This window comes from Nyctereutes procyonoides, unplaced genomic scaffold (genome assembly GCF_905146905.1).
Source record: "Nyctereutes procyonoides isolate TBG_1078 unplaced genomic scaffold, NYPRO_anot_genome, whole genome shotgun sequence".
Lineage (NCBI taxonomy): Eukaryota > Metazoa > Chordata > Mammalia > Carnivora > Canidae > Nyctereutes > Nyctereutes procyonoides.
In genome coordinates, this window is record NW_026575134.1 from 3461395 (window position 1) to 3533483 (window position 72089).

General features: G+C 37.6%; 1 pseudogene; it reads right to left on the minus strand.

The window, feature by feature from the left end:
* Positions 1-38956: 38956 nt before the first annotated feature.
* Positions 38957-39435, minus strand: LOC129494063 (U1 small nuclear ribonucleoprotein C-like; annotated as a pseudogene).
* Between the last annotated feature and the right edge of the window lie 32654 nt (positions 39436-72089).

Here is a 72089-nt window from a genome sequence, read left to right on the forward strand (position 1 = left end):
GCTGGTTGATGAAGCATGTGAATTAAGAGAAAAGAACAAAAAGCAGTGAAACATGAGCAGGGGGGGGGGGTGGCAGAGGAAAACAGGCACTTGGCACTAAGAATTACATACCGTGGAAGAAGGGAAGGATGTCACACAGCACAGTGGTTTCCCAAGTGGTTGGTGCTTCAAGTTTACAAGAGGAGAAAGGCTCAATGAACCTTCTGAGGAAGATCCAGAACAGCCGTGGGGTGTGGAACGGCCTCAGAGCTCAGCAAGGTGTAGGTGTTCAAAGTTTTCTGAGCAAGGTGCAAAGTTTTCAATGACAAGTTCACTCATTTTGGCCCTCAACAGCGGGGAGGGTGGGGGGGTGGGGGGGTCAGAAATGACTTCTGTATGTTCCTCCCCCCAGTCCAGCCCACATTTTTTTTCTTATAGGAGTTTTACGTTAGAGATGCTGTTCCTATGATTGCGAAAATGTCCTCAGCCGATATAGGAGGGTCATTCAAATCCCAGTGACGCTTTCTCATGCTCCGATTTACTTTTTTAAATATTTTACTGGGGGTTAGAGGTATTTCGTATCTCAATATCAGAGATCATAAAAATTCAATTAATCTATGTGAATTCCACTTCTACATAGTATTTTATACAATGATGGATTGATAATAGATGTAAATATGCGGCTTTACAAAAATTCACATTAAATGCGTTGTGTTAGACCAATTATCATTTAGAATTTTTGATTCTCGAGCAGCCACACACTTCAGGAGTACATCAATACGCTATAATGTTATAGAAGCAATTTATTAGTAACACAGAATGTGATAATAAGAGTCACGGAAAGTTTAAGTACTTTGCCATTTCTTAGTGATTGGGACCTTAAATGGAAGGGAGATTGCTCGGTTCATGCATGGCATAGCTTATATATCTAAATTCCACCCAAACTCTCAGACCTACAGCAATGCTTATCTCCAAGGATGGATGGGCTTATCTCTATCTCCTGGAGGTATCCACAGCCATATGATTAATTAATGTAAAGTCATTAAAATACTTTAGTGATAAATATAAGAGAGAATGTAAATTTGGGTTTTTTTTTTTTTTTAGGCAAAAATGGGTCTTTAAAGAAAATCTAACTTTTGACCAGCCAATTTCATCTGAACTCTGAAGCTCTCCGTTCTCTTGCTTCTGTCCTCAAAGTAATTTATAGGAACACACTGAGAGTCGTGATTTCCATTATGTTTTTTACATTGAATATTCTTAATTTGATTTATCTTGATCAGTTTTATACAGCCAATTGATCATTGGTTTCCTCACCATTCTTTCACTTAGTACACTCAAATGCACACACACAAACACTCACCACCACCATCATTAGCTCAGGGATTGTGACAATTAATTGTGCATGAGCTTAAAACAAGAGCATTTGCTGTGTCCTCAGAAGCAGTTGGAGATCCAGTCCCCTTTCCCACCTTAGACTTGGAGGCAATTTCTCAAGGAGGAAAAAGTGAGGTTTTTCTTGTCAGGGGCTATCTACAAAGCCACCTGTGAGAGGTGTGGGTGGGACAATTCAAAATAAAAGAAATGAATAAAATTACATGCTGAATGATCTATCTTCTTGTTTTAAAATATTTTTTTTAATTTATTTGTTCATGAGAGATACAGAGAGAGGTAGAGACACAGGCAGAGGGAGAAGGAGGCTCCATACAGGGAACCTGATGCGGGACTTGATCCCAGGACCCTGGGGTCATGCCCTGAGCTGAAGGGAGACACTCAACTGCTGAGTCCCCCAGGCTCCCCTCTATGTTCTTGATATCTCACATAAATGGAATTATACAGAACCAGTCCTCCTGTGACTGGCCAGGTTCACTCAGCATAATATCTTGAAGTTCGTACAAGTGGCAGGTGTTAGAATTTCCTTCCTTTTGAAGGCTGAAAAAATATTCTGCTGCACATATATACTATGTTTTCTTTATTTATCTATTGATGGACATTTGGGCTGGTCCCAATTCTTGTCTATTGGGCATAATGCTGCAGTGGACATGGGTGGGCAGATATGTCTTCAAGATCCTGCTTTCAATTTTTGCAAATATATAATCAGAAGTGAGAGAGCTGCATCATATGATAATTCTATTTTTAATGTTTTGAGGAAACTACCCGGCTTTCAATAGTGGTGGCACCATTCTCCCTTCCCACCAGCAGTGCACTCAAAGATGTAGAGCGGAACTCTGAGGATACTGTTCTGAGTCATTTTGAATAAGCTTATTGGAGAGGTGCTCATTTAAATACACACACAAAAAAAATCCTACCCCACCCATAATACTCTTATTATACTCACTTTCATAGATGAGGAACCTGAAGCTCAGAGACAGGCAACATGTCCCCAGGTTCCAATGCCCCCAAACCCCATCAGCACTTGCTGTTCTCTGCTGTTTTACATAGTGGCCATTCTAATGGGTGTGAGGGGATAGCCTCATTCTGGTTTTGATTTACATTTCCCTAATGCTTAGTGATGCATCTTTTCATATTCCTGTTGGCGATTTGTATATCTTCTTTGAAAAACTGTCTATTCAGGGATGCCTGGGTGGCTCAGTGGTTGAGCATCTGCCTTTGGCTCAGGGCATGATCTTGGAGTCCTGGGATCGAGTCCCATATTGGGCTCCCTGCATGGAGTTTGTTTATCCCTCTGCCTGTGTCTCTGCCTCTCTCTGTGTGTCTCTCATGAATAAATAAAATCTAAAAAAAAAAAAAGAAGAAAGAAGAAGAAAGAAAGAAAGAAAGAAAGAAAGAAAGAAAGAAAGAAGAAAGAAAGAAAGAAAGAAAGAAAGAAAGAAAGAAGAAAGGAAGGAAGGAAGGAAGGAAGGAAGGAAGGAAGGAAGGAAGGAAGGGAAAGAAAGAAAGAAAGGAAGAAAGAAAGAAAGAAAGAAAGAAAGAAAGAAAGAGAAAGAAAGAAGAAAGAAAGAAAAAGAAAGAAAGAAAGAAAGAAAGAAGAAAGAAAGAAAGAGAAAGAAAGAAAAAGAAAGAAAGAAAGAAAGAGAAGAAAGAAGAAAGAAAGAAAGAAAGAAAGAAAAAGAAAGAAAGAAAGAAAGAAAGAAGAAAGAAAGAAAGAGAAAGAAAGAAAAAGAAAGAAAGAAAGAGAAGAAAGAAGAAAGAAAGAAAGAAAGAAAGAAAGAAAGAAAGAAAGAAAGAAAAAGAAAGAAAGAAAGAAAGAGAAAGAAAGAAAGAAGAAAGAAAGAAAAAGAAAGAAAGAAAGAAAGAAAGAAGAAAGAAAGAAAGAGAAAGAAAGAAAAAGAAAGAAAGAAAGAGAAGAAAGAAGAAAGAAAGAAAGAAAGAAAAAGAAAGAAAGAAAGAAAGAAAGAAAGAAAGAAAGAAAGAAAGAAAGAAAGAAAGAAAAAGAAAGAAAGAAAGACTGTCTATTCAGATACTTTGCCCATTTATTAACTGGATAATTTCTGTGTGAGTGTGATTGTTGTTGAGTTGTAGGAGTTCTTTACATATAGTGGATATAAACCCCATATCAGATATATGATTTGTCATGACTATGTAGTGTGGTAGGTACCCAGGCATCCAAAGTGTGCCGCTACCTTTCCGTCAATGCTCTGAGTCCGGTGAGATAGAAAACAGTTTTGGGGCAGCATCCTTACAGGGCAGAGCACTGAACTCATGTTCCACATTCCTCTTTCCATCCCGACGGAGATGCCATGAGTTGGGAGCGTTCTTGCATGCTGGGGAGGGGATGGGCTAACGTGGGGAAGGAGAACAGGGTTCCTAAGTGCCCCAGCACACCTCTTGTTGGCCCTGCGCCTGCCTGAGGGGCTAGACTTTCTCAACGGTCCTGGGGTCCTGACGAAGGAAACCTGGCTCGTGTATGGATTTGAAGTCAGTGTCTCCATGGAGGAAGGAGGGACTGGGGCTTCCTATTTCACCATCTGGTTGACATCATTCCTCTTATTTTGCCTTATTTTGCCACAACCATTTGTGTAAACCGAAAGCCATTGCACACATCCTCATGAGCTGTTTATTCTCTCACAGTAGCTTCTGTATATGAATGGTACCTTTGCTTTTCTGCCTATTCAAAAATGAAACAAAACCTTGGGTTTTCACTTAGATGAACAGTAATAGATGTTTCCACACAGAAGTGTGAGACTTTTAGCTGGCTAAGTTTTTGTTTTGTTTGTTTTGTTTTGTTTTTAGCCAAAGCCATACCTACTGGCATGACGTATAACATGTATACAACAAGTATAACAAAATAATATTTTGCGTGGCTGGATTCTTTTGGAATCTTTATACATACCTGCAGTTTTATTTGGTCAATATTACAAGTTACATTATTTTTTAAAGACTTTATTTATTTATTTATTCATGAGAGATACACAGAGAGAGACAGAGACACAGGCAGAGGGAGAAGCAGGCTCCATGCAGGGAGCCTGACGTGGGACCCGATCCTGGGACCCCGGGGTCACGCCCTGAGCTGAAGGCAGACCCTCAACCATGAAACCACTCAGGCATCCCACAAGTTACATTATTATTTTATTTTTTTAACCACTAATTGCATTTGGTCAGCTCTATCCCTTCATTGAGTTCTGTGTCATGACGTCCCTTTGTCACTTCTAAAACAATTAATTCTTGGCCAGGATCTTAATTTTTTGCTCAATAAGATGTTCCTGGCTTACTTTGTTTTCCTCTGCCGCAAACCCAGAATGAGCCATTGTTCCAAAGAATTTCACATTCCTTTGGTTAGGAATGGATTTCAGAAATTATAAGGTGACACTCGATCTGCTCACCGATACTAGGATTTCTTTGTCCTGGGTCTCTTAATTGCTAGATTTAGTAATATATTTTTAAGAGCAAGAGTTCATTGCATGTTTTCTGTAACTTACACTTTATGAAGGTTACCACCATGTTATTTGATAGTGCATTTTCCATGACGGTAATATCTCCCTTGTTTAGCATCGGCTTTAGCACCATAGGTTGTCCCTTCTGACAGGTTAATGTTTTTTATTCTGAATTTCACTTTGTTGGGTAGCATGATTACAAACACTATGTATTTGGTTTGACTTTGGTATAAATTTCCTCGTTTCTTTATTTCTAGCATTTCTGAATCCAACTTTGTAGGCATGTTTCTTTTACATAATGAGTTGGATTTTATGTTGTAATCCTATGTGAATTCCTTTCTTTTTAATAAATAATTTGAGTCTATTTATTTATATTTACCTAGTGTGGATTGAATATTTATTTTCCTTGTATTTAATTTTATGGTATTAATGGCATAGTAACCATTATAACAAAAATTAATTGAAAATAAAATTAAAAAAAAAAACTAAGAACACAAGAACAGGCTTCACTGATTTTCTAAATTCCATGGGAGACATTTATTCCTGTCATTTCTTTTCATTTCTCATTCTCCACTATTTTTTCACCCTGTATTATATATAAATTCTTTAAAGATAGAGAGTTTACACTTTAGTATCCTCAAAAGTTTGCTGGCAAATGTTGAACATTTGGAGGAAAATCAGATTCTACTTTGATTTGTGGCACTTAGCAGTTTTCCTGAAAAAGTTACCATCACAACTGTGCTGTAGATACTCTCCCATGAGGTCACTGAATGTAGAATTGCAGAGAGATGCACACCTCACGTTATTACAAGGGCCTAGCCTGGCACATGGCTCATAATTAATGCTTACAGACTCTTTTAGGAATACAAAGTCAATAAAAATATACAATATTTAATTCATTGATGGCCCTCTATCAGAAATATTAGTGGGACAATTCATGATTTTTAGGTAGATTGTATGAAATTATTTTTCCTCACCCACAATTCAACAGCGTAGAGAACTTGGTTCTTAAACTTTAGTCTATATATCAGAATTCTCTGCAGTTCTTTGTAAAACACAGATTGTGGGCTTTACTCTGATTCAGTAGTTTGAGGATGTTGCTTGAAATTTTGCATTTTTGTCAAATTTCCTATGGCACAGCTGCTGCTGTCCTGGAATCATAATTTGAGAACCACGGGTATATAGAAGAGTAAAATAAAATTTCTACCTTTACTATTTGAGACTGCAGCAGATTCTTCTAATGGATGAATGGTATTTTAGAACATATAAGTGAAAATATTATTAGAACATATAAGAGACACCGGTTGGCTCAGTGGTTGAGCGTCTGGGCCCAGGTCATGATCCTGGAGTTTTGAGATTCATTCCAGCATTGGGCTCCCTGCCAGGAGCCTACTTCTCCCTCTGCCTGTGTCTCTGCCTCTCTCTCTCTGTGTGTCTCATGAATAAATAAATAAAATCTTAAAAAAAACCATATAAATGAAAATATGCTTTCATTCTATATATTGGAATATGTGGTAAACAGAATAATGGCCCACACACAATGTCCATTCCCTAGTCCCCAGAACCAGAGGATGTTTTACCTCTGGTTACATGACAAAGGGATTTTGCAGATGTGATTAAGGTGAAGGACTTTGAGATGGGAAGATTATTTTGAATTATCAGGGTGAGCTTGATTTAATCTAACAAATCATTAAAAGCAGAAAAACTAAAACAGCTAGCTTAGAAATATGTGATGTGCAAAGGAATCAAACCATTGTTGCTGGCTTTGAAGATGAAATAGGGGCCATAAGCCTAGGGATGGAATCAGCCTCTAGAACCTGAAAAAGCAACAAAGTGGATTCTTTCCTAGACACTCCAGAAAGTAATGCAGCCCTGTTGATGCCTTAATTTTAGCTTTCGAGGTCCATTTTAGACATGTGATCTCCAGTATTATGAGGTAATAAATTTCTGTGTTTTTTTTTTCTTTTTTTTTAAGATTTATTTATTTGAGAGAGAGTGGGGAGTGGAGGAGGAGGAAAATCTTAAGCAGACTCACTCTGAGCACAGAGCCTGAGGTGGGGCTTGATCTTGACTCTGAGATCATGACCCTGAGATTACAACCTGTGCCTACAACTCTTCAGTATACTTAGTTTGGGAAAGTAAGTCTTATTATTATTTTTTTTTTTTTACAGATTTTATTTATTTATTCATGAAAAACAGAGAGAGAGAGAGAGAGAGAGAGAGAGAGAGAGAGAGGCAGAGACACAGCCAGAGGGAGAAGCAGGCTCCTCGCAGGGAGTCCGATGAGGGACTCGATCCTGGATCCCGGGATCACGACCTGAGCTGAAGGCAGGTGCCCAACTGCTGAGCCACCCAGGAATCCCTGGGAAAGTAAGTCTTAAAGGAAAAAAAAAAAATAGTGGTAGAAAATAACCTGCAGTAGTCATTCCAACTCCTTCCAGCCACCATGTTACAAAGGACTTATTTTTTAAAAAAAGGACTTATTTTAGAGGTTTGTATTTAATTACATATTTATCCAATCAAATGATAGCTTAATAGCATGAAAATAACACTACTAGAGATCTTCATGTCAAATGTCAAATATACATTCAGAGTTTTTATATATTCTGCAGTAGCATGACTGCTTTCAGGGAAAAATGAACACTTATTTTAGACTCTTTTACATAAAGACAAATTTTGCTTTAGCACCACTACGTTCCAGATATCTTGAATATGGTTATATGGGTGGTGGCTAATAATTTTTGTTGGTGTTGGCTTCTCTTTGCTTTATTTTTTTTAAAGATTTTATTTATTAATTCATGAGAGGTACAGGGAGAGGCAGAGACACAGGCAGAGGGAGAAGCAGGCTCCATGCAGGGAGCCCAACGTGGGACTCGATCTCAGGACCCCAGGGTCATGCCCTGAGCCGGAGGCAGACACTCAAACACTGAGCCACCCAAGCTCCACTCTTTTCTTTATTTTTGCAATTATTTTAATAAATACATGAATGGTCTTTAGATGAAAAAATAAGCCATCCATTGCCTCCTTTCCACCAAATGTGAAACACTCCCTTGTCTGACATTATAGTGGGTGGAGCCGGGTCCTTGTGACAGAAGAGAGAGTGACATTTCATGCTCAATAGATGAAAGTAGTGACTTAGCCATTAACTGGACTATGAATTGCTGTTTTCTAAAAGTAGTTCTTAACAACAATGTATTTGCTTATTTATGTCTGTTTTACACTAAAATCAGGGAGGAGAATGAAGCTGTACCCATTTAAAGGAACTGTTTCTTTGGAGAACCCAGTTCTCTGACCAACTCTGTTCACTTAAAGATAGCAAATAACCTTATGCAACCAAACCTTGGGGATTCAATGTTTCCTTGGCAATTGTAAACTATCTGAATCAATTAATGTAAATTGATTTTTGTTATTTCTGAATATTCACCTAATAGAAATATAGCAAAAATATATACAAAAACAATATTGCAATAGGTTGTTTATTGTCAAACAATAGTCTGTAAATCCAAAAATCATTTTTAGTTTCTTATAATTTGAAAAATTTGTCATGGGTATTTTTGCACTTATTTGCTGCAAGTAACAAACATTTTGTATGCATGTATTCCAGATGTTTTTAAAGCACTCCTGTGGCAAACTTGCTGCAAAATACATTGATAGAATGGTAAGGAGCTGTCTGTGGGTAAGGGTTCCCCATGCTGTTAAATAAGACATTGCAGACATTTTGGGGGAGCTTGAAGGATTAAAAAAGAAGTTGAAATTGGCAGCTTCAAAACTATTGTTGTGAATGACACTTATTATAAAAAATATATATTACAGAGAGGAGCAGAGAAAGATGATCTATATATGAATAATTTGTTTTTAATGTTCCCCCAAAATACTAAACTCTGTTTTTCTATGTTTTGACCTATAAAATGTTTTCTAATATTTGGTTTTTATATTTTTACATACTATTTTACCTAATTTTCCATATTGTACAGTAGTATTTATTTTTTAATTTAAAATCTTATCAAGTGATACATATTAGGATTAATATATATATATTTTTAAAATATCCTCTTTCAGGCTTCCTACCATACTTCCTCCCATCCCTCACTCATTTGTATTCATGGAGATCATATTCTCACCACTGTTGGACATCTCTTCTCATTTTTAAAGCTATAGTTTAATTAGCATGCTCCTACTAACATTTCTGGATTGACTTTATGGTTTGCATTTATTATTGTCTTGCTATTTTGGAAAGTGAGAAGCTAACACCTTTAGTCACCCACACACCTGCCACTACTATACTTATAATGCCTCCATTATAGGTATAACATAATTTTGGGCTGTCGTAGCCAGTGTTCTCATTATTATGACAATATAATCAAAATTCATGGCATAGCATGAAGTGAGGTTTGCATTTTTTTTCCTAAGGCTTTTTGGTTTCCTCTGGAATAAATAATGCCCCTTTTCATTGTTTGTTTAGTTGTTTTTTTTTTTTCTAAGCACTTACCATTAATTCATCTCCAAATATTTTAATACAATTATAGCTCTTTTCATTTTGTAGAAGAATAGTTGGCATTCTGTTAGGTTTTTTTGGTTGGTTTGTTTGTTATTTTTCCTGGCAGCAAGGCAGGGTCTGGCTGCATCACTTCCAGGACAAAAATCAAAAAACAAGTCCTCTGGTTCAAAAATCCCACTAAAGTTACTAAAAGATAAAGTCTGTTTCTTAAAAGATATGACATTATTTATAAAACATAATAAGGGTAATAGTGCTGTATGAATTATGACATAAATTACAAAAAATCTGATATCATACTTTTAAATAATATAATAAGTAATATTAATTTATTAATATATCTTGATTGATTATAAGATTTTATTGGCTTTGTTTTCTATAAATTCATTTATTGCTTCAACAAAATTTATTCTTTTCCCAGCCTTGTTTTCAATTAATATAATTGGAAATGACTTTGGCAGTTCTTGGATAAAACAAGATCACAATAATTTCATGTGATTTTTAATTTTGAGAAAGATCTTTCTGTTGATACAACTGGTACAGAGTTAAGAGTCTTTTATAGGCAATGACGACATTGGAATACACTTGGATGAATTATTTCAGAATTTAAATTTTAATATAAGGGAAGCTGATGGTTGTTGCAGGACGATTTTTCTCAAAAGATTTAACTCTTCATACACATCCATTTCATATAAGTCTGAATTCAATTTTAAATGTAAATTTATAAAATGACACTACAATGGTTACTCCATTACTTGCTGTTACTTCTAGTGGTTGTACCAGTAATGAAAATGGCTTCATGATTTTTATATAATTTGAAATTTGTCTTTGTGCATTGATTTGTTGTGGCTTTCAGGGCAAGGACATTTCAATATGAAAATTGTGTTATTTTCAATCAAATGTGATGATTTTTAAATTTATTTAGATTGTGGATATTTGTTTTGACTTGTTGTAGCAGTTTGAAAAGCCAGAGAAAACTGTCCCAAAAAGAAATGCCTCTTCTCACAAGGCAAGTTGGCTCTCTCTGCAGCTCCCACTTCTGCTGTTACTGCTGGTACGTACACATCTTAGCTCAGGTTTTACTCCTGGGACTGACCCTAATGTGAATGCAGAATGCACACTGCCCACGCCTGCTGTCTGCCCTGCCAAGGGCCTGAGCCCATATGCACACAATGCCACCTGGTGGGTCTCCCTTTCTCTCACACATGCTCCAATTGGTCCCTTGGACTTCAAATAAAACACAAGTCCAGAGATAAAGTTAAGAGTTTAATGTCTGAAAAAGAGCATAAAACCAAGCACAGGGCTCTTCCAAAAGTGTTGGTGCATACTGCACAAATTGTGTGGCCATGAAGCCAGCCCCAAGTAAGGCTAATATCTAGTCAGTAAAGCACAGTCTAACTATTCATCATGTTTGCAGCTTGCATCCATTGTGATTAGGCTGGCATTGCTTCTAATTGCTCAATGCTGATGGCATATGACTCATTAAATAGTTTGAATTCCACCCGAAATGCCTTTTTATTCCCCAGCTACAATCTGGCTATTGCTCTAAAAACCAGCTGCCACATTTTTTTGCCCTGAAGCTTCTCTTCAGCATCATGATAGAAATTCCTGCTACTTGATTTCACTACTTATTTATTGTTTTGGAGGACCATTTCTTCTAGTACTCCTTCAGAAAGAGTGCATTGACATACTTAATAGGATCTATTTTAAAAAATATCTATTGTGTTTGATTCTTAATTTGATTAATATAGATTTCTAACCTGGAATGTATAGCATAGAATCTTGAGTGAATTTTTCTTTTGGCTTAAAGTTTCTGTTATAAAGTCTGATGACATTTTTCTGATCTATTTCATTCTCCAACTCCCTGGAGTATATAAGATTTGATTTAGTTATCTGTTGCTGAAAACCCCCAAATGCTAGTGCCTTCAATAGGACATAAATGTATTTCTCTTTCACATAACAAAATTATTGAGGTAGGCATCCTGGATTTCTTAATTTGCTAGGGTTACCAGAACAAAGTACCACAGGCTGGGTGTCATAAACAACATAAATGTATTTTCTCATAATTCTGGAAGCTAGAAATCCATGATCACAGTGTTAATAGGTTTGGTTTCTACTTAGACCTCTTTCCCTGCTTGTAGATACTTAGCTTCTTTCTGTGTCTTCACTGGTCTTCCTCTGTGTGTCTGTGTCCTAAACCCTTCTTGCAAGAATACCATGAGTCACATCAGATTAGGTCCCATTCTAATGTCCTAACTTTACCTTAATTACCTCTGTAGAGTCCTTATCTCTAAATAGTCACATTTAGAGGTACTAGGGGTTGTGATATCAATGCATGAATCTGAGAGGGACAGAATTCTACACATTCCATCGGACCTTCCAAATTCATGTCTTTCCCACAGGGAAAATATATTTATCCTATCACAACAGCCGCCAGCTCTAAATTCTAAATCTCATCTAAATATCATCTAAATCAAGTAATGGTGAGACTTGAGTTATGATTTATCCTGAAGCAAAACTCCTCTCCAGCTCTGAAACTGTGAAACCAGAAAAAATAAAAAAATAAAAAATTATCTGCTTTCAAAATGCAATGTAAAGATAGTCATGGGCTAGGCATTCCCATTCCAAAACACAGACAGAGAAAGGAGGAAAGAAGAAAGGAGTCATGGATCCCAAGCAAGTCTGAAAACTAAGAGGGTTAATTCTATTGGATTTTAAGGTTTGAGCATAGTGCTTTTTGGCTCCATGATCTGGGCCCACCAGGATGACCCCCACTCCCCCCCCCCCCTGAGCCCTGCAGAAAGTAGCCCTGCCCTCAGAATCTAAGGAGGTAGCTCCAGTCTCTGGAACTGAGAAAACAGCCTTGCCTTCTGGATCTGAGCCTTCTGGGCCTATGCCAACCTCTGAACCATCTGCAGGGTCAGTCTTCTCTGGCTTTGCAGGATAGTGAATGTTTGCTATCTCTATGGTCCCATCCTGCAGAATCACAGAAGTCTGACATCCTCCTTGATTTTGTCCTGTTTCCCTCTCCTTCAGTCAAAACTGTACATTTCTCCTGGTAAAAAATTCTCAACAGTCTTCTTGGTCTTTCATGCAATTCACAGGGGCCAGGGCATCAGATAAGAAGTCCCCCCACAGATCTCTGTATGCCTCCCATCTCTATTCCTGATTTCTGGTGAGAAGGATGATTGTATCCATAAGTCACACGCTATAATCTTTTTAGCAAATGTTTTTCCAAGACTTGAACATTCTCTCTCTCTCTCTCTCTCTCTCTCCTCTCTCTCTCTCTCTCTCTCTCTCTCTTTGCAATATGAAAAGGGTGAGGATTTTCCAAATCCTCAAATTCTGGTTCTTTTTTGCTTTAACAATTCCTTCTTGAGCTTATCTCTCTCCTCCTATATTTTACTATAAACAGCAGGGAAAAATCATGCTGGGCCTTCAACATTTTGCTTAGAAATCTCTTCAGCTAGAGGTGCCTGAGTGACTCAGATGGTGAAGCATCTGTCTTCAGCTCAGATCATGATCCCAGGGTCCTGGGACCAAGCCCTGAATTAAGCTCCCTGCTCCGTGGGGAGCCTGCTTCTCCCTTTCCTCCCCTCAGTCTCACTGCTGTCTCTCACTATCTCTCTCTCTATCAAATAAATAAATAAAATCTTAAAAAAAAAAAAAAGAAATCTCCTGAGGTAACTATCTGTCACTTACAAGTTTACTTTCCACAACACTAGAAAACATTCTGGCCAAGTTCTTTGCCACCTTATAACAAGGATCACCTTTCATCCACGTTCCAAAAGCATCTGCATTTCCATCGAAGACCTAACAAGAAGCAATTTGGATGTTCACATTCTGCCAACATTCTATTCGTAATCATACGTGTATGCCACCGAGATGTAGAAGGTTTCTCTACAGCTCTCCTCCTTTCTTCCTGAGCATTCACCAGTATCTTTTCAATGTCCATTTTTTTCTACCAGCAACCTCTTCAAGGCATTCTAGACATTTTCTAACATGTGCCTCAAAATTCTTCCAGCCTCCGCCCGTGACACATTCACATGTAGGTATTTGCTAGAGCAGCATCCCAGTTCCCTGTTTCAAGACCCATTTGCTATGGCTTCTTTAATGAAGTGCTACAGTCTAGGTGAATTAAATGACAGAAATCTATTTTCTCACAGTTCTAGACGCTAGAAGTCAAGATCAAGATGTCAGCAGGATCAATGACTGCTGAAGCTCCTCTCCTTGACTTATAGATGGCTGTCTTCTCTCTTCCTTCCATGTGTGTCTGTGTCCGCATTTCCTCTTATCACAAAAACACATCGTATTGCATTAGGGCCCAACCTAATGACCTTATTTTATCTTAATCACCTTTATGAAACCCTACCTCCAAATACATTTTGAGGTATTTGTGGTTAGGACTTGAATTGGTCAGGAGGAACCAATTCAGCCCATGTCACTGGCCCAATGTGATGGCTCCACTAAGCCATCCACAAAGTCGCTCAGCATTCTTTTAGTTCCTTTCTCCCATATGCCTAAGATAGGACCTGTTACATCATGGTGCAAGATGGTGGCTGGACCTCCAATTATTGCGTATGACACATTTAGTACATATTTAAGGCATGCCCTAGGAGGAAAGTATAGTGATGTACCCCTTCTGGTTTAAGGAGATTTTCTGAAAGTCCAGACAACACTTGCATTACTTATTACTGACCAGAACTCAGTCACATGGCAATAGGTAAGCTCTAGTGGATCTAAGAAATGTAGTTATTTAACTCAGGGGAAATATTTTCCTCTGTGAAGTCATGCTCTGGACAGAAATCCCTGGAAGGAGCTTATCTAGCCTTCAAATTAATTCACAAATATTTACTGAAGCATTTACTCTGTACTGGGTATTATACCAAAGAGACAAGATATGACATTGACAAAAGATGTAATTCTTGCTCTTTCCAAAGTGCAGTCTAATCAGGGGAGCAGACGTGCACACTATGATGGCGTAAAATGAAACAGAGGTGTCATGGATGAAGTATGCTGGTAGTTCAGCAGCCAGTGTGATAAAATATTCCTGATGTACAGGCAGGGAGAAGGCAGTCAGGGAAGGGGTCTTGGAGTGATTTTCAGGCAAAACTTTGGAGGGCCAATAGGATACTATCAGGTAGACAAGCTGGAAAGCTATAATTTAATTATTTTAAATGCATATATTTATTTATTTGCCCTACACTGCCATGTTAAGGAATGTGTCCTGAAGTGCCAAGATGGAGTCTTTTGATCTCAAAGATTTCCATTTTCGTGACTGTATTTGATTAACTCTGGAAATGGCTAGTCTTATCCGGTATCTTTAAGGAAGTTTCAGGGACGGAGTTCAGAATGGAGCTCAGAAAGTTAAAGGCAGGTGATTCAGGAATTCTAATTAACAAGGGCATGCTTCAAGAGGTACATTTAGGAAGCGATACATCAGAACTTTAAAAGTACTATAATGTATTCACTAATCAGAACTGGCTGCACACATCTGACTCTTGCTTTTAGAATCCTATTAATGGATGAAAAATTCTCCCATCAGACCTGGTTTTCTTACTCTTAATATTTTTCGTAAGATCATCTTTTGTCAATGGAAAGATATTTTAAAATGTTAACTGATGTCTGAGTGGAATAATTGTCCTTTTATTTACATCTACATGTTTTATGCTGTTCATAGCTAAGACATTTCTTTAGTCTTAATATACCTACAGGTCCTTCATAAATATCCTTAATGTAATAGTGTTTCTTAATTTTGCTGATAAAACACTCGAGTGACCTTTTTATGTGTTTAGCTTTTACTAAACTATTTATAAACTGGCCAAGTTAGAAAGCTCTAGAAAGCTATAAATTCATCAGTTCATTAACTGTTTCCATGGAAAATATTGCATTGTAATTAGATTTAATTGTATGTGATTGTGACACTTGAATACATGTTTGGAGTTAACTATGTAATGTAATATGTACATTAAAATGTTTCTAATTTATCATGAAAAGATGAATTTAAATCCACCATAAGATTTGAACTTCCTTGTCAGTTTTTGATACATAATAAGCATGTGTGTACTAATGGCCAAACAATTAAATTACGTGAAGTTTCCCATATTTTACAAAGAAATGCCCATTAATGGGGTTGTTCTTTTAAAAAAAAGTTATTCTTATTAGGGCAGCCCAGGTGGCTCAGCGGTTTGGCGCCTGCCTTCATCCCAGAGCCTGATCCTGGAGACTCAGGATCGAGTCCCACATCAGGCTCCTTGCATGGAGCCTGCTTAAGAAGCACTCCCTCCGCCTGTGTCTCTGCCTCTCTCTCTGTGTCTCTCATGAATAAATAAATAAAATCTTTTTAAAAAGTCATTCTTATTAGAACATGGACTGTATTTTCCCTTTATTAAAAAATGATTTTGTGGATTATAGCTTTTTACTTAGAAATGGCCTCATTATATAAAGTTAGCTACTTTCAAACCAATGGCAAAAAATATATAAATTGGTACCCTAAACCAATTTCAGAGTGCTTTCATTTGTTTATTTTGTTTGAAGAATTGCGTCACCTGTGATTCACTTGCCTGTGTAATACAATGAGATGAAAGTTGTTGTGATATCACTTTGCTTTGGGCATTGTCATTTCTATAACTCAGGGAGAAGTGAAAATATACTACAAGTGATAAGGGCATAATAACAAATAAAAAGGAAAAGGAAAACTAGAGTAACTTCAAGAATTATTTATAAATGAGGCCCCTAGGAGGGTTTTTAGAATAAATTAGTGGTCAACATTCACTTCATCTGTTATACAGAACAACGTATGTGACAACCAGAGTCACAACAAACTGAAACACACGCATCCACTTTCAACCTCACTGATTCGAACTACATTACTATATACATAGTCATATGCAAATCTACACATTTTCACGTTAAAGATAAATAACACATAAATAAATTATATCATGGAATTTAAAAAATCCAGATACTTCAATTTCTGTTATTACTCTAGACATTGTTTATGATCATTACCGTTTCTTAAACCTTCCTTAGTAAGGAAAACTGATTTTGAACTTGATGTATTACGTGTATGTAGTCAAGATTAAAGTGTCTACTTTTGTGAGAATAATGCTAATAGCAATATTTTTGGAAAAACATGAAAAACATTAGTTTTCATGTGATTTGTTTGTAAATGCTAAAGAGCCATGGGAGTCTAACCGATATCTTGAATGCATTCCATTTTACATATAAGTAGGATCTAAAATTCGTTTTTCACATTGTTGGCACAAAATCACTTACACAATAAAGTTATATTGTCCCAATCATACTATGATGAGTAGCCAAATATTGCATCTAGAAATAAAAATTCAGCTGTTGCCTCAGAAGTGAAATCACATGCATTTTTAGTACCTTAATTCATAATTAGTCTGTTTGAATTGCCATTAAATGTCTCAATCAAAATATTCTTTTGCAGCGCCATGCTTCAGAGCTCTCTCCATCCAGAGTTGTATCGGCATTTCTACCCCATTCTCTTTGATTTCAGTATGGAGTATTGAAGTATAAATCATTTTGGCTGCTTTCCCACAATGTAATGAATGTTTCATCATATCAACCCATAGGGTTTTTTCCGTTTTGGTTTTATTTCTGTATATTCTTTCTTCTCTCTTACTCTCTATGTCTCTTTCTTTCTTTCTTCTTGTTTTTTTTTTTTTTTTTTGGTTCCATTATGCACTATCATGGGGTCCCCCCTGCTGCAAAGAGTCATATAAGAGGTACAATACCACGGAGCTCTTCTTCCTTGTTGATCTACAGCTTACTATTGTTTTATTTATTTGGAACATACACTGTTGAGTTGTTTATGTTTGTCAGAGTAACTCTCATGTCATACTTCTCAAGGCTCTGAATAGCAAAGTAATCCTAGCCATTTCAACATACCTTATCCGAAAGGGTGGATTTAAAATCTCTTGTTTGATGGTTCCTTGATCAATAGTCGATCCTCCTCCAGAAGATAAGAAGAAAGTAAAGAATGTCAATTAATGTTATTCTTCTGGGTAATGAGAACGTGCATCCGCATAATAGAAGGAATGCTGCCAAACATAGCTCATAGTCATAAAATAAAGACTACCCATAGCCAGTGAGCAAATACATGACAACTAACTAGCTCTTTTCACAAAAATCATGTTGAGCATTATCTGCACACATGCCGTCAACTAGATTCCTCGGTTAAGGCAGTCAATGGGAGGCAAAGTTGGGTCTCATACCAATACTTGGCTTTATTTGTAGGTGTCAGAATGTTATTTACTTGTCTCATGGCAAAAATTTTTCTCTGAAACAATAATACCAAGGCTTGTTCTCAGCTAATATCTGCTTTTATCATGTCATGATGATGTTAACAATAATAACAGCAAGGCTAATAGTAACTTCTATTTTACATTTAAACAGTACCAGGATCATGCTGGTAATTTGCTTCTTTCTTCATTTGCTAAGAATTTTAAATTATGTCTATTTTACATAGGTGAGAAGAGATACAGGATGATGTACTTCTCTCCCAGAGTCACTTGGGGTGGAGCAGTTTGACTCCATTCTTAAACTGTTGCTGCTTTTCATTATAGGTATGAAATGAAGGTAAATAGATTAGAACCTTTGGAAGCCAAACAATATACATAAAAACATATAAATCAACATGTATCAGAAAAATACATAGGGCAGCCCGGGTGGCCAAGTGGTTTAGCATCACCTTCAGCCCAGGGCATGATCCTGGGGTCCTGGGATCGAGTCCCACATCGGGCTCCCTGCAAGGAGCCTGCTTCTCCCTCTGCCTGTGTCTCTGCCTCTCTCTCTCCGTCTCTCATGAATAAATAAATAAAATATTTTAAAAATGAAAAATAAATAGAATTATAGGAAATATTACATTGAGATATTAATGTATTGTTTCTAAGACTGACAAATTTAGTGCACAATTAAACAATGATCCTAAGTTGGCACCGTATAGTTTACACCTGTAGAATCAGGCCACAGCACAACACCCAAGTCTCTCCATTCATTTCTGGCAGCACTGAGGCTCTCGCTATATATTAATAACTATCTTTATCTCTTTTTTTTCACTATGGCATCTTTTCTGGTACCTGCATCATTAAATCCACTCAGTGGAAGCATTTTGCAATGACAGAGAAAATCTTATTTTTTATCAAAAACATTCCAAATCTGCACACTCCAAAGTATGAAATGATACAGCAGACCTCTTGATCCTCATTGAACTGTTTATGAAACTCAGTGTCATCAGAGAAATGGGAGACCCCCCTCAATATCCAGCTTTCCTTTCTGCCAAGAGAAGCCTCTGAAGCTATGCTGCTTGAATCCTGACCCTTTAATTCATTATCACTTTTTCTGTCTTTAGATTAAAAGCGTGCCTAGTTCCAACCAGGCTAGGAGCCAACATGGTCATGCTTTTCATTTTTGTGTTGTCTCTCGAATTCTGTTATCTACATCTTTCATTTTTCTCAATGTCAGCTCAACTCATGAAATAGGTGTCCAAAAAATGCTAAGTCCACCAAAAAGGCAGACCTACAAGTGTTTGCTTTAAAAACATTAAGAACACTTGAATAGAGAAAAACAAATGTTTACATTTAAATACACGCATACCACAAACCAAATAGAGGTATTTACAGAATTGATCTTTTACAGAGTGATTCTATCATTTTATTTCAAAACTATTGGAGAAACAAAACATTTCAAAGTCAGAATTTATCATTGTTATATTTAATAAACTTTGTGGAACCTGTACTTTGTGTTAAATGTATTCAACAAAATGACAGATGAGAGATTTGCTTATCAAATAAACAGCACTTTCAAGCATTGCTAAAAATATACTTCTTTTTAGAAATATTTTATTTATTTATTCATGAGGGACACAGAGAGAGAGGCAGAGACACAGGCAGAGGGAGAAGACAGGCTCCTTGCAGGGAACTCCAGGATCACGACCTGAGCAGAAGGCCGATCCCCAACCACTGACCCACCCAGGAGTCCCCTAAAAATATATTTCTTTGTGCATAACTTGGTGACTACTTTGTTGTCGATTGCACTGAATTTCTGATAATTCTCTACTTAACGTGAATAAGGACCAGTCATGAATGTGATAGTTTCTAGGTCATCCGAACGAATTGCAATAGTATATTCTTTTAGTAGAGAGATGTCCACTGTGACAACTTTGCCTCTCCTTGACACACCCTTGGCTTTGCAATCAACTGGTAAATATCAACTGGCATCTGGCCTTGGGCAAAAGGGGGACGCCTTGTGCATTCTGATAACATCCAGCAGCTATGCCATCTAATTCATCCGGATTTGCAGCAATCCCAATCTGAAAGATGCTAACAATTAACTAATGGAAACAGTTCAGTGTAACAGAAAGGGTTTAATGGTCACAGAATGGATGAATTCAGAATAAAAGATAAGACTTATTCACTTAATGTAAATGTTGTTGGGTTATTGCATAATCTCAGTTGGCTTTTTCTTTCTCAACCCACTGGCAGAGAAGCTAAAGAGTCTTAAAAGTCCTGCTGAACAGTTTTCTGAAGTCTTCCACACCCAAGGATGCCCATGTGATCCATCTCCAGCCAGTGAGAGATACAGGAAAGATTTCTCATAGATGAAAAAAAAAAAAAAAAAGATTTCTCAGAGATGAAAGATAGGTGATGAGAAAGCCCATCTGAACTTCGATCCTCCCTTGCTATTTTGGAAACGTTCACATTAGAAATTGATTCCTGGGACTCTGGACACCTGTTTGATACTAAAAGGCAGCAAGCCTGGGGCAAACGCAAAGCATGGAGTGGAGATTGAAGGATAGGAATTGCCTGAGTCTGGACACATCTCTGTGTTTGCTGCAACCCTCACTTTTCTTTCTCTGGACCACTTGTTGTCTGAACAAAAGAATGTTCCTCTAACATAAACTGAAAACATTACCAACTGGGACAGCAACTGACGGCTAAAAAAAAAAAAAAAAAAAATAGCTGATTTGGTTTTGTGAGTTCATTGAATGCAGATAACTCTGCTAAGTTCTTTACTACCCTGTGTCAATTATCCCTCGCAAAAATACATGAAATAAGTTGTTGGTCATGAGGACACTGAGGCTCAGAAGTATCAAATAACAGCTAAGTCAGCTCATCTGGGAAAGTGGCAATTTTGAGCTTTCAGAAGCAGGTGATGTCATACTTGCTATGGAGGACAAGAGAAACTCCTGAAAGGATAACATAAATATCTGATCACTGGCTTCTATCAAATAAGGAAATAATACTTTAAGGTATTGTCAACAGTTTACACTTTGACATCTTCAAGTAGGGACCGTGTTCTCTTAGACAGGCATTAAAGAGCTTGTAAAGTTTCATTCTCTCTAATTGCTCTGTGGCCTCCCATTGTGGCTTCTCTGCCTACTGGAGTGCTGTTTGATTTAGTGTTTGCTATATTGACCTATTTCCGAGGTAGCCCTGCTTCTGGGGATCAACCTGGCTCCAGAATTTGGAAGAATGAAGTGGGACCTGGTGATGACAGTGTTTAAATCTAATTTTAGGGATGCCTTGATGGCTGGCTCAGTGACTGAGTGTCTGCTTTTGACTCAAAGCATGATCCTGGGGTCCTGGGATCAACTCCCACATCAGGGTCCCCACAGGGAGCCTGCTTCTCCCTCTGCCTCTGTCTCTGCCCCTCTCTCTGTGTAAATGAGTAAATAAATGAGTAAATAAATGAGTAAATAATGAGTAATAATGAGTAAATAATGAGTAAATAAATAAAATTTAAAAAATAAATAAATGATTCTAATTTTATTTGGACTTTAATGATACTGCCTATTTAAACATTTCAAAGAACATTACGGAAGGTTGTTGGTATTTCAAATGCTTCCATTTTTCAAAAGGTAGCATGGATTAAATAAGTAAAAAAATTCCTGAAATTGCATTTTATGATATGTCATGATTAAACAGCTATTAGTTATGCAGAGAAATATCAGAGCAAAGCTATCCTATGGCTGCTGAAGATACACTTGAATGGGAGAATTCAACACTTAGAGGAGACTAACAAAGAAAATTTGTCACAAATATTGTGTCAAAGCCCATTGATAAGCAATTATTTTTAGACCATTGTTTTCCATGCTTTCCTTGTTTTCTACAGTTCATGCTAGTTTTATTAGATATCTTTAAATAGATAAAGAAAGAAATTGTGACTACAAAACCACATGAGTAATTGTACCTAATTTCCATGAGAAAGGTAGGAAACCAAGAGAAATTTTAATTTAGTAGCTAATTTTAGGTTTTGATTGAATGCCAGATTGATGCTGTGGTATATATAGAGTGAAATGATTAATCTTTCTTCCAATTGTACTGAGGAAGAAAATTATTAACAGAGACTTGACAGTTCTAAAAAGGGTGAAACATAAAATACATTTGGTTAAAATATTTGCTCCTCACAGAAATTAGAGTGAATTGGGCTAGTGGAGAGACTGCTTTCTCACTTTTCTTTCTGGATCTTGACTAGGAAATGACATGATCCCCTCTTTTATCCTCATTGAACTTGCCTTTCCGAAGACCCACTGCAGTGAAAGAAGAAACATGTAGGAGATGTTCTGTTTCTTTCAGAAAGCAACACCTCTGAAAATGACATGTAAATCCTTAGCCCTGTTACCTCATCCACACAAATAACTAGTTAAATAAGGCTCTTACTGTATCTTTGTATTGCTTTTATTATTTTTTTTTTTTTCACAGAGCCACCATTTTTGGCAAATCCTAGGAAAGAGAAATAATTGCATTTTGAATCCTGTTTTGCTTTCCTTTCTCTTTTTTACTGTAAAGGTTCAACACTCTTGAAGCACACTCTGGGCCTTATAAGGTCTATACAAACCCTCTCCAAATCTGCTCTGAAATACAGCTATGGAGGCAGATGGTCCCTGGGCCAGAATCCCCACCAAGGAGGAAGGAAGGAAGAAGACTAAAAACAGGTAGGACCGTAAAATTAGAACCGACATAGAAGGACTCCATTCATGTCATGGGTCCTCTTGTCATGAGCCCCATATCTGAGCAGTGTTCCCTTATAGGTGTTTCCTGTAACCTATGCAGTTTCTCACTGTGCCCAAAGACCTTCCATGACAAGCCCTCATCTTTCTTGTTTCCTTGCACTGCAAAGTAGTCTGCCTCCATGCACGAGCGCTGTGTTCCCTACTCAGGCCTTTACTCAGGCCACTGCTGGATGATTGCAGCTCTCAGCAACGTCCATCATTCCAGAATCCAGGTCCTTAGTAGTCAAGCACCACCTCTCGTGCAGCCTTTCTGGACTCTTGCCAAGAGTGACTTTTTCTGTTTCCCTTAACACTTATGTTATAAAACTTTCCTATCAGATAGCTCTGTATATATATATATATATATATATATATATATATATATATATATATCAGCATATCATATCTAGTCAAATGTATGGTATATTACATATGTACAGTATGCACACACAAAATATTCTTTTTTTTTTAATTTTTATTTATTTATGATAGTCACACACACAGAGAGAGAGAGGCAGAGACACAGGCAGAGGGAGAAGCAGGCTCCATGCACCGGGAGCCCGACGTGGGATTTGATCCCGGGTGTCCAGGATCGCGCCCTGGGCCAAAGGCAGGCGCCAAACCACTGCACCACCCAGGGATCTTATATATGCATGTATGATGTCCAAATGTCCAGATGTTTAAATGTACAGTATTTTTATATACATTAGTAAAATATAAATAAACATATATGAGTATATAGGTAAGGGAAAATGATACAAAACATAAAGGCACATTTTCTCTCTCAATTCTCCTTTCTGAATTTCTCATTAAACTTATTCTACTTCCAGTGTCCAGGTAAAATAGAACATTTTCTACATTGTATTCATCCTTCTCCGTAAGTTAGGATGCATTTACCCTTAAAAAAAATGGAAAGCCAAGGCAAAGACAAAGCATGTCACAAATCAATTAAAGAATGAGTAATAGATTTGAGAAACTATTTGCTGGTAAAAGGTGTTATATTGACAAGAAGAAAGAACAACCTAGTAGAAAAAGTGGGCAAAGTGTGAAGAGGGAATTCAGAAAACAGAAAATCTATTGAAAACTCCATGTTCTGCTTTATACTAGTGAGATATAACCAGAAGGAAATATAAAGTTCTTAGTTTGGATAACTTTATTACTGGAACCATAAAGTTAGGGTTATGAAAATAATGGCTCCCACATTGTTTTATGATAATTCAACCAAATTCATTGATTTCTTTAGTGTTAAAGGAACCGGGGAGGGGGAAGGGGGGAAGTGATTCTAAGAGTTTTCTGGCTAACAAAGTAACTGAATATGTACTTTCTAAAATTAAAAATACATATTTGGAGAGTATTATTTATAGTTGATAATAATAAAAGAATTTCAGAAATTAGGCACAGTCCTTAGATGTATCAAAAATCTTATTGTCTTTTTATTTGGTATTCACAGATAATATTTAAGAAACACTTATTGGTTATTAGGTTCATATCATGTCCTTGTTCTTAAGATTTTTACAATCCAATTTATTTTTAAAAACCTAAGTTTTTCAATCCCTAGACTGCTCAGCATTTTTCTTCTTATTTGCCTACATTAGCATCTGTCTTCTCTCTCATACCTGTTCAGAAATTCATTTACTGGAAACTAGTAACTTGGAGACCCTGTGGTCTTAAAGCGATCCAGAGATTCTTTTACATGGGCTGAGGAAATGCAGGCCTGAAGTAACTACATGGTTACAAGTGAAAGTGCAAAACTTACATTTTAATGAAAAGAATACAGGGCATAGAATAGTGCACTCTGGAAATGGTTGGTACATGTTTGAAGAAAACCGTGAACGTTGGCCTCAATAACAAGGACATATTCCTAGGAGAGCAGATTACCTCCTAAATGATAATAGCATAATAATTGGAGGAAAAGTAAAAACAAAAGTAGATTTAATAGAGCCCTGATAATAGAATACACTGAGAGACCAGCAAAGGGGAGTTACTGTAAAAAGGGTTGAGTAAGGAGACTGGACCCATTGTTTCATTTTTATATCAACCATCATTACCAGAAGGATCCATGGACCGGGACAATGCATTTCTCCTCCTCTCAGCACCCCTGCAAACTGAACTGGGTGGGGTAGGATTAAACTAGTGGGCCTGAAACTGAACCTCTCCTACTCTTACCCCCAAATAGAAACAGAAAAGTTCCTCCTTTCCCCCAAGAAGGACGGAAAGTGCTCAAAGTTTAAAATATCAGTGTAAGCTGTTATTTGGCTTCATGTAACTAATATAATGTTTTACCCTTTAGCCATTATTTCAGCAACAGATCAATAGAGATATTATTATTTGAGTAGAGAAACCAACATCCAAAGATTCAAAGGAACACTTTGAAATGCGGTGGTTCTCACATCTTCTAGTAATTCCATCCTTCTCACTGTCTTGCTCAATGGCCATAAAATTGATATTTTTTGGCTAAATTGGTTTCTTTTGGCTGTCTTAAATAATCCCTGTCCAATCAGTCAAAAAATCTGTGCAGTTGATCCAATTTGGCTGTTAAGATGGGCAAAGACACTACTCTGCCATTGTGTACTCTCATGCTTTCCTATCAGAAATGTTCCTGTTTGGAGGTTTTACAAATAGAAAAAAAAAATGTCTATTTACAATTATTCTCAAAATTGGCACTCCCAGCAGCATGCCAGTTTAGCTTTATTTAACCTGGAACCACTAAGAGAATCTAATTGAACTGAAAGTGAGGCAGGCGATAATTTCTGATGTGCATGCAACAGAATTATTTCAAGAACTAGACCTTTCAGGGAATTCTGATCCCAATGTGCAGGGATTCAAAGCACCTTGCCACAAATCCAGCAAAGCTCCCATTCAGGAGCATTGAATTGATTACTCATTTCATTACTGGGATATGCTCCATCAGAGCGTTTACATGTTTGATTTTTTTTTTGATTACTTAGAAATACCTAATTATCATAGTGTTAATTTCAAAAATAAAATTAAGAATAAATTTGACACTTAAAAGAAGCAACTATAAGAAATAGGGTTATACAGTAGTTTAAACTATGAGTTTATGCCTCACTTATCATACTATGTGACCTTGAATCATTTAAGCCTCTGAGCTTTAAGTTCTTCATCTGTAAACTTGATATGAACAATAATCCCAGCATTTAGTTTATTCCCTCCCCTCACATGCTCAGAGATTTGGTGGGCCGCTTTATATTTTTGTATACCCACCATGCTACAACATGCTTTGAGTTTTTTTTAATTTTTTTTAATTTTTTTAAAATATAGTCACACAGAGAGAGAGAGACAGAGAGAGAGAGAGGCAGAGAGGCAGGCTCCATGCACCGGGAGCCTGACGTGGGATTCGATCCCGGGTCTCCAGGATCGCGCCCTGGGCCAAAGGCAGGTGCTAAACCACTGCGCCACCCAGGGATCCCTGCTTTGAGTTTTTTTGTTTAAATTTTCATTTTTAAACTCTATGACATTAAAAAGTTATAATAAAACATTCTAGCTTATCTTCAGTTTTAAGTAATTTTATTTTGATATTGATTATTGACATTTATTTATTTATTTGATATTTTATTTATCTGACAGAGAGAGGGCACAAGCAGGGGGAGCAGCAGAGGGAGAGGGAGAAGCAGACTCCATGATGAGCAGAGAGCCTGATGCGAGGCTCCAACGCAGGACCCTGGGAACATGACCTGAGCCAGTGGCAGGTGCTTAACCAACTGAGCCACCAGGTGCCCCCTGATGATTAGTATTTAGATTTGCTTTTTAATTTATTATTTATTTGATAGCAATGAATCTTCTTAATCTCATTGATGGTAAATTCCCTTACTTATATCCCTCTTTTATATTTTCTGTTTCAGGAAAATAAGGATATATTTAAAAACACACTAAAACGGAGATCAGTATGAAGATTTTTTGAACACTTACAATGAATCAGCATTGCTGAGAAGGATTAATTAAAAGCAAAGAAATAGCTAGAGGAAAATAAAAAGAAATGATGGATCTCTATTCTGTCTCATTCTAGTATGTTTCTAAAAACAAAAGCAAAGGAGAGACCTGATATAGATTTTACGTCACTAAAAAGATTTTGAAGAAAATCAGATTGTTACAGGCACTACATTTTAAAAATGGATGAATTGCACCTCATCTGGAGGTTGACACAGAGTCAGGGCAAGTGGCAGGCGGAGATGAAGATTGCAGCTGGAATTGTATACTTCTGTCTATTTCTGGGCTGACACCAGTGTATTTGTGAAATATTTCCTTTCTTCTCATATTTAAAATTAATAACCAGTTGGGATTGCATTGCTGGAGCACTGGGACATTTTTGAAGTAATATTCCTCAGCAGGTGCCTCTAGAAAACTAAGGTACAAAATGATTCTTGAGACATCCAGGTGTCTTCCCATTTGAGGCATTCAAACTTTGAGTTTGCCCACACTCTTGCTAGCAAAGGACCCTAGGCATAATTTCATCCCCTCTCCTAGTTTTTTGTACCATATACAGATGGATTCATTTAATTCATCTTAATACCTTGTAGACCCCCAGTTAGGTATGCGTAATTAATTCTGTAGAGAAGACAGAAAAAATTCCCAAGCCAGATCAAGAGCAAACAGAATAATAATAATAAAAAAAATCAGTAAATAGACGAGAACAACATGGAAAGAAAATGAAGATTTGAAATATATGCACATTGATAATATCTTTAATGGATTAATTATGACCTGTACAATAATATAACAAATGGTTATTTTTAAAAAGATTTTATTGGGATCCCTGGGTGGCGCAGCGGTTTAGCGCCTGCCTTTGGCCCGGGGCGCGATCCTGGAGACCCGGGATCGAATCCCACATTGGGCTCCCGGTGCATGGAGCCTGCTTCTCCCTTTGCCTGTGTCTCTGCCTCTCTCTCTCTCTGTGTGACTATCATGGATAAATAAATAAAAATTTTAAAAAAATTAAAAAATAAAATGTAAAATCTGTTTAAAAAAAAAAGATTTTATTTATTTATCTATTTATACCCAGTGGGGGGGGGGTTGTGCTGATAGGAGGGGCGGATGGAGAGGGAAGGAGAGAATCTTAAGCAGACTCCCTACTAAGTGCAGAGCATGGCTCTCTTTCATAACCCTGATATCATGCCCTGAGCTAAATCCAAGCATTAAATATTTAGCCAACTCAGCCACCTAGGCACCCCAATGCAAAAAAAAGTACTTAATAAGGAAAAGCGCATGTGAAAAGGAAATACATGGCCATTTAATGAAACGGTGACCAAATATATGAAATTTAAACCAACAAAAATGGTAAATCAGAAGAAAATGAGAAGAAACTATTAACCGGTGATGGAAACAGTTTATGAGAAATAGACTTTCATACTTGACAACTAGGCATATCAATTAGTACAGACATGTGCAAGGTTGCTTCAACAGTATCCTCAAAATCTGTAAAGATATTTATATCTTTGACAATTTGTTCAACCTCTTTGATTATCGGAGACATACGGAAAAATATTTTACAATAATATTCATAATATTCTTTGCAGTGTTATTTCATGATGAAAAAAACTTTAAAAGACTTAAATATCATCAAATAAGGAATTGCTTGGCATCAGTCCTGTTAATAAGATAAAATACTTTGCAGCCATTACTATTCAATACATGCATAGTTATATGTGATAGCAAGTGTTAATAAAGCATGCTAATCCAGAGATTGCATACTGGAATATATCCAAAATGACATATCTATGTGTGTATTTAGAAATATGTAAAAGGTAGGCTCTTGACACAATTGAGAGAAGGCTTCCATTTCATGACCACAGCACATATTAACAGTTTATTTCTAAAAGGCAATGGCTGAAACTGTAAAACTTCAAGAAGGTCATCAGTGAGAAAGAATTTTCTACCCAGGAAATCTAAAGTTATCTGTAGTGCTTCCTCAGTGCTTGAAGTGTTTCCAGGGTTTCCAGTTCTGGCCTCTCACCATACCTTCCTTGTCTCCTCAGGTATGACCTAGCCAATGCTTCTCACCTCTGTGGTGACCCACCTGCCTGTTCGAAAGGTAAGATGATAAATAGTGATCTTTGCAACCCCGCTTTTCCTTTCCCGTGTGGAACGTTAAAAAGTGATCTTTGTCTATGCTGGGGATATTACAAATAGTAAACATGCAATTTATAAAGATAATTTTTTATAACAGAACAACTATGTCTGACTGCTTGCTCCGTGCTCTCCTGAGCCTACCTGTTCATGGGTGGATCATCACTACACATAAAATGGTCATGACCTTGGCCTGCTAAGGCAGAGCTCTTCTAGGACTCTCTTGGCTCAACATAACTATAGGGCAAAAAATGGGGGAAAATATGGACCAATAGTAGTTATGTCTGGGTAATGAATTGTAGATGTTACAGATACTTTGTTTATTTATTCATTCACTACCACTTATGAGAGCCTCTTATGAAACAATCACTGACTCAGTGATAGTGATACAATAGTGAATAAAAGCAGATGCATCATTTATGGAGGTAAAGAACTACTGAAGGGCATGTCATTATTTTTATTTTTTTAGGTTTTAATATCTAAACTAAATCATAAGGCAATATTAGACAACTCATAATAAGGAATGTTCCTATTAGAAATGGGAAAATGCCAATATTGTTAATGAAAAGAAGAAGAGGAAAGAAAACAAGTAAGGAATAAAACATAACAAAACAAAAGAAAGAAAGAGGGAGGGAGGAGGAGGAGAATTAAGAAGAAAAAGAAAGAGATTGAGAGAAGGCAGGAAGGCAGGGGAAATGTTCCAAATTAAAGAACAGTAGAAAGACATGACAACCAAATGTAATACCTGATCCTAGACCAATCCTATAGCAGATGGGGGGAAAAATATAAAGGAAAACTGAGAAAATAAATTAGAATAGGTAACGGAACGGAACCCAAGTCCATCTGCACCAAGGGCAGCAAAGCCAATCACAAATGTGTCAAGTAGGCAGCAAAGAAAGAGTTTCCTGGGGAGGCAGGCAAATGAGGAGACAGGAGGGCAAGCCTTAGATCCACCTGTCCAAAGTGGGAAACAACAATATTTGTATAATTAGAGGGGTTGGGATAAACACATATTGATGACAAGGTGGGGAAACTTATTCATGAGGAGGGATGGAGTATGCGCATTGAACAAACATGTAACCTGCATCCATGTTCACTTTGAGGAGGAGGCAACATTAAAATGGGGCCAAATTCAGCTCCTCCTGTCAGGACGGTATCTTTAGGACAAGAATATGGGTCAAGGACATGCTCCAGAGCCCGTATAAACTGGGTGGCGCCTTGGGGTCTTATCTGGGGTGAGGGATGGTGGGCCTTGTTTGTTCACATCAGTGACCTTCAGCCCAGGCCTCCGCAGAGACAGTGGTGGATCTGTTAGCAGGGTCTAAAAGAACCCATATCTGATTAGGGAGAAACAGTTCTCTGAAAAAACAAGGTTTAAATTTCCCGTTTCGACCTCATTAACACCACGGGGCACTGTTGGAATAAGAGTATCGCAAACATGTTAAACTTACTGACATTGATAACTGTTCTGTGCTTGTACAGCAGAATATCCTGTTCTTAAGAAATGTACTTGACCTTTGACACTGCTTCTCAAATGGTTCATTAAAAAATGTATAGGCAGGAGGTAAAATGTCAACACTAAGTGTATTTTATTTGATAATGTGGATGGTTTTTATATTATTTTGCAGCATTTCTATAAGTTTTAAATATTTCCAAATGAAAGGCTTAGAAAACCACACTCAAGTTAAAAATTGCACATTTAATAAGGGCAATGGATAAGAGGCCCATAGTACTTTGGATCCTTATATAAGGGGATCTGTCCATCAAGCCACATTGAGGAGACTTCCCTAATTAAGGAAGCTGAGATCTAACACGTACAGAGTTGAGATGCTGGACGGGAGGGAAAAGTACTATAGGCAGAGGAAGCAGCAAGATTAAGCAAATCCCCTCTAGTGAGATGGGGTACACAAAGGAGAAGAGAGGAAGCACCCGAGTGTTTGATCAGGTGGGCCTGGACATCTGATGGGGCCCGAGGCTTCAGGGAGGGCAAGAAGTGGTGGCCTTTCACACCATGTGGAAGGTGGTGTTTCTATATTCAAATGTCATTGTTCCAAGAACAGCCCGGGGTGGTACTGAGCTCTGGTGAAGCACAGAGAGCCCCAGGGCGGTTTCTAAAAATACATAGTACAATTGATGGATTTTGTTTGCATTTGAGGAGAGGGTAAAACTGGGGGGAGGAAAATAAGCAGAAAAAAAAAAAAAAAAGGCAGAGCCAAGGTCAGCCCTGTTTTTTAAAGGTCAAAAGTTAACAATAAGTTGAAAGGTCAAGTTTGGTTTTAGCAAAGCTGCAGTTGAAAAATATTTTGTAAACTCTGTATGATGAGGGATGTTAACTATATATATATGTATATATTCATATGTATTCATATATTTTCACACATATATATTATATATATGATGTTATGTGTCGATTATACTTCAATTTAAAAAAATGTGGTTGAATTTAGATCATGGCAGTGGTGGGATGGGGGGAGCAGTGAGGTAAGGGGAAGAGTGTGGAAGGGCCACTCCTTTGGCAGGGGTGGCACAGAAGACACAGGGAGGCAAGAGCCGGAGATGGAAAACCCTATAAAATCAGCAATGTCTCCTCCCCAATGTGAGAGACTTTCCTGATTTTTCCACATGTATAAACAATGGCTCTATGTTGTTATTTTTTCAGCAGAATAAACATAATTGTCTTCCAAAAGATATTAAAAAGATACAACCATACAGTTTCTGCCCCTATATTAAGGAGGAATGCAAAAACTAGGAGGTAGATAGTAATAAGTGTAAAATATTTCACAAGTAGTAAAGTGTTAGGAAAATGTAGGAGTGGTAGGCACTGGGATAGAACAATAAGAACAATCTTGCAGAGCTGTTTTTAGGCAACAGGCTTGACCAATGGAAGGTAAAAAGGTCCAGAGTGACCACTGGGCTACATGCAAACAGGCCCATTAGGCGACCCACGTCGAAAGAGTCATAAGCCCTAGCTGACCAATGGCCTACTTATACCCGGGCACAGGTGCCAAAAAAAGAACATTCCTTACGTTCCTTGTTCCTATACCTTGTCACTTCCCCCTCAACTACAGTCCCCCACCACTGCCTCCTGGCAGGCAGTCTCTTCTGCAGTGTATTCTATAAACCCCAATCCCCTTTGTCCTGCTCCCTTGAATACTTTCACTGCCATGAGGCAGCCTCCACTGGATCAGCTCCCAACCCCAATCTTTGAAATTGTACATAATGAGATTAAATATTAGGTTTTATACCACTTCGTTTTGCTTTTGTTATTATAGAATATTACTGTCTATTATTATTGTACTATTAATAGGGATATGACTGAGTAGAATCCTGAAAGTGCCCAGAGGCTAGAAGATTTCATTTCCTTGTTATGCTCTGAATAGGGTCTTTTCTGCCAAACTCCATAGAGGGGTCTATCCAACCAGAGAGGCCTGAATCCTCAACCACACACTGTAGACATGCAGCAATGACCTTGACTCGGCTCAGGACAACCCCGTAGACTTGGGTGTTAGCTGAGCCAACTGGAGGCTCTAAGTGGCCTCAGCTCTAGAAGGAGGGACGACAGGCCTGGCAGTCAGGCTGGGTTGGACTCCCAACTTCAGAAGCCTGAAGACATCAGACCTGGTTAGCTCGATTTACTCCCAGGACTTAAGAGGAGCATTGCCAGATGGGAGGATGTGCACAGATAAAAACCAGGATGTGGAGGGTCTTCTTCTGCATGACCTTTGTATGAGTTACAGGCCTGTACCTGGGGAGTGGAGCTGTTGTCTTCACACAGATGAGGTGCTGTCTGGGGGAAGGAGGATTAGAATTACTCCACATGACGTGGAGCTCCGAACTAGAACCAGTAAAGAATCTTGTCCAAGTATGAAAACAATCTGAAAATAGAACAGGGCATTGCAAGGACCTCAAGTCCCTGTCACAGTAGACGCTGAGGCAGAGGCTGGAGGGTGGCTTGGGCAGAAAAGGTAGAGATGATGAAGAACCACAGTGAGCGTAAAGTTTCAGTTCTGCTAGATGAATAAATTCTGGAGATCTTCTGTAGGACACAATGCCTATAGCTAACAACACGTACGGCTGCCTTCGAAATTTGTTGAGATCTCATGCTGCTTGTTACCATAGAACAAAAAGGAAAGGAAAGGGGAGAGGAAGGGGGAGGAGAGGGGTGAGGAAGGGGAGGAATGGAAATGAAAGGAAAAACGTAAGGAGACACAAAGATACTTTGGCAAGTGCTGGAATTTACCCTGATTGTAGGTGGGTATTTGCATGTGTCCGACATCATCAAATTGCATTAAATATATTCAGTTCTTCTTCTTTTTTTTAATCAATTATCAATAAAGTCATTTAAAGAAAAAATAAAAAAGAACCATATAGGCCAGTGGCCAAACAATGACTCCCCCTGATTCTGAGACCTTCCATCTACAAGTCCACAGGCCACAAGCAAACAAAATGTCACACCAAAAAAGGCAGATCCAAGTTCTGAAATTCTACAGTCGGGAGAAAAATTTCACATTTCTCTGTAGTAGGCAGTTAGAAATGTTGAAAAGAACATTGATCTATTTGCTCCCGATGGCACTGCGAAGGAAAATCCCTGTAATATACAGTGTGGGTGATCCGTTCGTTAGAGCAGGGCACACGCTAGAGGTGTGCAAATCAGCCTCATTTAAATATGAGCTAGGTGGCTTAGCCTGAGAAGAAACACCTGCTGGCTAACCTCACAGCCGCAGAGCCTCGTAGCTACCCCTGCTGGGAGTTCCAGCTGTCAAGTATCAAAAGCCAACTGTACATGCTGCAAATTTCTAGGAAGCGATGGTCAAAAACATCCCAGTCTATTTCAGTCTCCTTGACTGGCCCTAGACGTACTGTCAGGAAAGGGCTGATCCACTCCTGTTTGGAGAACACAGTGAAAACAAGTGATCAGAACCATGATTATAAGCGTTTTCATCTTCAAATATCTCCGCTCGTAATCTCTCACTCTTTCAAAGTCTGTCTTGAGTGAATTTTCTACTGTGTTTCCACAGGGTAAGTGTAGTCAAGCATGGAATCTAATTTTTCTTATTATTCTCTGCTCCTGCTTTTCTTGTCTTCTCTCTTTTGATCTGTGCTCATGCCTTGAAATGAAATGAAGCAAGAGAATAGGCAAAGCTTAGATTTAAAAAAAAAAAAAAGAACAAACTTTTTTTTTTCTGAGCTTACCTACTCACAGAAAGCAGTCTTTTTCCTGTTTTTTTTTCCCAATATTTTAAATTGTTCATTTTTTTTTACGAAATTTTATCCAGCCTGGATAACTGTACGTGCTTCTCAACCAGTCTCCTGTTTTTACGTAGTCAGTAGAATCATCATCCTTTGACAGAATAATCAGATGGTGTCCGTCCTGTCGAGTTCCTGCTGTGGCTACTTCCTTAGGCAGAGAGTTCGCCATGACCTATGTGTCCAGCAGGATCTGGCCAGTCATCTTCTAGCCAAACCACTTACTGCTCCCCTCCCCACCCTTAATCACACAAGCCACACTGACCACATTAGCCTTTGGCCTTTCTGGAACATTCCATTGTCCCTCCATGTTGGGGTCTGGATATGTCTCCATTTCTGAGCCGTTCTCACCTGACACCTCAAAGACAGCATCTGTGCTCAAACAGCCCCTTGCCAATGGCACAACCACCTTGCCCAAACTCTCACACCTTGCTTTGAGATTTCTCTTTGCCAAAGATCTCATGTTTTTTTTTTTAATTTTTCTGTATAACTCATGCATTTTTATGTTTATGAGTATTTTCTACATTCTCTCCCCGTAGAGTAACAGCCTCACGGGAAAAGAAATCTTTGTTTTATTCATGAATGTTTCCCAAGCTCCTAGAACAGTGAGTGCTTGGATATAGTAGGTACTCAACATGTGCCTGTGAAATTAACATATTTATTAATAAATTAAAAAAATTGCTTGGGGACCTACCATATTCCTATTACAGGGCAAAGAACTTTATGGGTATGGTTAAGCAAAATATGAATAAATTTAGCCCATCTATATAAAACTCTGTCCCCCTGAGATTATGACCAAACAAATTATGATCATCCTAGCTATTAAGTGTAATCAACACAGGAACAAATCATGTGATATTCTAGAAGAGGACAAGTTAACTCTTTAGAAATATTTTTGGAGGTGATAATATTAGAATATGGTCTTCAAAGTTTATTAACATTTTGTAGGTAGAAGAGACAAGGAAAGGGGCACCTGGGTGGCTCAGATGGGTAAGCATCTTCCTTTGGCTCAGGGTCCTGGAATGGAGCCCCAAGTTGGGCTCCCTGCTTCTCCCTCCCCCGTACCCCTCCCCCTGTTTGTGCTCTCCCTCTCTGTCAAATAAATAAATCTTTCAAAAAGAAGAAGAAGGGCAGCCTGGGTGGCTCAGTGGGTTAGTGCTGCCTTCAGCCCAGGGCCTGATCCTGGAGACCCGGGATCGAGTCCCACATCGGGCTCCCTGCATGGAACCTGCTTCTCCCTCTGCCTGTGTCTCTGTCTCTCTCTCTGTGTATGTCTCTCATGAATGAATAAATAAAATATTTTAAAAAAAAGAAGAAGATGAAGAAGAGGCAAGGAAAAAAAATAGTATCGAAATCTGGTATTTACTATAAGGAATGCTTATTTCTATGTATATATGCCCCCAAAATTTCAAGCACAAAATTCTATATACAGAAGAAGCAAAATACATAGTTTATAATGGGACTTACCCTACGTATCTGTTCATCTGGGTGTTGATTAGTATCCTTTAATATCCTTTCCAATAAACCAATAATCTCATGGGTGAACCGGTTCCCTGAATTCCATCCATGAGCTGTTCTAGCAAATTAATTGAACCCAAGGACGAGTTATGAGAAAGTCTGATTTATAGGTGGTCAGTCGGAGTCCCAGAGCGCAACCTGGACTTTCGATTAGCATCCAGAGTGGGGGCAGTCTTGTGGAACTGAGCCCTTAACCTATGGGACCTGATGCTACTCCAGGGTAGGCAGTGTTGGAATGGAGGTGAATTGTAGGACACTCAGCTGATGTTGGAGAACTGCTTGGTGGTATGGGGAAAAATCAACACATTGGAATTAGTGGCCGGAATGGAACAAAGACAGCTCATATTGGTAAATAAGAAAGAAGTTCAACAAATCACTAAGAAAAAGTTAGCCTGCCCTATAGGGGACTAGGCTAATGACTGTCACTTCACAAAAAAGAAATCCAAATGGCTGTTCAAGGTGCAAATATCATAGCAGTCAGAGAGTTAGAAGCTATAACCACAAATACCACTACACAGCTTTCAGAGTGACAAAGTTTAAATGTCAGTTAATAACCAAATGATGATAGAGATTTGGAGAGCAAGGCGCTTCCATGAACCGCTACTTGGAAAATAAGTTGTTACAACTACTTTTGAAAGAAGTGTGTCATTATTTATTAAAATAAAGGTATCCAGGGGCACCCGGGTGGCTCAGTGGTTGAGCGTCTGCATTGACTTAGGTCGTGATTCTGGGATCCTGGGATCGAGTCCCACATCGGGCTCTCTGCATGGAGCCTGCTTCTACCTCTCTCTCTCTCTCTGTGTCTCTCATGAATAAAAAAATAAATACATTTAAAAAAAATGATAAAATAAGGATATCTACACTCTGTGCCTAGAGACTCCAATATTAGGTTTATGTTTTGCAGAAATGTATTTTATGTGTCGCAAGAAACATGTATAAGGAGATTCATGGCAGCACTCTCCATGGTTTCTCAAAATGAAAAAATATCCCACATAGCCATCAACAGTAACATGGATAATTAAAATTTTATATATTTATGTAATAGGTATTAAGTAGCAATGCAGATTAATGAGCTGCAGCTATTAGTAGGAACATGTATGAATCGTGTAAATATTCCAGAAGAGAAAAAGTAAACTCAAAGGAGTACATAGAGTACGGTCATATTTACACCAAGTTTAAAAATACTAAAATCTAAAGTGTATTCTTTAGGGATACATCCATCTATAGGCAGTAAAACTGTAAAGAAAATGGAGAGAATGCTTGTTCTAAAAGTCATGATAATTATTACCACCATACACAGGAGAAACTGAGGCCGAGAAAGGAAAGGCAGGGTCTTCTGAGTTGCTTCCATTATTCTGTTTTCAATATTCATGGGGATTATATGGGTCACCACTCAATAGGTATTTGTTGAGTTTTATACACAGATATAATTAGCTTTTCTCACTGTATTTCACACACACACACACACACACACACACACACACACACAGAAAAAACTAATTAGGAAGTTGTGGGTATGACCCAATGGTAACTAAAAATTACATGACCTGGAGACTTGAACACCAGCTATTTAAAATATTTCTCAGGGAGGGTGGTTTTAGCAAAAATGTCTTAATATTACATAACACACAATTTACCGTATTCTCTGTTTTTTTATGTTGTATGGAAAACCGCTCTCTCGGATGGTAGTCCCGGTTCACATAAGTGTTTATTCTTTTTTAAATTCGGAAGAAGTTTTCCTTGTGGAGTAAATACCTTTACTTTCTCATAGCAGAGCCCAAGAGCAGGAGGAAATGACCCAGTATGACCTTTCCAGAATCTTTCCAAACGAGCTTGTGGATTAAACCTGACATCTTCTTTCGAAGAGAGCAGCAGCTGCCAGGGATACCTGCGTCCTTGCCCCCCTGCAGCTCCGAGCTTCAGAGGTGGGTAAAGGGCCTCAGACACAACAAGGTGGAATATATAGTAGCTGCCCATTGATATTGAACGATTTAGCTTTATTTGCAAAGGCAATTGGCGCAGATCCCTGAAATCGTGCTGCTGTGTGAGCCACTTACTTGCAAGCCGTGTGAGATGGCTTTTCTCTCGTTTTTTTTTCTGTTTAATTATGACATAACACATGGCTGCAGAAGAGTATGCTGAACAATATAGCAGCTGAAGCTTCATCAAAAGACAAACACTTCTTAACCATGAGACCTAGGCCAAAAGAACATTGACAGAACACCGAGGCTCCCTAAGCCCCTCTGCAGCTGCCCCTAACCCAGCCCTACAGGAACCCCCACCTGCCCCCTCAGGGACCCCTCCTCTGCCAACACACGTCCCCTCCAGCAGCGTAGGACAACACTCTGCTTTCCTAAACATGGGATGCCACCCTCTGTATGTTTAGCCATTCCGAAGGGTCTATATTGGCACTTGCACGTGGTTTGACTTAACATCCCCTGATCAAAGCTGAGACCGAGCACCTTGTGCAGTAGGTATTGATCCTCGGAGCTCACCTTTGTGTGAATTTTCTGTGCAAGTCTTGTGCCTTTTTTTTTTTTTTCCTATTGAGTATTTTGTCTTTCCTTGTTGATTTGTAGGACTTCTTTATTAGCCCTTTGTCTCTTGCATGGGTTACCCTTATCTTCTCTCTGCCCATCTGTGCCTTTTCTTCTTTCCCTCATCTTCCTGAGCAGAAATTCTTAACTTTAACACAGTTCAACTTGTCAATCTTTTCCTTTGTGGTTAGAGATTTTGCGGCCTTTTAAAAAAGTCTTTCAGCTTCCACAAAGTGATGCATATGCATATTTTCATATTCTCTGCGAAGGGCTTTCTTATTTTGCTTTTACATTGAGATCAGCAAGCCACCCAAAATTGTATGTGTGGCATATGATTGGGGACTTGTTTTTTTTTTTTTTTTTTTTTTTTTTTTTTTTTTACTATATGGATACCCAGTTGTATTGGCAACATTTATTGGGAATAACTCCCTAGGCCACCCATCTGCAAGGCCATCCTTGTAAATTCACATATATGCACGCGTCTCCCCGGTGGTCATCTACTTGCTGTCATAACAGATGACTACAAGTTTAGTTGCTTAGAACAACACTCAGGGATTGGCTGACAGGTCAGTCAGTCAGAAATCCAGGTGTCTTGTGCTTTCTGCTTAGTGTGTCACGCCACTGACGTCGGGTGTTGGCACTCCCTTCTGGAGTCCCTGAGGATAAATTCACTTCCACTCTTACTGTAGGCCACAGTCACTTCCTCGTGATTGTAGGATAGAGGAGCTTGTATCCTTGCTGCCAGTCAGGTGGGGGGCTGGTCTTTGCTCCTAGAACCCGCCTGCATTTCTTCTCAGGCTTTCCACGTGGGTCTGTTCCTGCGAGAGCAGATCAAGTCTCTCCCGTGCTTCAAATCTTCTTTATCCTTATAACATTTCTGACAAGAAGGAAGTGGTCATTCTAGCTCCCCCTGTGAATTTTTTTTTCTCATGATCTGCTTACTTTTAGGATTCTCTTAGTTATCTTTTGTTGTCAAAACTTTTACTTTTTTTTTTTTAACTAAAACAGTTGACAATTTTATTTTCACATTTCACAATACTAATGAAAATTGCCTTTTTTTTTTTTTTTTTTTTGTTCCACTACTTCTGTCTTTGATAGGAAGGGGAAGCAAGTCTTCCTTGTCATGCTGTTAGAAAACACCAGAGTCACAGCACCATGATCTCCTGGTGAAGTAGAACAAGTAATATAAAATGAATATAAAGAGTAATATAAAATGAATATAAATAAATGAATATCCTGTCTCTCCTTATCTGTCTGGTTGAGTCATTCCTGGCCGAGTGGGCATCATCATGGGACGGGCAGGAGGTCTCATCATTGGAGGCTCAGGCATCGTTGGCATATGGCCTCCCTTGGTGGCCTCATTCCAGGAGCAGGTCCTATTGGCATCATCCCAGGAGGAGGGGGGCCCATCATTGGCATCATGGGTGGGCCCCCCATATGGGGGGCTGGCATCATACCAGGGCCAGGAGGACCCGGGAGACTGGGGGAAGGTGGGATCATTGCCCCTGCAGGAGGAGGAGCAGAGGATGGAGTAGGAGGTATCTTTCCTTGTTGAAATGCAGCGGTTGTTTTGTCAGTCAGGCTCTGAGCCTGCTCTTCCATCCATTTCTGATAGTAGTCTTTCACATTTTCTTTGTGTTTCCTACCACTGCAGTGTGTCTTTCTCACAGATGGAGAGTCATGGGTGAGGTATGTGTCGCAGTACTCACTATAAAACTTAGGCATGTTGCTCTGCAGGCCGTTGGCCACTCCGTCCTGCCAAAAGTTTTACTTTGATGAAGTATGGATTTTTAAAAATTTATACTTCTTGAATTTATACATCCCTGTCTCATTCAGATTGCATATATATTTTTTAAGATTTTATTTAGTTATTTGAGAGAGAGTGTGCACATGTGTGCATGCACACACACATAAGCGGGGGAAAGGGCAGAGGGAGAAGAGAGAGACTCTCAAGCAGACCACATGCCAAGCACATAGCCCAACGCAGAGCTCCATCTCAGGACATTGAGATCATGACCTGAGCCAAAACCAAGAGTCGGACATTCAACTGATGAAGCTTCCAAAGTGCCCCAAATTACATATTTTAAAAAAATCACGTCTATATCTCCTATCCAGTCTTCTTGATATTCATTCTTATATATCTCTAACTTATTTTGGATATTTTTTTCCTGATGTGTCTTAGTGTTTACTGATCCTTCCTTCAACTTTATTTAGTTCTCTGTAAATCTATCCATTAAGTTCTTAGTTTCATTTCTTTTTTAGATCTTCTAGTTATCTACCAAAATTTTCAATTTCCCCTTTAATTGTCTGCACACAGGAAGCACATTTATACTGAGGTTTTATTTGATAATTCCAATATCTAGGGTCTCTCTGGCTTTCTTCATTTAGTGTTTCTGTGTGGTGTTTTTCTGTTCTCACTATTCTTGATGATTTTCCATTGTCAGATGGGATTGCATTTGTAAAACAGACTTTAAAAATAAGTTAGCATAGTATGAATAACTTTTACTCCAAGCTTTTTCTCTTGGATCACTAATAATGCAAGATCAACATAATCTTATTTTATTTTAAAAAATTTTTTTTTCATAATCTTATTTTAGAAAATGGAATGATAAGATGCTGGCATACAATCCCTATACTAGCTTGTCTATTTATGGAAAACCCTAATTCCTAAGGTATAGCCACTTTCGGCTCTAAAGTCTTCTTCTTGATGGTAGCTCATAGACGCCAGTCACTATCTTCTTGACCCCTTGATGAGATACAGATAGAACTAAGCCTTTCAGCTTCCTTTTAGGATTTGACAACTGCTCCTGGACCCTGTTCAGATAATTATCCTGTTAGCTCTTTAATATCTCCAAAGACTTTTGTTGAATTTTTTTCAGTTTTCATTGGGAAGTTTGATTCACATTAATAGACTTTTGCCCATTGCACTATTTATTTCATATATATATATATATATATATATGAATTATGAGGTATATTGTGTGTATATATGAGTTATATATATATGACTCAAAAATTAATTTCCCATAAAATATAGGATTTGATTTCGTTAGATTAATTTCTTGATTGCAAGTCTCATAGAATGTAAGAATTTAATGACAGAGAGAGAGAGAGGTGGAGGTGAGAAAGGCTTTTATACATATGAGTAATAAATGTAAGAGAGCACTGTAGCTAGCAAGAGTAAGAGTAGAATAAGGTGTACATTAAGGCTGGAGGTCATGGTCTTAGCTACCTTGTCAAGGGATCTAGATTTAATTCCAAGAGTGATTAGAAGGCATTGAAGGCTTGTACAGAGAAATTACATATGAATGTATTTATGCTTTTCTACAGCTTACTCTGACTCTAAGGTAGGCAATCAACTAGACTGTTGAGGAGAACAGGGCAGACAGCAGTGTTAGAAGTCGCCGGGCAGCCACTTAGGCCTTAATAGCAAACTCCATTGCTGCCTTCACTTTCAGGAAACTGTTTTAGTTCCTTTAACTGTTCCTTGAATACATTATGTTATATCCACATATTTTCCAAGCAGGACAGAGGTTGTTTCCTATACTCAGTATAGATGTCTTCCTCTTATAATCTTTTTTTTTAAAGGTTTTGTTTATTTATTTGACAGAGAAGCAGAGAGAGAGAGAGAGAGAGCACAAGTAGGCAGAGCATAGGCAGAGGAAGAGGGAGAAGCAAGTTCCCTACTGAGCAAGGAGTCTGATGTGGGGCTCGATCTCAGGACCTTGAAGGCAGACGCTTCACCGACTGAGCCACCCAGGTGTCCCTTCCTCTTGTAATTTATGATCTCATTCATCACATGAATGAGTGCAACCTCATGTGATCTATTGTCATATTACATTCGCTCAATCTACCCAAGTAGTGTGTCCTATTATAATAGCCCTCCTCCTCTCAGTATTTATTCATTCATTCATTCATTCATCCATTTATATCTAAGATAAAGCTTCCCAAGAAGATAAAATATTATTATGCAAATTACTGATACACAAATAAGAAGTCTCTAGACACCCACTTGGGGTCAGATCAAATACAAATTGCATCCTGGTTCCCCTGAATGTGGAATGAATTATATTCATTAATTGAATGTAATACATAATCAGTTGTGCTACACAGACACAAAGTGAAGCACAGTATCAGAGAAAAGAATTAGGAATACTACTAAACCATGTCTAATCTCATCAACTTGGCATCTGAATTAGAGGGAGAAGACAGGGCACATGAAATAGACTTGGCAGCACTGTTACTTGCCCCAAAACAGACTATGTGCTTAAAGTTAAGTAATCCTTCCGTAGAGCAGAGTCGACGTGGTTACCTAAGAAAGGAAAGAGCCTTATGAGCCCAAGTGGCTGCAGCCCTGAAGGGGAGGAGAGAACTGCAGAGTTTGGGGACGACAAACAGCAACACGAAGTGATTAAAAAATACCGGTAATTATTTTAGATGCCCTGTAATAGTTCCCAAAGATGATTTGGGTGTCCTCTAGAGGTGCCAGTGAAACAGGAACAGCAGGAGGAATAAATAGTAATAGGTAGGTTTGCTACGCCTCTCATAATCGATGGCACTATAGAAAGAGAGTAAGTCTTTTAAACAACCCAGTTATTGCCTCTCTCTTTTCCAGTCAGGAGCTGCCAATCATGCAAACTCTACTCCTTTGAGGCAAAAAGCTGAAGACTTATGGAAAAATAGAATGTCTGCTTCTTACCACATATATATTATGCTATAATGTGAAGTCCCTTGCCTTTAATTTTTAATATCTAGATCACTGCTGTCCAATAGAAATATAATATGTGTCATGTAAGTAATGTAAATTATTCTAGTAATTACATAAAAGAAATGCAAAGTAACAGATGGGATTATTTTTAATAATATAGTTCATTTAACCTAATGAATACAAAAATTTCAACATATATCAATATGAAAATATTAATGAGATTACTTCTTTGTGACTCACTGTGTAATTTACGCTCACAATACACCTTGGGACTATCTATACTTCAAGTATTTAATAGACACAAGTCGTAGTGGCTACCATATTGGACAGTGCAGATGTAGGTGGTCAAACATGACATATACACCTATTTGAAAGGAATTATTGAAAAATATGTAATCACGTGCATATCAGAAGTTTAACAGTGAGCTAATAACCAAAGACTTATCATCTTTTTTTTCTGCATAGAAAAATTCATTTCATAAAATCAAGATAATTGAAAATCTAAAGTCAGAAGAATTTATAAGTGACTAGATTATGCTTTGTTCATCCAGACTGTTTGCTATTATGTTTGGGGATTTAAATTCTAGGTTCATTTTCTGGAGGGGTTGATTTTTTTTTTAATTTGTATAAAAACAACAAAATACTCATGAAAAGCCATAGAATGATACCTGAAAGGGAGAACTTTGTGAAGAAATAGAACAAACTTCAGAGTTCCTAGGGATTGAGAAAAAGAAAAAAAAACTGAAATCAGCTGCTGGAAAGTTTGGTAAAGATAATTAGTAAAAACAGAAGCATCAGACACCAACCAAACTAGTGAATTACCTGGAGTAGAATTCAAAGATAATGGCTATGAGGCAGGACAAGGGCCTTGTGTATGTGAGTCCCTCATACTCCATTGAGTTTGAGCTAAACCACATAAAACACCTACATGGCCTGATGCTAAAAAAGGAGCAGGAGATATCTGTACCTTATTGTCAATGGCTCCGTGAACCTCTCCTGTGAAGTGCTCATCACACTCATCTGTTCAGTGTCTGTCATCTGTTCCACTGTAAATTTCATGAAGGCAGGATTATATTTCCTCCAGCTCAATGCCCCAGGCACAGTACATTACTTGCCAGAGAGTTGGCACTGACATTTTTTAATAAATGAATCAATGATGCATAAATCCATATACATGTACACTCCATAGACACCATAATTTAGGCCTTTTGCCACTACATCTACTACATCTACAGGCTTTTTTTTTTTTTTTTTTTTTTGAGAGAGAGATAGAATGTAAGCACGGTGGAGAGGGTCAGAGGAAGAGAGAGAATCTCCAGCAGACTCCATGCTCAGTGCAGAGCCCAACATGGGGCTCAGTCTCATGACTGAGATCAAGACTTGACCTGAAATCTAGAGTCAGAGACACTCAACCGGCTGAACTATCCAGATGCCCCACATCTGCAGACTTTTTAAGCATAACTTGTTCAATATCAACTCCCCCCACTGCAAACAATTTATACACTATGCAAATTATGTTATTCTGTCTTCATGACCTGATTGCAAGAGCAGTATCAATATTTACACTCTTGAGAAAGTGAATTTTAGACTGAAATGTCAAATTAGTGCAAAATCCACTTAACCAGGATTTGCAATGCCTTGATCAATTATCTTGGCAACACTGGTTTTGTTTTTTTGTGTGTGTCAGCATCAATAACTTAACTATAATAGAAACAAAGATTGACCAAATAAATGGTGACTAATATGCTGGAATATATTTTAAAAATACACATTATGTGCATGGCAATTAGAAAAAATATTGTGAGAACAGAACAAAGAAGGGAAAAAGATAAATGTTAATGAGTTTGAGATAAATTCTTTGGTCCCTGCATGACTTTTCCTTATGATTGCCTCGCCTCGCCTATATGGATAAATTATTATTTTGGAGTGACTATCGATAGCAGACATAATGTCAGTCAATCAATTTGACTATTTGAGCCTTATAAAAAAGACCATGCTTTTCTAGAGACTCAGAAAAATAAAAAAGAGCTCATATAAGTTTAGTGTTTGGAAAAGAATGAATCAACAAGGCAAAGGACTGATTTAGAGGAAGAAGTAGGGGGCAATACTGTTGGAAAAAAAAAAAATCCCTAAACCAAGGCCAAGTTGAGTGAGATGATCTGCTCGGACTACACTTCATAAAAGCGGGATATTAAGTTTCACTCCAGAACTCCTTCTCCCCTAATTGCACGGAGCTGTAGAGATGAAAAGGGCTCTGAACATACCATACCACGATGGACACCGACTCTAAGTGTGACAATGAGACATGGCCTCTAATTGTAACCTAATCTGAGGTCAGAGGAAGGTTGTGCACCAGAAATTCTTTTACTTTTCTGAGCTGTTTTTCTAACCAAGCAATACTTAAAAAAACAACAACAACAACAACAACAACAAAAAGACAAAAAAAAACAAAAAAAGAACACTTAAATCCACCATAGTTAACATACAATGTTATATTAGTTTCAGGTGTACAGTATGATTCAACAATTCCATACTCAGTCTCATCATGGTAAGTGTGTTCTTAATCCCCTTCACCCATCCCTCCACCCATCCCCCTCTGGTAATTGTTAGTTTGTTCTCTATGGTTAAGAATCTCGTTTTTTGGTTTGTCTCTTTTATTTCTTTGTTCATTTGTTTAGTTTCTTAAATTCCACATATGAGTGAGATTATATGGTATTGATCTCTCTCTGAATGTCTTTTTTTTTTTTTACTTAGTATTATACCCACTAGAATCATCCATGTTGTTGCAAACAGCAAGATTTCATTCTTTTTATGGATGAATAATATTGTGGGATATTTATCCATTCATCTTTATTCATTTCGTTATCCATTCATCTATCTTCTTTATCCATTCATCTATCAGTGGACACTGGGACAGCTTCCATAATTTGGCTATTAGATAAATAATGCTGCAATCAACATAGGGGTGCATATATCCTTTTGAATTAGTGTTTTTTCATTCTTTGGGTAAATACCTATTAGCCCAATTACTGGACCATGTGGTAATTTTGTTTTTAACTTTTTGGGGACCTCTAAACTTGTTTTCCACAGTGAGTGTACCAGTTTGCATTCCTACCAATCCCGCATGAGGGTTCCTTTTCTTTCCAATCCTCTCCAACACTTGTTCCTTCTGTTTTTGATTTTAGCCGTTCTGACAGGTGTGAGGCAATATCCCACTGTGGTTTTGACTTCCAAGTCCCTGATAATGACTGATGTTAAGCATGTTTGCATGTGTCTGTTGGCCATCTGTCTATCTCCTTTAGAGAAATATCTGTTCATTTATATCTTCTGCCCCTGTCTAATTAGATTCTTTTTGTTTTTTGGGGGGGATGTTGAGTTGTGTAAGTTTTTTAATCTTTCAGCAGATAGGTCATTTGCAAATATTTTCTCCCATTCTCCTTGTCGTCTTTTTGTTTTGTTGATAGTTTCTTTCGCTGTACATTTTTTTTCTTTTTGCTTTTTTTTTTTAAATTGTATTTTTAAGTAATCTCTGTACCCAACATGGGACTTGAACTCACAACTCTGAGGTCAAGCTTCACATGCTCTATCAACTGAGCCAGGCAGGCATCCCCTTTTTCTTCTTCTTCCTCTTTTTTTTAAAGACACTTTTTATTTTGATGTAGTACTAATAGTTGATTTTTGCCTTTATTTCCCTTTCCTTATGAGATATATCTACACAAATGTTACTAAGGCCAATATCACAGAAATTACTACCTGTAAACTTTTCTAGAAAGTTTATGGTTTCAGGTCTGACATTCAGGTCCTTAATCCATTTTGAATTTATTTTTGTGTATGGCATAAGAAAGCGGTCCAGTTTCATTCATTTGCTTGTGGCTATTCCATTTTCCCAACACTGTTTGTTGAAGAGAATGTCCTTTTCCTATTGCATATTCTTGCCTCTGTTTATGAAGATTAATTGACTCTAAAATGGTGTATTTCTGTGATAGTACCATACTGTTTTGATCACCACAGCTTTGTAATATAACTTGAAGTCTGGAATTGTGATGACTCCAGCTTTGCTTTGCTTTTACAAGATTATCTTGGATATATGGGGCCATTTATGGTCCTACACAAATTTTAGAATTGTTTATTCTAGCTCTGTGAAAAATACTGTTAGTATTTCGATAGGGATAGGATTAAATCTATAGATTACCTTGGGTAGTATGGACATTTTAACAGCATTTCTTCTTCCAGAGTCATGAGCATGAAATATCTTTCCATTTGTTTATGTTGCCTTTAACTTTTTCATCAGTATTTTACACTTTTCAGAGTATAGGTCCTTCACCACTTGGTTAAATTTATTCCTGAGTAGTTTACTATTTTCGGTGGATGGTAAATGGGGTTGCTTTCTTAATTTCTCTTTCTGATGCTTCATTATTAGTGTAAATAAATGCTACAGATTTCTGTACATTGATTTTGTATGCTGCGACCTTACTGAAATCATTTATCAATCCTAGAGTATTTTTTTTTGTGGAGTCTTTAGGGTTTCCTTTTTTCTTTTTTTTTTTTTTCTTTAGGGTTTTCTACATAGAATATCATGTCATCTGCAAATAGTGAAGGTTTTGCTTCTTCACTACCAATCTGGATGCATTTTATTCCTTTTTATTGTCTGATTGCTGAGGCTAGGACTTCCAGTACTACCTTGAATGAAAGTGATGAGAGTGGACATCTTGTCTTGTTCCTGACCTTAGGGGAAAAGCTCTGTTTTCCCCCATTGGTTATGATTTTGGCTGTGGATTTTTCATATAAGGCCTTTACTATGCTGAGGTATGTTTCTAAAACCTACTTTGCTGAGAGGTTGTTATTATTATTATTATTTTTATCGTGAATGGATGTTGTACTTTGTCAAATGCTTTTCCTGCCTCTATTGAAAATATTGCATGATTTTTATCCTTTCTCTTGTTTATATAATGTATCACATTGATTGGTTTGCAAATATTGAACCATACTTCCATCCTGAGAATACATCCCACTTGATTGTGATGAATGTTTTTTTAAATGTGTTGTCGGATTTGGTTTGTTAATACTTTGTTGAGGATGGATTGCTGCATCATAGGTATTGGCTTGTAGTTGTTTTTTTCTGTAATGTCTTTATCTGGTTTTGGTGTCAGGGTGATACAAGCTTCATAGAATGAATTTGGAAGCTTTCCTTTCTGTTCTATTTTTTGGAATACTTTGATAAAAATAGGTATTAACTCTCCTTTAAATGAAGCAGGCTCCATGCAGGAGCCCGATGTGGGACTCAATCCCGGAACTCTGGGATCACATCCTGAGCCGAATGCAGACGCTCAAACACTGAGTCACCCAGGCATCCCCACTTTTTGCCATTTTAATGTCTATGTGTCTTGTGTGGACCTCCATGGGTTGATGTTGCTGGAGACTCTCTGTACCTTCTAAATGTGCATGTCTGTTTCCTTCCCCAGATTTGGGGAGTTTTCAGATATTATTTCTTCAAATAAAATTTCTGCCTTGTTCTCTTTCTCTTCTCCTTCCCAGATCTCTATATCATGAAGGTTATTATACTTGATAGAGACATCAAAGTCCTAAAGTCTGTTTACATTTTGTATTTTTTTCTTTTATCTGCTCATTTTGACTGTTTCCCATTATTCTGTCCTCTAGGTCTCTGATCTTCTTTGTTCCTTCTACTTTACTATTCATTCCCTCTAGTGTATTTTTAATTCTATTTATTGAGTTCATCTCTGATTGGTTCTTTCATATATTTCCCATATCTTTCTAAAGGGTCTCATTGATGTCCTTCACTTTCTTCCAACCCAGTGAGTATCTTTATGATCATTACTATAAATTCTCTATCAGGCAGATTACATATCTCCATTTCACTTAGGCCTTTTCTGAGACTTTGTCTTTTTCTTTCATCTGGAATATATTCCTCTGTGTCCTCATTTTATCTAACTCCCTGTGTCTGTTTCTCTGTATTAGGAAAGTCAGCTATGGGATCCCTGGGTGGCGCAGTGGTTTGGCGCCTGCCTTTGGCCCAGGGCACGATCCTGGAGACCCGGGATCGAATCCCACATTGGGCTCCCAGTGCATGGAGCCTGCTTCTCCCTCTGCCTGTGTCTCTGCCTCTCTCTCTCTCTCTCTGTGACTATCATAAATAATAAAATAAAAATTAAAAAAAAAAGAAAAGTTTTAAAAAAATAAAAGGAAATTCAGCTATATTTCCTGCACTGGAAAGCAGTGACTTTATGAAGAAGAGGTCCTGTAGTGCCCTATAGTACAGCATCCCCTGTTCAACAGAACCTGGCATTTTGGGGGTATCTACCATGTGTGATGAATGTGACCCACGATCATGGCCGAGATACTATTTCCTTTAGTCCAGTCACCTGCAATGGCTCTCTTTGCCAGTTGTTGACAGTGTTTTGCTCCCGTGTTGTTAGTGGGCCAGTGTGAGCCTACCTTGGGTCTGAATTCAGTTAGACCAGGTATTGGCCAGAAATACAGTAGCACCAAACTACAAGATGCTTCCCTTGCTTTGTCCCCTGAAAAACTTTTATTGGTGAGTGTGGCCTATAGTTAGACCAGCTGTCTACTCCCAAACCACTGCTGGAGCTACAGTCTAACTGCTGTGTGTGGCTATCTTTCCCTCTCCCTGGGGTGGGCATCATTCTGGAGTGACGCTGGCCCCTGTTGGAGTTGCTTGCACACTGCCAGACTTTTGGCCCTGTTTTGGATAGGCTCTACCCCAAGAGTGTAGTGGAGGGGGTGGATTCACAGAAATTTGTGGGGTGCAAGATGTCAGCAAGATTCACAGTGATTGCATTGGGGAGGAGACCTGGAGTCTATTGGAAGGGATGTGTCTGTAGGGGATCAAGTGGGCGGGATGCATTGTTAACAAGCTAGATGTGCATCAGCACAAGGTATGTGCTTGGGCTGGGGGCCAGGGGAGCGGAATGGCTCTGGCCAGCCCCTTTGTTTCTGGAGAAGTTCTTCAGTGATCCCAGACCCTCCAGCGTGTGTTCTGAGATCAGTACTTGAATCTGTCTCTTATATGTACTCGGTGTGATTTTCAAACTCCTGCTTGTATGCTGTATTTCCACGGTGCTGTTCTTTGTGCTGTGTCTTTAAGGGAGGAGACTCAGTTTCCTCTCACTCTTCCAGCTCTCCCAAGCCCAGCCCACTGATTTTTTCAATGTTTTAGGTTTTAAGTCCAACTTGTTGTAAGAACTCATGAAAGTCAGCCTCTCTGGTTTTCAAAGGCACATGTTATAGGGACTTGTCTTCTCCACGCGGGCTCCCTGGTGTGTGAGTCTGTTTCTCTTGCTCCATGCCTGTGGTATCCCTCGTTTCCTTGGACAGCCTCACATGGGTCCATTTTGCTCCCCATTGCATCTCTATCCTTCCTGCTATCTTTGATGAGGCCTCATCTCTGCATTTAGTTGTGAGGTTGTTCTGCTAGTTTTCTGGCTGTTTTTTTAATATTTACACTGATGTGGTCATTATCTAGTTGTATCCACTGGAAGAGGTGAGCTTAGAGTCCTCCCACTCCATCATCCTCCCTGGAAGTTGCTCAAACAATATTTTTAATGAAAATGCTTAGAAAAAAAGAAGACATTATAAAATAAAATCAATGGCGATTTTATAGCAGCTTACAGATAATCATATTAACATGACACTTTTTAAAAGTTTAGTAATCAAAATGTTTAAATTAAAGCCAATGACTCACAAAATGACCACCATTTCAGTATTAAATTATATCACTACTATATTTATCAGAGATCGGACCTAGGGAAGTGCAATAGTCATCAAGGACTTACAAATGCTCACAAACATGATTTTTTTTAAATGGATTTTCAACTTTTTGTGATAAGGTGCACTTCTTGTGCACTTTGTGCACTTTTTGTGAGTTTAGTTTATGCGGACTTTCCCAGCTCCTCTTTTCTCTAAATTACCATTATCCAAAACAAATATAAAGCAAGGTATAAAGAAACAACGATGCTAATTTTAATCATATATTTTAATTCAGTATGTCTAAAATATTGTCATTTTAACATGCAATCAATATAAAATTCTTTTTATAAAAATTAAAAATTTTTGTTCTTAATCTTGAAATCTGGTGCTCATTTTACAGTTGTAACTGCAAATATCAGTTTGAATAACTACATTTCAATTGCTCAAAAACCTCATATAGGTAGTGGTTATCCTATTGGACAGTGCAGTTACTCGTATCATTTTATATGTTTGGTACAACTGTGTCCTTATAGTATTTACCATCTGGACCTATTAACCAGCCCCTTCTTTGTTCACTGCTTTAGCAGCTAAGTTTTGGAGACTGAAAAATAGTCTATTTCTAATTACAATGACTCAGAAGTAAAAGATCATATGCTTTTTGATAACATGAATCTGGACATATTCATCAATGTCCAGAAAATGAATTTCTTTTTTTATTGTTGTTATGCATCACATAGATATTGTCATATAGATAAAGCCATCATATTTTATCAGAAATGCAACATGGTAAAGAAACATAAGTGTAATAAAGCTTAGAATAAAGTCAGGAGTTATAAATTGTTGATATGTTGTCCTTTTCATACTGGCACTGCAGCCCCTGGCAAGTTTACCACTGAGGTTAAATGCGTAAAATTAAAAAAAAAAAAAAAAAGGTATACTTCAAGTGTATGATTCAGAGAGTTGTGAAAAACAAGTGAATGCAGTGTTTATTTATGTTTTTTTTTGTGATGAGCATGTAAATAATGAATATTTTCAACTTTATTATTTTAAAACAAGAGTTTGACTATGTAACATTCATCATTAGTTTATAAAGCTCAGTTTTTAGACACTTATTTACTGTTATTCCAAACATTTGATATCCTTAGAATTTATGAGAACACAACTTATAAAAATGAGAATGCAATCTAGTAATGATCTTTGGCTAATAGTGGTCTTTGTTTACAAAACTGTCTTCAGAGGACAATACTATAAATTATATAAACAGTATTTTTATTTTGAAATTCAAGAACTTCATAAATTAATTTTTCTTATAAATTTTGCTTCATGCGGTCTTGAATTAAAATATCTAGAGCTAGACATAAAAATACAAAAGAGATAAACTAGGTAAACATATCATTGCAAATCTCACGAGCCAACATATTACTGCACTTGCAAAAAACTTGGATTACAGAATTATCTATGGGTATCAGAGTCTCATGATGAAGATTCAAGAATTAATGTGAATTTTCTCTTCTATTTTTAGTGCACTGCAGTCTTACTAAGCTTGGTTTTGAATTAAGCCACTTTATTCTTTCAGGTCCCAAAGTTTTCTGTTGTGATAGCAACCTTCAGCATACTAACAGGGACCTGGGCCCACTTCAACATATTTCCTGTTTTCTAAATGCTTCTCAGATGTACTCACTCTTAACATGGGCCTGTTTCTTCACTAGTGGATCATTCGGAATCACCCATCTGGTGCCCTTCAACGCCACTACCAGGCCAAAACCTGCCTCGCTTGTACGGGGCTTGTGGAGCCTCATTCCTGCTGGGAGGAAATGAGGATCTTAGACCCATTTGTATTCTGCTTCTGCACCTGTAGAAAGCTGTCTCTGGCCCTGTGGTGAATAACATTCCAATACTCTTGGGAATGAGTGGTTTCCAGGGAAGAGGAACTTCTGATGCTAAAACTGGTAAAGCTTTGAGCAAAGAGGGATAGCTGGTCACCCTATTTTGGTCCCCAGAAGGGATAGAGCTCTTAAGTTTATTTTTTATTGTTATTGATGACTGTTTGCTTCTCTGTCACAGCATTTTTTTTTGCCCAGGGAAAAGCTCATTGACAGAAATGGTGTCTTGAGGGAAGGGTGGGTTTAAAAATGATGTCACACAATAGCCATGACTCTATCATATATTTTTCTCTCCTTTGAGCCATTGACCCTGTTCTTGAGTCCAACCAGCTCTTGTTGCAGGGTACAAGCAACCCCAATCCTAATAAAATGTAGTATAAAGCATAAAGATATCTAGTCAGCCTGAAGACCACAAGTAGGCTGACTTGATATTGGTTCAGAGGTGTAACGATATCTTAATCCCTGCTCCATTTTTGGCCAGTGGTCATTTCATTTCCTCTTTTGGTAACAATTTGACCACCTAGGTTTTGTTTCACCAGCCAACTTTATTGAAAACATCAATGAGACTGTGCAGATAATGATCTTCTTACAGGACGCTATCATTTTAGGGAGAGATGACCCTGCCCATGATCCCTCTTACAAACCTCTTAGTTTATCTTCTTGGCCAGAACTCAATCTGTCCCAGTGGCTCAGTAGCAAAGGGACAAAGACAACATGAGTGGGTTTGAACAGGATTTCTCAAGTTATGTCCCATCGTCACTCCTCCCAAGGAGACTTTTTAGACATTTTTTTTTGGACATTTTTTTTCTAATCACTCCTACTATGAAATTTTAACATTAATGTCCACTTATCTACTGTGTGTATCTGTACTTTATGAATAAAAAATAAAAATGATAACATGTATGCATGTATGTATGTATGTATGCATTTTGGTTCCTTAAGAATCAAGCGTCATCCCCTTGAGATTGATGTTACCTTACTGTGAGCATCCATCACAGTCCATTCTGTGTGTCTGGGTACATTATGGCAACAGTTAGCAAGTTAACAGAACAGTCAGCAAGGAAGAACAGGCCCTAGAGTAGCTCCAAGTTGTGTCCTCCCACTCACATATTTGGGGTCACTCCTCCACATTTGTTGCATTTTCACTAATAAACTTTATTGCTTAAGTAATACCAATGTCCTAAATGTATATAATGCCGAGTTATAAAATGCTAAGTCTTCAATAAGTGCTGGAAGTATGGAGGGGAACTGAGAAAATGAAGTAATACTATCTAGTGAACAGTTCGACAGGACATATTCAAATACAGAACAGAACCATGCACGGCCACGCTTTCTTGCAGTAGTTGGCTCAATGTAATACAAGTTTTCTTTTGCATACATAGCATATTATGTAGTAGGACAGAAAGTGGGTTTGGTGGCAGATCTGGGTTAAAACAGGAATACAAATAATTAAGTACTGGAGTTATTAGAGCATTAAATGAGACTGTCCACATTACCTGTTTTCTTTGGTTTTTAAACTTCCTTTTGGTAAATTGTTAAAGCTGGTGCAGACCTAAAGAATCATTAACAGTTTTTTGAATTTTCAGACTCCTTCATTTTCTTCCTGTGTACCTTACTCAGTTAGTGGTTTGATCATATTAGAGAATCAACAAATCAATAAGTACTAGATCCATTGAATAGAAAGTTGCTGTGATTACCAGAAATAGGAACATGTAACCAGTGAGAATAATCCTTAATTTAACCTTTGCTTTAACCTTTAAATATATAAAACCTTAGTAATTTTGTTTATTTTTCTTGTCCAACTTACTTAGAAATGCGTCATATTTAAGAGAAAAGAATCATTAAAAATACCTTGCCCGAGTGTCCAGTTATATAAATGTATTTTTCCTAATCAAAAGAAAAAAAATGTTTTTTTTCCTGATTACATTATATTTTATATTCTTTGTTTTGCTTGTAAAGCTTTTGAGTGAACTTAAGAGTTTGTGGGAATCAGGGATCCCTGGGTGGCGCAGCGGTTTAGCGCCTGCCTTTGGCCCAGGGCGCGATCCTGGAGACCCGGGATCGAATCCCACGTCGGGCTCCCGGTGCATGGAGCCTGCTTCTCCCTCTGCCTGTGTCTCTGCCTCTCTCTCTCTCTGTGACTATCATAAATAAATAAATTAAAAAAAAAAAGAGTTTGTGGGAATCAGTTCATTAATCAACAATTATCACCAAGCTCTCCAGCTACTAAGTTGCGTAGGGCCCAGGGTTTCATGGGATCACTGGCTACTATTAGTAGTGAGAATGTCAGTGAGGGCTACAGGGAGGGAAGGACAAAGTCGGAGCCATAAAACACTTCAGACACGAGAGACAGATTGGTTGGGGTTTCTGTGTGTTTGGTGCAGAGAAAGGGGAGAGTCTGGAAGGAGACCGGAATGAATTTCACTTGGTGTCTATGCTCTGCCTCCATCACGGCCAGACAGGTCGATTTCTACCAGAATCAGTACTTCCCTCCTTCTTCATTGAGGCTGAGAACAGATTGGACGAAGCAAAAGGACATTGGGCAACATGGCACTAAGTGCCCGGTGCAAATTCACCCACTGCCCTTCACCTTTCCTCGTTCCGCTTTCACTCCACCATGAGCAAGGCTTTCCCTGTAAGTGATCAAATCATTTTTCCCCAAAAATATTCAACCCCTAATGTCTCCTCTTTCCCTGTCAAATAAGCTTGCCCTTAAGGTTCTTTGAAACTTTAAATGTTTGTAGATGTAAAGGAAAATTGGATTCAGGCATCACTAATGCTTCTTGGCACTTTCCAACTGAAGAGTCCTAGTAGGTGAGATGCCAGGGTCTGTCTGGAACTTCGTATTTTCCCCTCTGTGCCTAGAGGACGAGAATGTTCAGCTGTATATTTTAAGAGATTTGCTTTATCTCGAATCTGCAGACACTCATCACCATATGCAGGAGCTTGAAAAATAATCATATTCAAAAGTAGTGGAGCATCCCACATCATGCTGCCAAACAGAGATTAGAAGGAAACCTTACAGGCTTATTGGAATATCCAGATTTCGACTCACTAAAGGCCAGATATCAAACATCCTCTACACTGTTCACATCAAATATATATATATATATATACATATATTTGCCCAAATATTAAATATAAACTAAAATATAAATTTAAGTAAAAATAAAAATACAAAACTGTTCGTAAAAATGCTGAAAACCTATCCTGCCCATTGGATATTTCCATCTTGAACTCACTTCTGTACGTCTTCCCATATCATGCAGCTCACCTGCCTGGTGGAGAATTGTGCAAAATTCTGATCTACAAGTGTGGGATTGAGCTTTTGCTACTGCTGTGCTGGTAAGTGCTTTTTCTTCTCATCAGAAGCTAAAAGTAATATCCTGGTAAAATATCCTGAGCACTACTGCATTATGTTTGAATTACTGAAGATTAACTTTTTTTTTCCCTTTCAGTTTGAGATAGCTATATGATAACAGCTTAATGCCAAGAAAGTAGATATCAAAATATAAAGTCATTAGAATTCGAGTTAAAAGAGATTGAGTATTCATCAAGGCCCGTGTCTTCATTTTATAGATGAGAAATAGGAGATAAAGTGTTTCGTGATTTATCCAACAAGGACCTAATAGTAAATCATTATTAGAGCACAATACCACCCTTAGGCAAGTTTTCATTTAAATTATATAGATCTATGACTATTATCTATAACAATATATCTATTTTGATAATACATGCATATATATTTATATATATTTATATATGTATGTATTCACATGTATTTATAATAAATACAGATATATTTATCTATAGATAAACAGATGGAGACAGAGACAGAGAAAGAATGAACTGAAAATTGTGATTTGTGGGTGGCCCTGGTGGCTCAGTGGTTTAAGCGCCACCTTCAGCCCAGGGCCTGATCTTGGAGACCCCGGATCGAGTCCCACGTCGGGCTCCCTGCATGGAGCCTGCTTCTCCCTCTGCCTGTGTCTCTGCCTCTCTCTCTGTATGTGTGTCTCTCATTAATAAATAAATAAAATCTTTTTTTAAAAAAAATAAAATTGTGATTTGTTGGAGTGTGATTTTTTTTTTTTATCTTGCTGGCAGTAGAACTCAGAAGAAAAAAGATCAGAAAAGAAAAGCCACATTAAACATATGTCATAGCTCATTTGAAAAATGAATGATACAGAGCAGTAGAAAAGATGAGGCTGTTATTGAACATCAGATGAGTGCTGGGCAACTTAGAGCCCAGGCTCCATTTCAGTTGCACTAAATACATAGCACCACATGCATTATATGTCTGTAAACATATTGGCAGTTCAATGACCCTAAGAAAGACGACTCTCTATGGCAGTTCTTTCTGACCCCAAAGTCCCTGTTCTTCCAACTACAATGTGCTACCTCTAAAAGGAATTCCAAACCTTGGATTGATTCCCCATTGCCACCCTCAGTTCTACTTTGTAAAGTTCAGTTGCCTTGCTGTCGTTTTGCTACTGGTTTACAAACACTGTGGAACCTGCACCCACAGATTCAACCATAATATCACTATGTGCATTTGGAGTTGGACTTGGACTCAGTATATTGGGGCCTTGACCAAAGGGATTAACAGCCTGTTCTATGGCCTTTCCTGCAGCCTGGGGACCCCGGAGGTTTGGTCCCTGGGTGGAATCATCCCGGCAACATCCTCAAAGAATCGTGAGGATTATTGTATTCCAGATACAGACAAGTAGAAACCCAACCAAAGCCCTAGCAGCAGCAGCAGCAGCCCAAGTGCCTACACTTCACTGTTGAGGCATTTCGTCCAGGAGAGAGTCACTGGAACAGCACGTTGAAGCTATACTGGGGGATGGGACCTAAGCACCCCAAGGGCTATGTGAGGAAGAGGTCTGACAAGCAAAGGCTCCCCAGACCTGCAACTTCCCCAACCCAGTGGCTCATACTCAATGTCTGCATCATCTCTCAGGACCACACTTTGTCCCAACACAAATGATAGAGATCCCAGAAATGGGTCACACGATTTCCGCTGTGCAATTGCTGAGTATGCTGTGCTACGATCTGCTAAATATTGTTTCATAAAGCTATGTAAATTGAAGGCTGCACAAAGCCTCTTCTGTTTTAGGAGTTTTATTTCAACCAGAACCTCGGACCATGACACTGGCTGACCAGAGTCCTCATTGCAGGATGAATTCAGAGTTTACACTGGGAAACCTAAACATGTACAGTTCTCAGAATACAGCACGTCCCTGGGGGACATGTGAGTTTTTGTGAATATGTGTGCATCTGGCCTTCCCCCTGGGAGGTCTGCAGGGTGCAACCAATCAGTCCTTGTCACTGCTCTGCCCTTGGGTTTTTCAACCTCCCCCCCCCAACACACACACACACACACACACACACACACACATACTTCAATTGCTGCCACCTTTCAGATTATTTCAGCACATGTCTCTGTGCCTCTCACTTCCCTGACCTCTCCATCTTCAATAACTTTTTTCTCATCTTACTCCACTACAGTATGAGTATTTCCATTACCTCAGAAACTGTACCGACACTGAAGTCATTATTTCAAACAAATTATGACTCAGCACAGCACACTTGTTTAGGCACACAGAAGAAGACCCGCAAGGCATCCGCTGTCCCTCTCTTTCTTTATCTGCCAACTTATTCATTTCTGTGTTCTGAATATTTGTATCCATCCCAAATACATATGTTGACACAACAACCCCCAGTGTGATGGAGCTAGGAGGTGGGACCTTGGGAGATGTTTGGGTCATAACATAGAGCCCTCATGGAGGGACTAGTGTCTTTGTACAAGATACCCCAGAGATCTTGCTTGTCCCTTCCTTCCACCATGTGAGGACACAGCAATAAGTCACTGGCTGCAAATCAAAAAGTGGGCCTACACTGAAATGCAACCATGCTACAGCCTTGATCGGCCTCCAAAACTGTGAGAAATTAATTTCTGTGGTTAAGACACCCGGTCTATGGTATTTGGCTTTGGCAGCCAAAGTGAAGATACCCATGCTTTACAATCCATTAATTTTATCAGGTGAGATTGCATAGTTCCTCTTTATAGCCATTGTCTTGAAAAATCTCTCAGGTTTTCTGCCCCTGTGTACTATCAGACACTTCCTTTTGCTCTTCCTAAACTAGGAACTGAATGAGGAAAATTACACTCATATACTTTTGATTCTTTCTTGTAAATGCATTTGTTTATTCATGAACAAATGTTTTAGGCACAGGAAATGGAGCAGAGAATAGGAACAATTCAAAAATCCTCCTTGAAGTCCCTTCCAGTATTTATTTTCCTCTTCCTAATTTTCCCCTTCCTCTTCCTAAGTTTTGCCTATTTTCAACTTTATCTAACTGGAATCATAAAAATATACTATTTTGCAACTGGCTTCTTTTGCAGTGTTGTGCTTGTGAAGTTCATTTATATTGTCACAAATAGTTGCTCTTTATTCATTCCCATAGCTCAATAGTATTTCTCTATAAAAATAACACGTTTTATTTAATAACTCTACTCTTATTGAACATTTAACTCATTTCTAGCTTTTGGCCCTTATGCAAGTGCTGCTATATCCATTTTTCTATACATATTTTAGTTAAGTCCATGGGCTTTATTCATAGGAGAGGAATTCTGTGTTATAGTTTTTGAGTATTTTCAGTTTTAGTAGATTCTGCTTTGTTTTTTGAAAGCCAATTTGTATCTATAAAGTTCCTTCCTACAACTCCACCCATGTGTTTCATCAGTGGTTAGTTATTATGGAGGCTGCAATCATATCAAATGAATGACATGTCAGTAACAATAACAAAGCATGCCATTTGTATGAATATTCACTTTCAATATAGGTAGGCACTTTTGATGTAACATCAGTGAAAGTTCTCCTTATGTGCACTTCTTTTTGTTAACATGTTCCCATTTGATTGAAGTATAAACATAATTTACTTTTGGAAGCAGCCTTAAAGAACAACAGCGTTGCAAACACTGAAGCATGAAAACCAGCAGCCTATCATCCACATGTGAGCCAGAACAGCTTTGGATTTCCCCTAAAAGCTCCATTCCGCAAGAACTGCTAATATCTGACCTATCCAGAGTTCCCAAGAATCATCCTCAAAGGCCTTGTCTTTATTTGACATGGTGCAGAATGTACTCACCACAAAGAGGTGTTTGTTTGGGGGAAAAACGGCAGCAATTGATTTACAGTGCAGATATCTGAGGCAACAATAATGGTTAGGGCTAGAAAGAAGTTAGGCAAAACTAACTAACTAACTAACAACTAACTAACTAAATAAATAAATAAATAAATGGTTCAATAGAAAATGAGATGTCCATAGGAGCCTTTGAAAAACTGAGACATATTCCTGCAAACCTGGAAGACCACATATATGTTCAGAGCTATATGTATTTTCAAAAAAAAAAAAAAAAAAAAAAAAAGCCAAGAAGGGTTAAATGTCTCATCACTGCCTGACCTTGAGGATCTGTGCAAGGAATACTTAAGTAGGAGCTAAAGCAGTGCTGTACACTGTTGCCTAAAGCACTGACCAGATGCCTGTCCTGTTACCAGCTGTGGTACTATAATCCAATTCTGACACTACCACCCAGAGTTAACATCAATCTACTGGTTTAAGGGAATGGTTCCCAAGAAGACAGCCTCCACTTCACACATCAGCCCCAAATGTGGTCTCCAGGCCACCTGTACCACTTAATTATTGTCTACAAATCCAGGGTGTTCCCTTGACAATCTTCCCTCAGTTTTGATAATTCACTAGTACAGCTCACAGGACTCAAGAACATGCTATAATTATGATCACAGTTTTAATATAAAGGATACAAATAAGGAACAGCCAAATGAAGAGATGCATAGAATGAAACCTGGAATAGTCACAAAATGTAATTTCTATGTCCTCTCCATCTGGAATGGGGGTGTGTTGCACTCCCAGTATATGTTCACTAAGTTAGGAAGCTTTGCTAAGCTTCTGCGTCCAGAAAGTTTATTGGAGTTTCATTATGTGGCATGATTCATTGGACATGTGATTGAACTCAATCTGTGGCCCTCCCTTCACTCACTGGAAATCAGACTTGCTCAGAGCCCCCTCTTCTCCTCAAATAACTAGTCCTTCCTGTGACTAACCTCCATCCTGAATTGTCTTGTTAGTACACACTCAGCTGTGCATCAAGGAGCTTTGAATAACAAAGAGCCATACCATTCAGAAAACTCCAGGGCTTTGGAACCTCCATGTCAGGAACCCTGGGCAAAGACCAGAACAATTTCATATATATATAATCAAATGTATATAATTACATATAATCAACTATAAATACTGGAGGTAGAAAGCATATAGCTGAAATTAAACGTTCAGTAGAAGTCCTCAATAATAGATATGATGCAGAAGAATCTAAACTTGTGGTTAGATTAATTGATTGTGATTGAATCTAAAGAACAGAAAGAAAAAGGAAAAAAGAAAAAAATGAACAGAGAATTAGAGAACTGTGGAATACTGTCAAGCCTACCAACATATGCACAGTGGAAATGTCAGGGAAAAATAAAGAGATAGAGAGGGAGAGATGGAAAGAGAGAGAGGGGCAGAAACAATAATTGAAGAAATAATGGTCCGAAACTTCCAATTAAAAAATATATATATTGGGCAGCCCGGGTGGCTCAGTGGTTTAGCGCTGCCTTCAGCCCAGGGCCTGATGCTGGAGACCCCGGGATCGCGTCCCACGTTTGGCTCCCTGCATGGAGCCTGCTTCTCCCTCTGCCTGTGTCTCATGAATAAATAAATTAAATCTTTAAAAAAAAAAACCTTAAAAAATATATATATATTTGCACATAAGAGAAGCCAAATGAGCTCCAAGTTGAAATAATTTAAAGAGAACCACATCTAAACACCATAATCAAAATTTCAAAACTCTCTCTCTCTCTTTCTCTCTCTCTGTCCCTCATGAATAAATAAATAAAATCTTAAAAAAAAACTCAAACAAATAGACTCTTAAAAAATGTCAGAGGGAAACAATTCATTAGCTAAAGTGATCCTCAAAAGGAGAAATGGTGCATTTCTCATCAGAAATCATGGAGATCAGAAGGCAGTGAGATATTCAGAGTAATAAAGAAAAACATTATCAACCAAGAATTCTATGTTCAAAAAATCAGCCTTCAAAGTCAAATAAATAAATAAAAATTCCTACATACACAATAATTGAGAATTTGTCACTAGAAGATTCATAAGAGAATTTGCTGAAGTAAATCCTTCAGACTGAAATAAAATGATACTAGGACTTTGAATCTATGTAAAGAAAGAAAAGAGTGAAAACAAATGGAAAAATAAGAGGATAAATCTATTTTTTTGTTTGTGACTCCTTTTTTTCCCTATCTACTTCAAAAAGTAACTGCTCAAAGCAATAATTATAAATCTGTATTGAAGACTTGTAATGTGTAACTATGAGATTTATGTTACAATAGTAACACAAAGAAGTGGGGAGGGAAAGAAGGTGTATGGGGACAAAGTTTCTGAAAGAGACTATTGACATTAACTTGCTAAAATCTGAAGACAAATGTTATAAATACAGATATTAATTTTACTCCTCAGATTTACCATTAAAATTAACTTTAGATTGAAAATATAAATAAGTTGAGAGCAAAAGGCAAACAATATATACAATGCATAGTAACCAAAAAAATAGCTTTAGTGTCTATAGTACAGTCAGAGAAAATAGACTAAGACAAAAAAGCCTCCGTAAATATAAAGAAGGGTATTTCATACTAATAAAGGGGCATTTCATCAACATTCCATACCAATTACTCAGCTAACAAAAAAAAAAAAAAAAAAAAAAACAAATACATGAAGCAGAATTGATAAATTAAAGAGACAGACAATTTAACGATAATAATGAGTCTTCAATACTCCATTTTTAATAACTGATAGAATTAGGCAGAAGATTAACAAGAAAATGAGCAACACTATCAACCAAATAGACCTGACTCTCATCTACAGAACACTGCACCTAACAATAGCAGAATAAAGTTTTCTCTCAAATACACATGCAGCATTCTCTAGTATAGACATCTGTTTTCACAAAGCAATTCTCAATAAATCTAAAAGAAATTAAATTATACAAAGAATGTTCTCCTCCAGAATAAGCTGAAAGCATAAATCAATAACATTCAGAATGGAAATTTAAATATACTTTCATATAAAGGAAAACAAAACAAAACAAAAAAAAAAACTTAGCATGCTGAAACATGTGGGATGCAAAAAAAAAAAATGGTGCTCAAAGAGAAGTATGTAGCTGTGAATCCTATATTAAAAGAGAAGGAATAACTCAAACCAATAACCTAACCTATGATCTTAAGAAACTATATATAAAAAAAAAGATAAACTAAATATAAAGAAAGCAAAAAAAAAAAAAAGGAAATAACAAAGATTAGAGCAAAACAAATGAGGTAGAGAATAGAAAAACAAGAGAAAACAAATAAAATAAAAGTTAGTTATTTTAAGAGTAACAAAATTGACAAAACTTTAGGCCAGTCTAGAAAAAGCAGAAAAACCTGGGATTATGCAAATCAGAAATGAAAGAGAGGACATTACTGCTGACATCAAAAGTGTGTGGTACTATAAAGAAACAGATAAATGTAATAGAAGTCTATAAATAAATCCTAACATTTATGGTCAACTGATTTTAGACAAGGATATTAAGACAGTCCAATAGGAAAGAATATATTTTTCAACAATAGTTCTAGGACAACTGTATACAAAATAATGTAGTTGGCCCCTTATATCCCACCATATACAAAAATTAACTTAAAAATGGGATCATGGGGGTCCCTGGGTGGCGCAGTGGTTTAGCGCCTGCCTTTGGCCCAGGGCGCGATCCTGGAGACCCGGGATCGAATCCCACGTCGGGCTCCCGGTGCATGGAGCCTGCTTCTCCCCCTGCCTATGTCTCTGCCTCTCTCTCTCTTTCTTTCTCTCTCTCTCTCTCCATATGACTATCATAAATAAATAAAAAAAATTAAAAAAAATGGGATCATGAATCTAAATGTAAGAGTGAATACTACCAAACTCTTAGAAGAACATAGGCATAAATCTTTGTGACCTTGAATCAAGTGATGTGCAAAAACAAAACAAAACAAATTATGCTTCATAAAAATGAAAAACGTAGGGCACCTGAGTGGCTCAGTTGGTTAAGCGTCTGTCGGTTTCCACTCAGATCATGAGATCGAGCCCCAGGTGGAGCTCCACACAGTGCAGAGTCTGTTTGAAATTCTTTCCCTTTGTCCCTCTCCTTCCCCCTCTGCACCTCCTCCTTACTCAAGATCTTTCTCTAAAATATATAAATAAATAAAATACTTGATTAAAAAAAAAAGAAAAAAACAAAAAGAAAAACTTTTGTGCTTCAAAAAAAAAAAACAGGAAGAAATTGCAAAATAGAACCCACATATGAGAAAAATGTTTGAAATTCATATATCCGTAAAGATTTTGTATCTTATATATATATATTTGTAAACTTCTCAACTTAATAAATAAATGACAAATAACCCAGTTAAAAATTGGCAAATGCACTCAATAGACATCTCCAAAAATGATACAAGTGACCGGTAAGCCTATGGAAAGATGCTCACAGTTGTTAGTTATTAGAAAAATCAAAATCGAATTTACAAGATACCACATCATACTCCGTAAGATGGTTGTGAGTAACAATTGTTGAAGATGTGGAGAAAGTAAAACCCTCCTCATACATGGCTGGTGAATGTAAAATGTGCAACCACTTAGGAAAACAGTGTGACAATTTCAAGAAAATTTCAAAATAGAGTGAACATATGATGTAGCAGTTCTACTCCTAGGAACTTATCCAAGAGAACCGAACACATATGCCCACACAAATATAAATACAGAAGTGTTGTAGCAGCATTTTCCACAGTAGCCCAAATATGGGAACAGCCCAAATACCCATCAGTTCTATGATGAATAAATGAAATCTTGCATTTTCATACAATGGTTACTTTTCCACAATAAAAAGGAATGAAGAACTGATACATTCGACAGCATAGTTGAATCTTGGAAACTTGCAAAGTGAAAGGAAACATCACATTTTCTATACCTCCATTTATATGAAATGTCCAGAATAGGCAAGGAAGCAGGTAAGTGGTTATCAGAGACTGATAGGAAGGGGGGATGGAGAGCATCTGCTAAAGGGCACAGGGTTTCTTTTTGGGGTTACAAAAATATTCTGATCTTAGCTATTGGTGATGATTCCACAGCTTTGTAAATATACTCAAAATCAGAGTACTGTCCGCTTTAAGAGGGTGAATTTCATGAAGTGTAAATTATATTTCAATATAAAAAAAAAAAAGATCAGGGAACAAAAAGTAACTAAATAAAAAAAAAAGTTTGGTAGTCTTCCATGACACCTATGCTAAATTGGCGTGCATGAAGAAATAGCTGAGTTCTCATCTAAAGGAGGGGATAATTGTGTTATCCTGAAGTCTGTTATGTAGCTCCGTGGCATATTTCTAAATCTGAAGTGTGAAACCAAATTTCTTAAAAGATTATGAGCAGCAAATGGTAACAATAGTGTCAGAAATAAAAATATATGAATGCAGCCAGTTATGTTAAATTTCCTTTTAAAAATATCCTGTAAGTTTCTTCTATGGGCACCGTTCAGCTTACGTGATTGATTTGATGGAATTCTATCAGTTTTATCAGCCAAACCTTCAAATGTGGAAGGAGTTGAGGAATAGATAAATCTTTACTTGTGGAATTACAGGAAGAGTGGATGAGAAGCTTAATAACTTGGTGGGAACCTCACTAGCAGTAGTAATACATGCTGGCTGAGCTGGCTAAAAATATCTTTCTCTTCAAGAACTTCAGAGGCAAGTGAATGTCTATATATTATCACAGAAGCAGTTGAACTGCTGCCAGTACCGAGAAATTGTGATTTCTATTGTAAAAGGGAAGTAAAAAAATTCTATCTTATAATAATTTAGTAATGCTAGCACCATCGTCAACAACATGGTCATCATAAATTCCAGATAAAGTTCGATTTATTTGCATATGCCAGAATTTCTTTCTTTCTTTTTTTCTTTCTTTCTTTCTTTCTTTCTTTCTTTCTTTCTTCTTTCTTTCTTTTTTTTTTTAAGATTTACTTATTTTTAGAGAAAGAGTGTGAGCAGGGTGATGGAGGCATGGGCAGAGGGAGAGGGAGGGAGAGAGAGAATCCCTAACAGACTCAGTATTGAATGCCGAGCCCAGTGTGGGGCTGGATCCCATGGCCCTGAGATCACGATGTGAGCCGAAATCAAGAGTCGGATGCTTAACCAACTGAGCCATCCAGGCACCCCCAGAATTTTGGTTTGGTTTTGATTATGCTACTTTTTGTCAGCCTCCACTTAAAAAAAAAAAAATGCTGATTTTATTATTTTGTCATTCGACATTCGGCCAAAATATGTATCTGTTGAATCTCTACCCTAGATAATAAGCTTTTTATGTTTATTCCCTTTCTGCTTTCTTCAGAAATATATTTGTGAACTAATTAGATTCCGTATGGTATGAAATGCATCTTCATTGAAAGAATAGTATTCAAATGTGTTAACTTTCCCACCATTTATGTTTTCTTCATCATGAATAGAAATTTGAAAAAAAGATGACCTCTTGGAGTTCCTCCATGTTAAGGAAAAATTCTCAAGATTGAGGCAGGATCACTGATACAAATTACACTATAGTGATTTTAGTATTACCGGTGAAGGAACCCCCTGTTTGCTTGCGCAGGTTGGTAAATTATCTTATAGGAGAAAGTAGAAGAATGGGTTCAGTAAGTATATTTTCTAAGAGATGCCCCAATGTACTCACCTTTGTCACAGCTCGCAATCCTACATCACATCCTATCCTGTGTTAGGGTAATTTCCCCAAGTGGCACCATAATGAATATTTACTTACTCTATTTTTTCCCATAAACTGCAAGCCTGCCCTCACATTTGCCTGGAGGTATAAACATAAATCCATTTACACAAAGACATTGTGAGGCTTTCAATTTCATGTTGCTTCCAACTAGAGCTTTTCATATTTGACAGTTCCTTTAACTAAAGTTAATAGTAACTCACTTCTGAACTCTAGGAAAATAATTTTTAACCATCTGACTGAATAATTTTATTAATTAACGTACAGTTGAGATTGCCAAAATCCATCAAGTTCACCGCTTCTAAGATGGAAATGGCCGATATATAATGAAATTCCTGTAGAGAAATACATCAGAAACAAAGCTTTGACATCATGCCCATTTCAACAATGACTAAAAAAAAAAAAATCTACTTTACTTTGCATGTTTTTCATATCATGATTGATATAAGGACCAACACTTATTTATGAAGGCTTGTAGGATTTCTTGGATGATTAACTCAGATGGTTTTCAGCCTCATGATTCAGAGCAGCAGTAGAGGCGAAGAGTGTTGATATGACATAGACACTGACTAGCATTCTGAAAAACTTAATTATCACCAAAAAGAAAACCTGAACTGAGAAATTGTAGCTTCTGTTTCCACTGCTTGTTTACTCTTAAAACTCCAGATCCAAGAATCTGTTGTAGAAAAAAACAAACAAACATACAAAAACAATGAAAGATGTGCCATGCAGGATTTGATCTACTTTATGTCAATTTTCATGTCGTGCCTTTTCCACTTGTGTAAGATCTAATTTCTGTTTGTTCCCCCCACCCATCCTGGCTGCATTGCCCCAGCAGTACCAAGAACCAAGCCTAATATCTGTTTTTTTTTTTTCAAGTTTTTGTTTAAATTCCAGTGATTTAACATACATGTAATATTATTTTCAGGTGTACAATACAGCAATTCAATCCTTTCACATATCACTGGATGCTCGTCAAAGGAAGTGAACGCCTTCACCCCCATCACCCATTTCCCCCATACGCCCACCCACCTCCCTCCCTCCTTTTAGTTTGTTCTCCATAGTTTAGAGTCTTCTCTTGGTTTACCTCTCTCTCTCTCTCCCTTTTTTCTCCTTTGCTCCTTTGCTTTGTTTCTTAAATTCCACATATAAGTGAACTCATATTTGTATTTCACTGACTGACTTAACTTAGCATAATACACTCTAGCTCCATCCATGTTGTTGTAAATGGCAAGATTTCATTATTTTTTATGGCTGAATAATATTCTAGTATATATATATATATATATATATATATATATATATATATCACATATTCTTTATTGACCAATTGATGGGCACTTGTACTGTTTCCATAATTTGTCTCTTGTACATAATTCTGCTACTATCTGTTTTAATACAGTTAATTTTTTTTTCAAGAACAACAACAGCAAAACTCTACATTACCTTGATATTTTGGATACATCAAAATTTCTGAAATATATAAATGTGAAAAAAATTATTAGATTTGAAATATTAGAAGACATATTCAATAAAATTTTAATCATAGTATATTTTTATGTATTTCCTTATCACTGTAAAATGAAATTTATGGTAGTCACTAAATATTCTTCAAAGATAAGATATTTTTGAGTGTCAACATTCTTTAGTATATATGGAGCTTTATTTATTTATTTTTTAAAGATTGTATTCATTTATTCATGAGGCACACAGAGAGAAGGAGAGGCAGAGACACAGGCAGAGGGAGAAGCAGGCTCCATGCAGGGAGCCTGATGTGGGTCCCCAGGGTCACACCCTGGGCTGAAGGCGGTGCTAAACCACTGAGCTACCCGGGCTGCCCGGCACTGAACTTTAATTTTTGCAATTATGGAAATAGAACCTAGATGAGTGTATCAAAATATATTTTTTTATAGTTTAATTTTTAAGAGGTAAAAATCTAATTATTTCCTAGTAATCATTGTAATACTGACACCAGTATGTTTCTACTCATATTTTCTTTATTATTTTTTAAATTTTTTCTTTTCTAAAATCTCACAGCTTTTGGAATTGTACCATGGACAATGTATAAGCATCACATTCCCAAAGCAATTTTTCTAGACAATTTATTCCTCCCCTTCCTATTTCCAGTAACTGCTCCTTCCCGGTTCTCGCAGTATTCACAAAATGAGCCATTGGAATGGCTTTCACAATTGTCCATGGCATGGAGTCCAGCTCAAGCTCTTCCTGAACCTCCTCATTCCTGCCCAAGCAGTGATTGATCCAACATGTGCATCTCACCCAAGATTAGCAAAGTGGATATCAAACAGAAAGAAAGAAGTCACTCTGCTTTAGGACGTTACAGTTGTCATGTGTAAAATCCCAGTGTAGGTGAGTGGCCTTTTCAGATAGAACCTGTTACAGTATCTTCTCTACCTCCAATGTTAGTTTTGCTTCTCTTGCAAACACCCAGCTGACTACTAAGCATGGACCACAATTTTAGTATTAAAATATTTTTAATGAGGGTAAAACCTCATATCATAAAATTAAGTATTTTATTTATTTTTATTTTTTAAAGCTTTTATTTATTTACTTATGAGACAGAGAGCGAAAGAGAGAGAGAGAGGCAGAAACATAGGCAGAGGGAGAAGGAGGCTCCATGCAGGGAGCCTGACGTGGGACTTGATCCCGGGACTCCAGTATCATGCCCTGGGCCGAAGGTAGGTGCTAAACAGCTGAGCCACCCAGGGATCCCCAAATTAAACATTTTAAAGTGGATAATTAAGTGGGATTAATTACATTTGCGATTTTCATAACCGCCAACTTTATTTTGAAAACATTCCATTTCTCCAAAAGGAATGACTATATTCATTAGGCAGCCACTCCCCCATCCTCCCATTCTCTCACTAGTACCACTGGTACCACTAGTCTACTTCCTCTGTATATAGAGTCTCTGCTTGGGACATTTCATATGAATGGCATCATATTAAATGTAGTTTTTGTGACTCTTTTCATTTACCATAATATTTCCAAAGTTCATTCATGCTGTAACATGTATCAGGTCTCCATGCTTTCTATGGCCGAATGACATTCCACTATATGTATATGCCACAATTCTTTTGTCCATTCCTCCACTGATAGTCATTTTAACTCTTTCTACAGTGGGATAATATGCATTTTTTTATTATGGATATTGAACATGTAAGTGCATGTATCTGTTTTGAGTTCCTATATTTAATTCTTTTGTGTATTTACTTAGAAGTGTATTGCTGGATCATATGATAATTCCATGTTGAACTTTGTGAAGGACTGACAAATGGTTTCCCAAGAAGCTGAAACATTTTACATTCTCCCATCAAGTAAGAGCCATGAGGGTTTCGATTTTCCCAAATCCTCACCAACACTTGTAATAATATGTTGTTTTGCATGTAGCCATTCTAGCGGTTGTGAAATGGTATTTCAATGTGGTTTTCATTTGCATTGCCCTAATGACAAATGGTGTACTTGCTGGCTATTTGTGTATCTTCTTTGAAAATATATGTTAAGAATTTTAAAAGCTACACAAGACTTGCGATAATGATTCCATATTATTCTTGGCTATGGTTATGTAAACCCAAATATCCATACCTTAACACTTAAATGTTTTAATAAATTTTAACTATCATTTATAATACCCTGGAATGTAAAATATGTACCTTTATATTTGTATTTATATTTATACTAAGTTGGTTTCTCTGGGGGAAGAGGCAAGGAAACAGCACTGTCAAGAGTGTAAATTGTGGAGTGGTTTGTTTTGGCTGCTTTTTTCAAGGTATCACACACATACACAAATATGAACTCTGCTACAAATGGTCAACTTGTGAGCAGAAATAATAAAATACACTAGAAAAAGCATAACAATTCAGAGTCTTAAAAAAAGTCCAATAACTTCAGGACCTCAAATAATATGAGATGTTTCTGAGAAATACAGACCTTAAATAATTCCAGTTAAAGACAAAACAGAAAGTCGATAGCCTGTAATGACTTCAGTGCAGATTCAGTCATTACCTTTCTACTTATTGCTTCTATTATGTGACCTTCAAAATTGTCCTATTTGGTTAAGAAAGCAGTTGGAGGTATGATTACAGGTGAAAGGAAATAAAAAAAAAAAAAGCTGCTTTAAGAACTATGAGTTAAAATAAACTAAGGTTAGGGCTACCAGCACATAGAATCAACAAAGTTTTTTGTTGCTTTTTTTTAATTTTGTTTTGTTTTGGTTTTGTTTTTAGCAGACTGAACTTCCAAAGAAAGAAATCATGACCTTGATATACAAACCCTGTCACTAATACTCTATGTAGTAAACCTGAAAGATTCCATAAAAAAAAATTGCTAGAATGAATAGGTGAATTCAGCAAAGTCACAAGATATAAGATCAACGTACAGAAATCTGTTGCATTTCTATATACCAATAACGAAGCTGCAAAAAAAGAAATCAAGGAATTGGTCAGATTTATAATGGCACCAAGAACCATAGGATACCTAGGAATAAATCTAACCAAAGAGGTAAAAGATATGTGCACTGAAAACTATACAACACTTATGAAAGAAATTGGAGAAGATACAAAGAAATGGAACACCATCCCATGCTCATGGATTGGAAGAACAAATATTGTTAAAATGCCTATAATACCCAAAGCAATCTACACATTCAATGCAATCTCAATCAAAATAACACCAGCATTTTTCACAGAAGTAGAACAAACAATCCTAAAATTTGTATGGAATGAGAAAATACCCCAAATAACCAAAGAAAAGAAAGCAGGCATCACAATCTCAGACATGAAGCTGTACTACAAACCTGTAGTCCTCAAGACAGTATGGTCCTGACACAAAAAGACCCATTGATCAAAGGAATAGAATGGAGAACCCACCAATGAGCCCACAACAATATGGTCAATTAATCTTCAACAAAGCAGTAAAGAAGATCCAAATGAAAGAAAGGACAGTCTCTTCAACAAATGGTGTAGGGAAAACTGGACAGTGACATGCAGAAAAACGAAACTAGATTACTTCCTTACATCATACACACACAAAAAAATGTCAAAATGGATAAAAGATCTAAATATATGACAAGAAACCATCAAAATGCTAAAGTGGACACAGGCAGCAGCCTTTTGACCTTAACCACAGAGATTTCTTCCTAGACATATATCTGGAGGCAAGGGAAACAAAAGCAAAAATGATCTATTGGAAACTCATCAAGCTTTTTAGCTTCTGCACAGCAAAGGAAAGAATCAACAAAACTAAAAGGCAACCAATGCAATTCGGAGATGATATTTGCAAATGACATATCATATAAAGGGCTAGTGTCAAAGATCTATAAAGAACTCACTAAAATCAATATCCAAGAAATAAATAATCCAGTTTAAAAATGGGCAGAAGACCCGAACAGACAGTTCTCCAAAGAAAACATATGAAAAAAATGCTCAACATTATTCACCATCAGGGAAATATAAATCAAAACCTCAATGAGATACCACCTCACACATATCAGAAGAGCTAAAATGAACAACTCAGGAAACATCTGGCAAGGGTGCAGAGAAAGGACCCTCTTACATTGTTGGTGGGAATATAAACTGGTGCATCCACTCTGGAAAACAGTACAGAGTTTTCTCAAAAAGTTCAAAATAGAACTACCCAATGACCTAGAAATTTCACTACTAGGTATTTACCCAAAGGATACAAAAATACAGATTCAAAGGGGTATATGCACCCCAGTGTTTTAGCAGCATTACCAATAATAGCCAAAATATGGAAAGAGTTCAAATGTCAATCAACTGATGAAAAGATAAAGATGAGTTTATAACTATATATCTACAAATCTATAGGTATCTATCTGTAATGGAATATTACTCAGCCATCAAAAAGAATGAAATGTTGCCATTTGCAACAATATGGGTGGAACTAGAGGGTATTATGCTAAGTAGAATAAGTTAGAGAAAGATACCATATGATTTCACCCATATGTGGAACTTAAGAAACAAAACAGGTGAACATAGGGGAAGGGAATGAAAAATAATATAAAAATGGAAAAGGAGGCAAACCATAAGTGACTCTTAACTATAGAGGACAAACTGAGGGTTGCTGGAGGTGAGGTTGGTGGAGAAGATGGAGTAATTAGGTGATTTGTTGGCATTTGTTGCGATGAGCAC